The 72,089-nt window shown below is 39.8% G+C and overlaps 1 protein-coding gene and 1 pseudogene across 2 annotated transcripts; one reads left to right on the top strand and one right to left on the bottom strand.

Annotated features, from left to right (window-relative positions):
* The first annotated feature begins 2,641 nt into the window (after window positions 1-2,641).
* LOC131240511 (protein NRT1/ PTR FAMILY 5.2-like) lies at window positions 2,642-14,920 on the top strand. 2 transcript variants are annotated; one of them, XM_058238780.1, is made up of 4 exons: window positions 2,649-3,064; window positions 8,708-8,925; window positions 11,889-12,454; window positions 14,023-14,920. In XM_058238780.1, exons 1-4 carry the CDS (start codon window positions 2,944-2,946, stop codon window positions 14,903-14,905), a joined length of 1,788 nt encoding a protein of 595 aa, XP_058094763.1. In that variant the 5' UTR covers window positions 2,649-2,943; the 3' UTR covers window positions 14,906-14,920. The 2 variants fall into 2 exon arrangements, with proteins under 2 accessions (XP_058094764.1, XP_058094763.1); XM_058238781.1 differs by lacking the exon at window positions 8,708-8,925 and having other exon boundaries at window positions 2,642-3,064.
* A 22,137-nt stretch (window positions 14,921-37,057) lies between these two features.
* On the bottom strand, window positions 37,058-49,589 carry LOC131240512 (protein NRT1/ PTR FAMILY 5.2-like; annotated as a pseudogene).
* Between the last annotated feature and the right edge of the window lie 22,500 nt (window positions 49,590-72,089).

The raw sequence follows: 72,089 nt of genomic DNA on the forward strand, positions 1-72,089 counted from the left end.
CTTCCAATAAATGCTCTTCCAATGGAGATCCGGATGTTTTTCCTTTTAGGCCGTGAATGCACTCAGCCATGCACAACTAATTACTTATATTAAAAAAAGAGGAGGCAGATTTACTGTGAAATACTTCCGCAGCAAGTTCCTGTGCTGGGAAATCAGGTGAGGCCCATTGTGATGTTTGTGAGAAATCTTCTCCATCCATCTGTTTTTTGAGTTCAATTCAGGACACGAAGCTCAAGTGGGCCAAAAATGTGATAATTGAACGTCTATAGTTGAAATATTCATGGGCCATAGAAGTTTTGAGTCATGCTAATATTTGTGATTTCAGTTCATCCCAATAGGAATGAAGTTATTAACGGTATGGATGGCTTGTAAACATCACTGTTGAACTCAGGTAGATTTTAATGATAAGAATTTTCCTAACCACGTTTTCCTTTAGTACGGCCCACTTGAGCTTTGGATACGGTTCATTTTTGGCATCATGTTCTGAAATGAGCTCAAAAAATGAATGGAAGGGGAGAATTTCTCACAAACATCACAATGGACCCCACCTGGTTCCCAGGACAGGAAGAAATCCTCATCCAGATAAAATGGACCTGGAGTTTATACCAAGGGAACGGACCATTGGTATTTAACCAATGGCGTTTTGCCGCATCACTTCAGTGGCCTTTTGGCTATTGAAGTGTTCAGTATCCAATCCGCTCACATGATGAAAAAGCCTTTCGTTAAATTTCAACAAATACGATTTGCTTTTAACCCTTAATTTGGATTTTTGCGGCCTGACGAGTATGATGGACAATAGGTGCATGTCCCTTCGATTCTTGATCAATGGCCATAAGGCCTCTTGATCCTGACCGGTCGTGGTGGAGATCGGGTACATCCCACTAGGGTTTGGTAATCAGTTTCAACAAACTCATTTTGACTATATTATTATTATAATTACCATTTATATTCTAAAATTCGTTTTGAACCATTCAAATGAAAGGCGTAAAGTGGATTAGTGTTTCTAGAACAAGAGGAGGGCTTTTTCAAATTTGGGTAGGCAAGATTCGACCGCTAACATAGTAGATCAGAGTTTATAAAAAAGTATTACCAGCTCATCCCAACGTACAATAGAATATATATTAAATGAGACACGAATCTTTTGGATATTTCTACCCTTGTAAAAAAAGTAATCAAGTAAATTATAATATTATATTTTTATCCTGATTTCTGTCCGGGTGAAAAAAGAAATGCTGCAAAATCATTATTGTAATAAAATGTAAGTAATGTTATCAAGAAATATAAGAGTAAATAATCATTACTCATTTACAAATGTCATCACACAAATACAAGGGTAAATAATTATTATACATTTATGGCCAAAAAGTCACCGCACTAGTATAAGATTTACTATTATTTACCATTGTAATTGAAAAACCAAATGGGCTCGAGGGTGTTTTGAAAATTTAAGAAAATTATAGTTATAATTTGGTTAGTGATTTAAACTCTTACTAGGCTTACAATAACTAAGAATTTTGGATTTTTTTAATTAAAAAAATTCTACATAAATTTTAAATTTATAAAAGAATTTCCTACAAATGAGTACGGCATTTTGAGGAGAAATGTACCGAAGTATTCCAATATATTGTTTCTCTTTAAAAAGTAATAAAGTCAACAAAAATTAAGTTTACATGATATGTGTATGATATTCCAACCTATCAAGTGTAAGCACCCAAATATAATAATAACATAAACAAAAAATCTTTGTAATCAATTCACCATATGGACCCCATGTGCATCTTGAAAATTTGAAAGTGTAGCTCACCTTTGTATAAATCAACCAATTTTTTTTTTTCTTATTTACATCATGTAAATTATATTTATTAGAGAGATTAGATATCATACAAATATCATGTCGTCACACACAGTTCTCTATTTTGCTGGTTTTTTAGAAAATACAGTATATGGTAGGCATTATGATATAATTTTAAGCTAAAATAAGTAAATGTTCATGGAATTTTGTGTGATTTTACCAAATCACATAGCTTGCTCAAGTCCTTCCTATTCTTAGATTAAATGGAGCATGAAAGAAGGGAGATTGTGCAACAAAGGATCATATCTATAACCTAAGTGGGTAACAACGTAAGAAAATGTGAAGAGTGTTAGAGATGGATCGTCACAGCAGTACAGGTCGAAGCTCCATCGCCCCACCATGATGTTTCTATTTTATGTACGTCATTCATTCATTTTGCTAGCTTATTTTAGTGCATTATTCTAAAATTGTAATAGATACAAAGCACAAGTAGTCCATATCATAAGAAGCAATGAGGATTACATGCATATCAGGGAAACTTTTTATATGTCACAATTTTTGAATTAAGCTGATTACTTTCTTCTTTATCCAAGTGTACACGACTTTATGAACATGTTAGATGGTAAATAAACATTTCATAGAGCTGTAAAAAAGATTCAATGCGGTGAATAACTATCCTCACTATTTCCTGTGGTGTGGATTAGTTGAGCGTTGGATCTGCTTGCTTTTTAGTTTCATTTTTTGAGTTCATATCATATGACGTTCTTGCAAAATGAATGGATGGCATGGAAAGAACACATACATTATGGTGGGGCTCACAGAGATTTACCAATACCCGAAATCATTAAGTGACCAAGAAATAAAAAGAAAAACCAAAAAAATTCCAGTCCTAAGTAGTTCCAGTGTAACGACACTCCTCCCCCTCTTTATTTTGGCAACGATGGAGGGGTCCAATAACTGTTTTTGTCACCACCACCACCATTTAGGAAAATAAGCGGACATATTAATGAAGCCCACTTGTCTTGAGAAAACGAGACGGGCGGCATTTTGGAAATTATCTCGGATCCTCTGCAAGCACAGAAATCCCTATAAATAAGGCGTTGGGTGGGTAAGAACAAAAAAAAAGAGGAGAGGGAAAAAGAAAAGATCTGATGGCTAGTTGCGTAGAAACAGCGCGTGGGGATTTCACACAGGACGGCTCTGTGGATCTAAAAGGGAACCCTGTCCGTCGATCAGAGAGAGGAGGATGGAAGGCTTGTGGTTTCGTTGTAGGTAATACTCACTCACTCACTCTCTCTCTCTCTCTCTCTCTCTCTCTATTTTTCTATTTTTATGGGCACTTTCATTTCATGTCCCATAGATTTAGTTAGGCTGCTCTGCTTTCATGTGGGGAACATTGTGGATGGATCCTAGTTGGAATATCACACTGATCAAGCAATACTAATCATCCAATCCGTGGTCATTAAGAACCCAAATTCAATGGACAATATCAGATGGTTACTCTCATTGAAGGGTTTTCTTCTTCTTTTATTTTTTGTTTGAAATATATATATATATATATATATATGGGATCTGTTTTTTCTTGTAATCTCAAGAGTCAGAGCGCCCTTGAATTTTGTACGACCATCTTATCTTGAAGCTGGCTTATTTCTGCATTTTGACAATGGGAATGGACTTCTGTGTTAGTTTTGCACAATCTAAGAAGAATAGCTACTCGTCTTCATTGCATTTGGCGCTAATGTACAGCTATCCAGGTCGTCCAAATTGTTGATGGAGGATCTATTTTAAAATCAGAATGATCAAGTAATCCTGACTGTCCGATTAATGGCTATCAAATAGATAGCCTGGATTGCCGTACAACTGTGTGCAATTGAAGAACCACCGCCATTTTTGAGTGATGCAAAATCAACGTAAGAGTAGGATGCTGGTTGGGTATGCACGAGTAAACTCTGTGGGACTCACTGTGATGTATGTATCTTATCCACACCGTCCATCTCATTTTTCCACTGTTTCATGTGGTGTGGTCCACTTGAGCTTTGGGTATACTTCAATTTTGGGTTCATGCTATAAGATGAGCCGGATATTCGGATGGAAGGCGTGGATAAGACACATAGATTATGGTGCCCAGTGCACAATCCGCGTCCATAAGGGTATCTTTTGAACCCTCTTCTCCCGCTGGATGTGTGATTAGCTTCTTCTTTGTTTTTTTTTTTTTTTTTTTAACAACTTTTTCCCGTCTTCGTAAGCTAATTGCATTCTGAATAACTACGAGTATCCTTGGTGGGACCACCATCATTTATGTATTTTATCCACTCCGTTCATACATTTTAACAGATAATTTCATATTAAAAATTAAAGCGCATGAAAGACACAAGTGGACCACACTGCAGAAAACAATGCTAATTAATTGTACGTCTACTATTGAAAAATTCACGGGGGCTAAAAAAGTTTTGGATGAAGTTAATATTTGTGGGTTTTTTTTTTTTTTTTTTTTTTTGCGTGTGTTTTTTCCTTCATCCATGTCTTTGTGATCTTATAAACAGGTTGTGGGCCCTAGAAAGGTTTATAGGGTGGAAATCATTACTTCCACGGTTTCCTGTGGTATAGTCCACCTGAGCTTTGGATATGCTTCAATTTCTCTTGGATCAACCCTAAAATGACCTCCAAAAACGGATGGACGGCATGGATAAAGCACGTATAATCACGTTGGGATCAACTGAGTTTACTCAGTACGATAAAAGTATAATGAGTAACTCAGCACACAATCCGATTTCCTTTTCTTAATGCCGAATCAACGTGTTACACGTTTACATCAAATGTTGCATGAGACGTTCACCTACAACGCTTCGTTTCTCTCCAACGTGTTGCATCTATAGGATATGTGACTCGTGAAGAATGTGGGCCCTGTTATAAAAAGATCACCAGGAGAGAAAACCAGGATCATAATTCATAGGCTCATCAGAAAAGCTAAATTGTCAAAATCAATAGAGACCAGATGGTTTGACTCAATGCACGGATGTGGCCGACCTAATGAGTTGATTGGTTCTAATTTCTCTATTTAATCTCTACAATGAGATACAAGTTTTTGCAAGGTTTGGATTTTACACACGAAAACAAGCTGGTGGGAAAAGAAAACGATGTATGTGAAGGATCACATGCAATGTTGTACGTGAACATTTCTCTACGGGCGCTGTTTGGCTAGTGACGCTGCCACTACGCAGGTGGCTAGTGGTGGGTGGTTTGTGGCCGCCACCATAATGTATGCGATTTATCCATGCCGTCCATTCATTTTTTCATATCATTTTTTTTGGAAAGTCATTTTTTTCTGATCATTTTCGAGCATGATCCCAAAAAATGAGTTTGATCTAAATCTCAGGTGGACCACATCACAAGAAAACAGTAGTGATTAAATGTACACCACTAAAACCTTCTAAGGCTCATTGTAATGTTCATTTGACATTGAACCTTTTGATCAGGTCATACGGACCTGGATGAAGGAAAAAAAACAAATATCATCTTGATCCAAAACTTCTGTAGAAGTTTTTAATGGTTTTTTGCTGTGAGCGTCCAATCAACACTTTTCCTGTAACGTAGTTCACTCGAGATTTGGATGTACTTCATTTTCGGGCTAGTGCTATAAAATGATATGAAAAATGGATGGCCGGCGTGAATGAGATACATATATCATGGTGGGCCCACAGAGCACGGACAACTGCACAATTTACACCTTAATTACTAGGAGTCTGGATCCATTGTTGGACATTTCTTGCATTTTCATTAGGCACTGAATTCGATAATGAAGGCTGATGGCATCAGTAATGATGTGAGCAAGTGAAAATGCAAGAAAGTGAAATCCCTTTCTCCCAGCAATAGAGGATCCAGATATTCTACCAGAAACTATGGAGGTGGATTGCATGGTGACACCAACACCACAGACATCCCTGTTGACCGGGCTTTGTAAGGTCCATCAAAATTGATGTGTTTATCTTCGCTGTCCATCCATTTTGCTAGCTCATTTTAATGTATGATCTCATAATTGAATCATATCCAAAGCTCAAGCACGATACACGGTAGAAAAGAGTGGGGAAAATGAGATTGCTTGTGAAACCTTGTCTCTTCAAAGGACTTCATCGACCGTCATATACACCACAGTGTAAACAAGACCATCGTATACATCACGGCGTAAACAGCTATGAAGGCCCCCTCAATTTTCAATGTGCAAATTGTTTCTACCATGTTCATAGGAAAAAAAAAAAGAAAGAGTAGGGATGATGACATCCACCATTGAAACCTACCTAGGATGTGCATGTCATTGGAGAATTCTCTATAAGCCAAAAACAAGACCCTTTCAGGAAGGACTTCTTGGACCATATGCAGACCTTATGAAAATTCTTCTGCATGTAGTGCTAGGTTATGTGTAAGCACAGTTGATAGGACCATTGGCAACCCTGCTACCACCATTCTTTTATATACAAAGTTTGCTATTGTCATGTTCTTTTATTAATTTTTTTTTTTTTTTTTTTTGCATGATTGTCTATTATTTAGTGTATATATAAAAATTGCTTACTTTTAAAGTCTTTCCAAATAAAAATTTATCTTTAAGATCATTAAAAAGTAACTATTCCCTAAGATATGATATTTTTTAAATGATTAAAATGCTCATAGTAAAAGTTCCTCCATTTAGTCAACTAATGGTTAAATGTCATCTATCATATTGTTTATTCGTGCTATTCATTATATGGAGGTTGCGTAACCAAAAGCTTCGTGGGGTTGACCATGATGTCCTTGTGATGTCTGCTCTGTTCATCAATTTTGCTAGCTTCACCATAAGGTGTGAGACAAAAAACAGGTAGATCCAAAACTTGAGTGGACCACAATGTAGGAAACAACGAGGAATGGAAACACCTATATCATGGAAATCTTTATAAAGCTCACTTTGATATTTTTGTGACATTTACTCCGTTCATCAGTTTCATAAGCTCATGTAAGATGTGAATTCAAAAATTAGGCAAGCATAAAACTCAGTTTGGCTATACCACTAAAAAGAGTGGGGGATGGAGAACACTTAGTGTTAATACCTTCATAAGGCCCACCATTACTTCTTCCATTCAACGCATTAAGTTGATGCTTTCTGGGATGATGTGAAAATACAAATATCAACCTTATCCAAAACTTCCACTAGTTGTAATAAAATTTCAATAATGTATTCAATCCAAATGTATTATGCAACGTAGCTCACCTAAGTTTTGGATATGCTTAATTTTTGGGCTCACATTCTACTTAAGCTTTTAGGCTGTCCATCAAAATTTATGTGTTTTATCTTTGCTGTCCATCTGCTAGCTCATTTAAGGTATAATCTCCACGATGGTCAAAGAAAGAGTAATTGCTTTTTGGGCTAAGCATTTATTTAGAATTTTTTAAAGAAGTAGGCTGTTTATTTTTTCTTTTTATTATTATTATATGCAGTAAATGATTAGGTGGTTATATGAAAAATGGCTTCATTAAATGATGCAATATTTGATCATTTGAATAATCCCTCTCTCAATTTCCATCCCCTGTTTTGATGGAAACTAGTCATGCATGACGGCTACCATCCTAAGCTTGGTTCCACCAGACGCTGATGTGGGCGCCACCACGATACATGTGTTTTATCAATACTGCCCATTTACTTTTGCATATCATTTTAGGGGATAATACCAAAAATGAGACATGCATATCTCAAGTGGACCACACCAGAAGATAACAGTGGTGATTGAACGCCCATCATAAAAAACTTCCTAGGCCCATTGTAATTGTTCAAAAAAAAAGAAGTTTATTTTCCATTCAACCTTTTGATTATGTCACACAGACCTGGATGAACGGAAAACAAAAATATCAGCTTCATCTGAAACTTTTGTGGCCCTCAAGAAGTTTTTAATGGTGGCCCTTTAATCACTATTTCCTTGAGTGTGGTCTACATTTGATTTTGATCTGTCTCATTTTTTGGGCTCGTATCCTAAAATGAGATAGAAAAATGAGTGGAAGGATTGGATGAAACAAATACATCATAGTGGGCCCACAGAGCACCATCCAATAGCTACCATGCCATTAATGAGGTAGTGCGTACCATGCCAAAAATCAGATAGTAAACCATAAATATAGGTTGGACTTAGATTATTAGGGTTCTTTCCTAACATTAAATTTTCTGTCAGTACCAGTCGGGCCTCACTCATGATCAGTGGACCAATATTGTTTTCAGTCTTGGACATTTTCACACTACACCCCACTTGATGAAGGGCTCTAATCTCTCACATGTGCCATCAGACCGAAGAATGATAGCAGTCATGCAGGCCCCGCTTTCTATCAAAACCAGCACGTGCCACCCTTATTTTACCCGACTTAGCCAATGGTACAGTCGTCGTGTGGGTCTTACTGTGCATGGCCCATGCATCCTAATTCCCAAAATTGAAAGATCCTCGCTACGTTATTTTCCATTTGATAATTCCACTATATCATGATGAACGGCTACACTACCACAGCGACGTGTAACATTACGTGTAACACATCTCTCATCCTACGGTGGTGGTGGGTGAGAATCCATATTAATTTTCCAGCCAACTTTTGGTGGTCTCTGTTGGGAATGGTTCGGTTCCGATTTCACCCCAAAATGGGACCAAATCGAACCGTGTGCACCCCTAGATGCACCCAGAGTCGACGGCCTGATCTGCAAATGGCTACATGTCATGCATGTGTGAGATCCAATCCGTCCATGCGGTGGACCCCACCTAAAAAGTAGTGAAAAACCATGTTGTTTGGTCCACAGGGCAACTAGACAGTCGGACCCAAGTGATGGACCGCTGGATATTTGACAAGTGGGCCATGTATCTATATAAATAATTACATTAAAATGGATGTTTGGATGTGTATGGTTGGCAGTTTACGAAGTGTTTGAGAGGATGGCATTCTACGGAATATCGTCAAACCTGGTGTTGTATATGACGAAGAAGCTCCATCAGGGCACTGTCTCTTCCTCCAACAACGTCACCAACTGGGCTGGAACCGTTTGGTTGATGCCCATCTTGGGAGCCTACGTCGCTGATGCTCATCTCGGCCGTTATTGGACTTTCTCCATCGCCTCCTGTATTTATCTCTCGGTAATGTATTCCCATCATCATCATCATCATCCTGATATCAATGTTTTGGATCATTGAACTAATGGACCTGCTAATAGAAACTCATAGTTAGAGCATTGAATAATTCCTCTAACAGCTTGTTTGGATAGGGAGATAGTCCAGGTGGAATCCTGTAGACACTGAAAACCATGGACATGAGTCACAGTTAATTTTCATGGAAATATCAAAAGGTCAACCTGTAAGAAGTGTGCCTCCTAAATTCATTGATTTAGGACAATGCCAAAAAATACCATCTATAGACTTTCCTGACCTTTAGATTAGTGGCTTGCATGCGAATATATGGTTTTTTTTTTTTTCTTTAAAAAAAAAAAAAAACCAATAGCTCCCCATAATAAAAATAAAAAATAATAATAAAAAAAGTTTCAAAGATTGGACTGTTAGGATATTCTAATGGGGAAGATTTCTAGAGAATGGTCCATACATGGTGGTGTCCATCAGATCAATATATTCGGCCACTAAATAATGGCCCTATCACTTGGTTCCTATTATGATTATTGTATGGTAGGTATGGTAGGTATTTGTTATGTTCCACATGGGTTTAAGTGCTTTTGCTTGATGGGTTTTATCAGCATTGATTCGGTCTCCCTAACATTGGGTTTGAAGGTGAAACACGTGTTTGGTTTTCAAAGCAAAAGGGACCGGACCACCCCTAGAATGGAACCTACCATTAGGTGGAAAGGCTATTCCGAGTGAATGGTGGGACCTGAAAAATCGGTTACATTTTTCATATGCTTTCCTCTTATAGTGGGATTACTAAAATTAAAAAGAAAAATTATTCTTTTCATTACTTTTGTTTTTACACAAGCTAGAGAGAATGCTACTGTAATTGACCATTATTTAGTAGGGCGGCTTCTAAAGTGGCTAATTAACCTGCCACGGTTCCATACAGTTGCAAGTTCGCACCCCGTGGCTATGGCCTTGTAATCATACTTAATTATATTGATCTTTGTATCTCGAACTGAGTATGAGCCATTAAATATTTAATCTTTTTAGATAATCACTTGTTCAACAAATGTTTCTTACAATCGCCTTGGCATTATAGAATTCAAAACATGAACAGGTCATGTCATTATTTTAGATGCAGTTAAAGGGTGAAAACTGGAACTTATTTGGTACTACGGTAAGGGCACCATATTTTGTCTCGAAATTTGGTCGTTCATACATGCATATAGTGCCAAGAGTGTTAGAGCCTGTTAGAGTCAATCCAAACCAATCACATGTGACCCAAGAGTGTTAGAGCCTCTTAGAGTCAATCCAAACCAATCACATGTGACCCCAAGCATTGAGATATACAAAGAGACTATCAATGGTCGTCTATGACCAAGAACTAAAGCAGTTCAGCTATTTATTTAGTCACTTGCAAATGAAATCAAGTGATTTATGGATGGGAGATTCATCCTTTTAATTAGTTCTTTTTTACTTTCAGTTGAAAGAATTTTTTCTCACCATATAATAGCATAGATAACTCGATTCGTACAACATGTAGAGTGAACTCAATTGTATTAATTAAAATGTAAATAAAACTTTATAATCATATCCCTTGGCAATCCAATATTGTTTGCTAGATAGTGAGGCCTTAGATCTAAGTTTTCATTGGTCCAACTTATGTGTAGACAAAAGTAATTACACTACTAAAAAAGAAAACAAAATGTCATACTTGTGATCCAATGCTCGCATAAATAGAAGAGAATTACACTACTTCTAATCTAAGTCAGTCTAACGTAACCGTGAAGATGGGCGATATTATACTATCAGGCTGCTTTTTACATGAACGGTTAAAGTAAGGGTTCCTACCTGATGGACGGAGTGGATTTACTAATAAAGCATGGCGGCCCCCACAGAGCTTGGGTGTCTTACGTAGCTGCGTAAAATGGGCGTTGTAGACGGTTCGGGTCCCCTCAACCCGAAGTGACTCACCGGCATTCTAAATTGAGCTCGACTTGGGCGATGCTTTACCTTACAATGGTGGTAACTCATTGGTCATTCATATAGCCATCCAAACCGTCCAATTTGCTCGTCCTACTGTGATGGACGATAGCCCAAAAATCACACCAAGTGGATGATCTTAACCATCTGATTTCGCCCAAAAAAATCTGACCACCGACCATTTTATGCATGAACCGTTCACTCCCATGACCACAATTAGATGGTGGGGCCCATTAAATCAGTTTGATTGTCCTGCTACAGAGTTTGAATGGATTTTGATGCTTTGTTTACTATCTCATGCCTTGCAATTGCAACTGTTAGAACTTAGGTGCATTTTTTGGCGCGTTTGGCCTGCATTACAAATTCAAATTAGGAGAAATGATAAGGTTTTCACAATTTGAAAAAGGGTGGTGACTCATCCCCCTCAATCTGACACTAATAATGTACAGCTATCCAGACCATCCAAATTGTGGGTCCCATTGTTGATGGAGCATCTCTCTCAAACCATACTGATCAAGAAATCCTAATCATCCAATTAATCAAATAGATGGTTGAAAGTGAAATAGTGAGTAGCCAAATTAGAAGGCTAAATCAGCTGGTTACTACTATCTTCTCAGTGCAATTTTTCACTCATGCTCCATCCACTGTTGGGCCAGTGATTTGGACAGCCTGAATTGCAATACAACCATGCCACATGTACGGCCGAAAAGTGGGCCACCCTTTTCTTAAGTTGTGAGAAAAAAAAAAAAAAAAAAAACAGCACACGAGTCCAGCCCTTGAAACCCGTAGTGAAACCTAGCTATTGGTAAGATTAAGTGGGGCCCATTTCCATTTATCATCCCCTTCAAATCATGATCAGATGAACACATTTCACCCACAGCATTAATTACTCTACAATTGATATATAACGAGATACGTTAGTGCAAATATAACCATGCATGGTTGTTTTTTCTGTCACGGTCGATGAATTTCTATTAATCAATCTTCTCTGTTTCCAGGGGATGTGTCTGCTGACGCTGGCGGTATCTCTCCCTTCACTAAAACCGCCTCCTTGTCATCTAGACAACATTGCCGACTGCAAGAAAGCTTCTACATTGCAACTTGGTGTATTCTTCTGTGGGCTATACATACTGGCGGTCGGGACGGGCGGGACCAAGCCCAACATCTCGACCATAGGCGCAGACCAGTTTGATGATTTTGAGCCCAAGGAGAGGGCCCACAAGCTCTCATTCTTCAATTGGTGGATGTTCAGCATATTCTTCGGGATACTCTTCGCGAACACAGTCCTTGTGTACATACAGGACAATGTGGGGTGGACACTGGGCTATGGGCTGCCAACGCTTGGGCTTGCGATTTCAGTGGCGATCTTCTTAGCTGGGACACCTTTCTATAGGCACAAGTTACCCTCTGGGAGTCCCTTTACAAGGATGGCTAGAGTCATTGTCGCTGCCCTTAGTAAATGGAGGGTCCCATTACCAAACGACCCCAAAGAACTCTATGAGCTGGACTTGGAAGAGTATGCAAGAAAACACAAGTTTAGGATCGATTCTACCCCTTCTTTGAGGTCAGTGATTTTTATTTATTTATTTATTTATTTTATTTTTTTATAAATATAATAATTCCCATTTGGGTGAAATGTGGGTCGTTTGGCTACCAGGAAAGGAACCTATTCCTTAGGTAACATTCCTTTATATAAGTGGAATATTCCAAAAGAAAAGATAAATAACAACGACAAGAAGAAGAAGAAGAAGAAGAAGAACAACAACAACAATAACAATAATAATAATAATTATTATCATTTAATGATGATTTCCATGAGAACTATTAAAACATGGATTCATGTGTTTGAGTAGAAAGTGAAAATTCTACACTCCTCTAGCAATACTTATTTTTTTTTATTCAAGTTATAAATTATACAAGTATAATGATTGCTGGGTGGAATTCGGCCTTTTCTTTGCTATCCGAATAACACAATTTGTCACATTAAAGAGACACCCTTTTCCCTTCCTATCATTTGGCGTGGAATCCATGGTTTCCCAATATGGCTTCAAAACATTTAGATGTGAGTAAAGGCCAAAAAAACACATTCCGGATATCTGTAATGATTACATTTTTCATTACTGTTCCCCGGAGGATTCCTAAAAGGATGGAGGTTTTTCATTAGATAATAGTTACCTCATAACTTGTGCCAATTATGGTAAAGTCTATTCAAATACGTGGAATTATTACATCTATGGAAAACTGAATGTTTTACTTTGGATTCCATGCATCCAAACAGATGAGTTTAATGAACATATTTTGCTCCCCACCTTAGATCTGACTTGCAGATTTTAGGCTTAATGTTTCTCTTTCCAAGTGCCCAAACATGATAATGGAATCCTTTTTCTTAGAAAATCTGTTTCTTGGATTGCCTTTCTTTCCTTCATTTTAGTTTCTAGGTAGTGAGACAAGCCATATTAGTAAAATGCTCATGCCATGCAAGTGATAGAGAAGAAATGTATGGTGTGTGACCTGTATCTTGCACAGTGTTTGCAGTCTTCGATTCTGACAAGTGGGGTGCATGATTTTGAAATTCCCGCCATGGATGGGCTACGGCTCAAATATCTCCTTGAATGGACATGCTTAGCCTTTCGATTTGTGCCGATTAAGAAGAGAAACACAACAATGGTACACATTCAACCGAAAGGGGTCCGAATATTGGTCGGTCGGGTCTTCCAATCATGGAGATTTTTGGAGCATTCTACATCCACAGTGGGACACTGATATAATGGTCCGGAATACCCTTTTGTACTGTGCAAAGATTTGGGCATTTAGAAATGAGATTGGTGTCATTAGGGAATTTCTTATATTTTGCCAGCATTTGGATGAACTATTGATTTGGATTCGATTATGAATCTAATAAAGTTATAATAAACAAATTGTGATATCCTCCCTTTGCATTCATATTGATTCGTTTGGACTCCAAATTTCAATCAAGTTGGGACTTGAAAGAAATAGAACTGTAATTCAAGAGCTACTTGCTATGAATGCTAGGAAAACATCACTATTTTTTTCTAAGTCCTCTTGATTAAACTAAGTTCTCAATGCCTCACATTTGCTTAATTCGAATTGTAACTGAATTCATGGATGCAGATTTCTCAACAAGGCGGCTGTGAAAACTGACCTAGACTCTCCATGGACACTCTGTCCAGTCACCCAAGTAGAAGAAACAAAACAAATGCTACGAATGATTCCAATCTTATTGGCAACCTTTATTCCAAGCACGATGATCGCTCAAGTCAATACACTTTTCATCAAGCAAGGTACAACGCTGAAGAGACACATCGGTTCCAGCTTCAAGATTCCCCCTGCCAGCTTAGTCGGCTTTGTAACACTAACCATGCTCATCTGTGTTGTGATATATGACCGTTGCTTCGTTAAGGTCATGAGAAAGTGGACCAAGAATCCGAGGGGCATCACCCTCCTCCAGAGGATGGGAATTGGCCTTCTCATCCACATTGTGATCATGTTGACTGCATCTCTAACTGAAAGGCATAGACTGCGAGTCGCTAGAGATCACGGCGTAGTCCAAAATGGAGGGGAAGTTCCACTCACTATATTCGTCTTACTCCCTCAATTCATGCTTATGGGAGTCGCAGACTCTTTCCTTGAGGTGGCGAAGATCGAATTCTTCTATGATCAGGCTCCAGAGGGAATGAAAAGCCTCGGGACCTCTTACTCCACGACGAGTCTTGGGATTGGGAACTTCCTTAGCAGTTTCCTTCTTTCAACGGTGTCCCACATCACTGAGAAACATGGCCACAAAGGGTGGATTCTGAACAATCTCAATGCCTCTCATCTGGACTACTATTACGCATTCTTCGCTATCTTGAACGTATTGAATTTCATTTTCTTCCTAATTGTAGTCAAGCTTTATGTATATAAAGCCGAGGTGACAGATTCGACGGAAATGATCGAAGGAGAAAACGGGAAGTTGGCATTGAGCGCTAGTAACCATGAAGTGTCATCAATTTAAATCTTATTAGTCGATTCAATGGAGAAGAGCCTCTCGTTCTCGTGGTATGTCATTTTGGGGTACATGTACCTAGGTAAAAGTGGTTTTCTATGCATCAAGAAGCAATGACAGACAATGAAGTGAATCGTATTGGATGCCGGTTTTGAAAATCATGCGGTGTACCAACATTGAAGATTTCAGGGTAGATGGTGTTTTTGTTGGGTTCTAAAACCTCGCTTCTTGCTGACGAGTGGCTGTAGCCACCATAAAACAGAAAAATAAAAACTGAAAGAGAAAAAGCCTTGAACTGAAATCTTGAATGAATAGAAACGATTACACTGGTGCCATTTATAAGCTTTTCTCCTTATGTGAAATGACAAAAAAATCCTCATCTAGATGCTTCCTAGGGGCAGCTAAAGATAGAAAAAATCCATGAAAGAAATTTACTATTTATCTTAACATAGCTAGCAATCTAAATTTAGAAAAAAAAATAATCTAAACTCACACAGCTAGCTCACATGGTATGCACAGCTAGCTCAAAAGATCCTTACACGGTTTTGGATTTGCACAAATCCACCACCGTGTCCAACACTCCCCTTCAAACCAAAACCGGCTTCATTCCAAGCATTGATTTAAGTCTCCTGAATGTGTCAGTCGGTAGTGGTTTGGTGAAAATGTCTGTCACTTATTCAGTGGTGTGACAGTATTCCAGCTTAATCAATTTCTGCTTTACTTGATCTCTAAGAAAATGATATCTTTTGTCGATGTGCTTGCTCCTTCCATGCTGAACTGGATATTTGGCAAGTTCAATTGCCGACTTGTTGTCCACGTATATAATAGTAGATTTCTCATGTGGATGCTTTAGCTCCTTTAACAGATTCCTTAGCCAGATCCCCTCACATACAGTGGATGAGGCCGCTACATACTCAGCTTCACATGTGGACAGGGCGACCACACTCTGCTTCTTTGAATTTCATGTGAATGTTGTCGACCCAAGATAGAAAGCATAGCCTATATATGGTGCTTTTTCTTTCATCTTGTCACCACCCCATTCACTATTAGAGTATCCATACAACATCGCCCCATCATTGTATGGATAAAAGAGGCTGAATTCAACAGTTCCTTTGATATACTTCAGTATTCGTTTTGCAGCTAGCTAGTATGACTCTTTTGGCACTTCCATATATCGGTTTAGAAGCCCAACACTGTAGATTATATTTGGCCTAGTGATTGTGAGGTACCTTAAACTTCCAATTAGGTTCTTGAGTAGGGTTGAGTCGACGTTTCTTCCTTCGCTATCTTTTGTGAGCTTCAGGCCTGTTGTAACAGGTGTATTTACGGCTTTACAGTCGACCATCTGAAACTTCTCAAGAAGTTCCTTTGTGTACTTCTTCTGGGATATGTAAATGCTGTCGACTTGTTGCTTCACTTCAATGCTCAAGAAGAAGGACATCAATCCACCATCAGTCATCTCAAATTCTTTGAATATAACCTGCTTGAATTCTTCAAATATTGCCTGACTGTTCCGGTGAACAGTAGATCATCAACATATAAACAAGCTATAAGCATATCACCACGGGCATTCTTCTTTGTGTAGATGGCATGCCCATACAGACATTTGACGAAACCATTCTCTTAAAGATAACCGTCGATCCGTGCATTCCAATCACAGGGAGCTTGCTTCAACCCATATAGGGCTTTCTTCAGTCGATACACCTTGTGTTCCTCATCTTGCATGACAAAGCCTTCAGGTTGGTCAACATAGACTTCTTCTTCGAGTATTCCATTTAGGAATATGGATTTTACATCTAGTTGGTAGATCATCCAACTGTGATGAGCTGTAAGGGAGATAATCATTCTTACAGTGTCACGAGTAACTGGGGTGAAAACTTCTTCATAGTCTACCCCATATTTCTGTTTGTAACCTTTTACTACGAGCCTTGCCTTATATCGTTTGATCTTACCATCGGCATTCCGCTTGATTTTGTACACCCATTTGAGACCAATGGTCTTCTGGCCTTTAGGGAGTGAGGTCAGCTCCCATGTTCGATTCTTCTCGATGGCTTGAATCTCTTCTTCCATATCCTTTCTCCAACATTCTTCATTCACAGCCTCTTCGAATGGGAGAGGCTCGTGGTCCGCATACAGGCAGAGCAAATTCACTTCCTTAGTTTCTGCATAGATTTCGTTGAGGCTTCTCATTTTAATAGGAGCCAGGGGTGAAGGAGAATTGGATGAAGATGTGCTGGATGAATTCTGATTTGATGAAGTACTTCCAGGAGAGATGGAACATACTCCTGGACTTCTGCGATTCGAAGGGAGTGATGTGGGTATCTGCTCTTGCTTCTTATGTCTCTCTTCTTCGTATTCTTCGACCTCGACTTGCTTTTCTTTGCTCAAGTTTTCCTCGTTCCATTTCCATGCTTCTTCCTCACAAAAAATCACATCTCTACTCACCACCAGCTTATTGGTTAGTGGGTTGTAGAGCTTGTATGCCTTTGACTCTTCGTTGTAGCCAATGAAGTTGCACTTCTCGCCACGATCATCAAGCTTTTTTCTCCTCGCTTCTGGAACTTGAGTGTATGCGACACACCCAAAGATCTTAAGGTGCACTACGCTCGGCTTATGTTCACTCCATGCTTCTTGTAGTGTCTTGAATCTGATACTTTTGGTCGGACACCAATTAAGCAGATAGGCAGTACATGTAACTGCCTCTGCCCAGAAATTCTTTGACAGACTTTTCTCCTTCAACATGGTCCTCGTCATGTCGAGGATAGTATGGATCTTCCGTTGCGCAATTTCATTTTGTTGTGGCATGTACACTGTAGTGTGTTGTTGCTTAATGTCATGTTCTCTACAATATTCTTGAAAAGCATTCGAGGTGTACTCCCCACCTTTATCAGATCGGAGAGTTTTGATTTTAAGACCACTTTCCTTTTCAACAAGGGCCTTAAAATTTTTAAAAATAGTAAAAGCAGCAGACTTCTCTTTGATTACATACACCCACAATTTTCTACTGGAATCGTCAATGAAGGTAATAAAGTATTTATTACCTCTAAGAGAGATTGGTTCCAATGGTCCACAGATGTCAGTGTGAACCAACTGCAACGGTTCTCTTGCTCTTCGGGATACTCCACTCGGAAAGGAGTTCCTTTGTTGTTTCCCAAGTGTGCATGCCTCATACATATGTTATGGAGCTTTAATAGCAGGCAAGCCATGCATCATGCTTGATGACGATAGAAGTTTTAGGCCACTGAAATTTAGATGGCTAAAGTAAAGATGCCACATCAAGGAATCATTTTTTACTTTTTCATAAAAACACTTCTCAAGCATTGTGTTTATATGGAGAGGAAACATACGATTCTTCGCCATCTGGACTTTCACAATCAAACGTCCATGCATATCTCTTATGGAAAGAGAAGAATTCTCTATGTGTATGCAATACCTTTTTTCAAGGAGTTGTCCGAGACTCAGTATATTACTTTTCATATTGGGCACGTACACATTGGAGATATAGTTTGGAACACCATTCTTCTGAAAGATTTTGATTTTGCCATTACCTTTCACCGGCATTTTTGATGAGTCTCCAAACGTTACATCGCCATGAACTCCTTCTGTGAGTTTCACAAAGAGTTTCTTGTCGCCGCACATGTGATTTCTTGCACTCGTGTCGAGATACCATACATCCTGTTGATCACTGCCTTTCTCTTGTGCAAGGAGAAGTGTGGGGCTTTCTTGTTCATGTCCTGATGCTTCGGCATAGTTGGATCGCTCGTCTTGATTCACCGGCTTGCTCCAACAATTAAATGCATAGTGGCCAAGCTTGTCGCAATTATAGCACTGGATGTTTTTTGTACTTCCTCGTCCATGCATCGATCTGCCTCTACCATTTCCTCTTCCACAGAAATTGGTATTTTTCTACTGGTTTTGGCCATGGCTTTGTTGGTATCCGCGTCCTCTGCCTCTTGCGCGATTGTTAGGAAAACGTCCACCACGTTGTGAACTTTCACATCCACCATTGTTATCATTTAGAGTCAATCTTGACTCTAAAGCTTGTTCCATTGGTATGAAACTGACATTCTTCTGCATTCGTTGCTCATGAACTGGCAACGATCCCATCAACTCCTCAATGGAGAGTTTCTCAATATCTTTTGATTTTTCGATCGCCACAACCACATACTCAAACTTGGTTGTAAGAGATCGAAGTATCTTTTCAATAATTCGGACATCTTCAATCTTCTCACAATTTTTTTTAGATTATTGACAGTTATAAGCAATCCTGAAAAATAATCAATAATATTCTCACCTTCCTTCATGTGAGTCGTTTCGAACTCTGCTCTAAGGGTTTGGAGCTGAACCCTTTTGACACGATCAACACCCTTAAAGATGGTGCTAAGGTCTCCCATGCTTACTTACATGATGTTGCTTTAGTGATCCGTTTAAAGGTGAAATCATCCAACCCTTGATAGATAAGGAAAAGAGCTTTCTTATCTTTCTTTCTTTGATCCTTGATATTGGCCTTTTGTTTGGCGGTGTAGGCAGCTTCTTGCTCCGTTGTGGGCTCTTCATACCCGTCGGTGATGATCTCCCAAAGATCTTGAGGTCCAAACAAGGCTTTCATTTGTATGCACCAGTTTTCATAATTGTCCTTAGACGACTTGGGTATTTGAGGTTGTATTGTGCTTGCCATTAAAATATTTCAATATATATGCAGCTAAAGTTCAAAGACCGTCCACTACTTGAGAAAAAAAACCTTATAGATTTTACAAATCAAAAAATCTGGATAGTTTGATAATGGTGATGGATAATATATATGCTACTAGAACTTGCAATAGTTTATAGACCATCCACCACTTGAGATGCTGAAAAAGAAGAAGAAAAATGATAGATGTTTCAAGTAAAATTTGGACAGCAGGCTTGACAGATTTTACAAGCAAAAATCTGGACAAAAAAAATGATGAAGAAGAAATGCAGTTCAGCCTCCTTCTCATGGCTGATTTTTGTTGTTGTTGTTGTTGTTGTTGTTGTTGTTGTTATTGGGTATTTCAGACCCAAAACAGGTAATGCAAGACCTGCTTCTTACTGATGAGGCCCAAGGATCAGCGGTTCTGATACCACTTTGTTGGGTTCTAAAACGTCACTTCTTGCTGATGAGTGGCTGCAACCACCATAAAACAGAAAAATAAAAATGAAAGAGAAAAAGCCTTGAACTGCTGAAATCTTGAATGAATAGAAACGATTACACTGGTGCCATTTATAGGCTTTTCTCATTATGTGAAATGACAAAAAAAATCCTCATCTAGATGCTTCCTATGGGCAGCTAAAGATAGAAAAAATCCATGAAAGAAATCTACTATTTATCTTAACATAGCTAGCAATCTAAATTTAGAAAAAAAAATCTAAACTCACAGATAGCTCACACGGTATGCAAAGCTAGCTCAAAAGATCCTTACACGGTTTTGGATTTGCACAAATCCACCACCGTGTCCAACAGTTTTGATATGGGGTGACATGTATCATATTATGGTCTAATTCAAAGTACAATGTATACCTTTTGGCTTATCGATCTGCCACAAACGAAAAGAGATTGTTGTATGAAAGTTTACAAGATACACAGAAAAAATTGGATTGAAATAGGTAGTACATGGTTAGTACAGTGATTAGACACTGTTCTTGATGATGGATGGTTCTGATTTCTCATGTCTTCTTTAAAAGATTCTTTGTATTCCCTCAATTTAAGCTTTCTGAGAACTCGAAGAGTCAGGCCAGAGCTCCATTCCATGCGAAGTTGGATATAATAGTTACCATTTTAAGAAAAAGGCTCTACTCACCTTAATGAACTCGTTTCGCGTGATTTTTTTATACACATTCATCCAGCATGTATCGATCCTAAGAGACCCATATCAAGAAATTGTTGGATAATCAGAAGCTGAGGTTTAATTTGGAAACGAACAAGTGGATTATAACCATCTTTGTATGTAACTTGAAAGCGGAAAAATCAATGTCTGGATCATCCTCTCAGCATGGTTCTTCAACCGTGACCAATCCATAATTAGCATCCAAAAGGATGAACCATTCCATTTATCCAACCATCTTAGCATTGGGGCCGCAATACGAAAAACTGGCTCAGATCAAAATAAGATCAAAGAATCTCACAACAAGAAGAGGTAGAGAGAGAGAGAGAGAGAGAGAGAGAGAGAGAGATCCCAAAACAAGCACTACAGGAAATTGCTCTTTTATCGACGACATAATTCATCATTATTTTATCGTTTTTCATTGGTAATGATTATTAGCGACGAAATATGTTGTCGCTAAGATCGTTACAATAAGACCGTGGCCAAAGGCTTTTCTCGACGAAATATGACTTCGTCAGCAATGATAAAACAAATACCGACGATTAAAATCGTCGGCTAAACATGTTACTTTTGGTAGGAAAAAATAATATATTTCGTCGATAAACACAGTTTATACCGACGAATATCTTTGTCGGTAAAACAATAATACCGACGAAATAATTTATTGGTATAAGCCCACTATTACCGACGAGTATGTTCATTGGCATAAGCCCGCTAATACCGATATTACCGATGAATATATTCATCGGCATAAGCCCACTATTACCAACGATTATTTCGTTGGTATATCTCATATATAAATTGTTGGTGTAAATTTTTGTATTAATTTCTACCTACGAAATATTTCGTCAGTATAAGTTTTAGACTTACTATTACCAACGAAATATTTCGTCGGTAATAGTCTCTTTTTTTTTTCAAAATTTAGAAAAAAATTCTTGATATACACCTGTTACAATACATTTTCATCATATTCACATCCACATCCATCCAAACACAAACTACATCCATCCAAACATAAACCACCTCCATTCATACATAAACAATCTCATTCACATCACATTCATCCGCGCACAAATACATATAAGTTTAACATTCGTATATAAAATAAATCATAAATAAAAAAAATCATGAAGATGAAGGCGGAGGTGGTGGGGCATCGGTGGCAAAGCGTGCAATAAGAGCCTGAAACATCTCCTGCATCCGTCGCTCATGCTCCACCGGCATCTCCTCGATCCTCCTCTCTTGCTCCTCCTCTCTCCGCCTTTGCTCCTCGTCCTCCTGTCGCCTCTCCTCCTCTCTCCGCCTCTGCTCCTCCTCCTTACGCCTTTGCTCCTCCCTCTGCCTCTCCAGCTACTCTCTGATGTCATCGACGATAAGCCGTAGCTGCTGAACCTCTTTCTTTGCTATATCAACTCGGCGTAGGACGCTCTCCCCAGCGACGGATCGCCTGGAGGTAGTTCTAGCCGGTGCCATGAACTTGGCACCATGGCCAAGCCCATGCACATATCCAGAACGGGTGCCAGGCACCTCGTTCAGGATATCTGGCTCACTCCGCTGACTACCATCGGAAGTGGGCTGACTGCATGTGGTGTTCATTGCCACCTGTAATGAAAATATATGAATTTTCATAACGAATGACATTATTATAAATCAATGAAATTAAATTTTACAATGTAAAATTTTTTACCTAATTCTCGCTCGATCTAGGATGAACCTAAGATCCCGTCACCTACCGATAGTGAGTCCCTCTGTAGAGGTTTACTGGTCCAGGCTCCTGGCCGGTGACGGAATCTCACTGCACAATCGAAAGGACAACAGAGTTAATATAAATGCATGAAAAGAATATATCAACTTAATAATCACCAGTAATTTCTTACCATGTCGTAACGATGTCGTACAAATGACTTAATTTGAACCAGCTACATAGTTCACTTCTAACTTTTCCCTATGCGCATAATTTATTCTACTCCTTTTCTGAACACATTATTCATAATACGTTGTTATTAATTGCGAATTTAAATATTACCTTAAGATATCTTAAATATGTAAATATTACCTGAAAAGCCTCAGACAAAAATCTCTCGCAGAATATTCACTAGTTGTCGATAGTCACGTGCGACGGTGCGGACAGTACGACCTCCTCGTGGGTCCTGCACCACTTGTACCGCTGGTGTAACTCTTCGCGGTACTCCTTGAACCGCTCCCTGACTATGTCGTCGACAACATGAGAAATGTACGGAACACTTAAATCTAAGACAAATTTATCTTACAGTTTTGTAAATAATAGATTAAGGCAATAAACTTATTAAGAAATAACTTAACCGTAAATGAACTTTCACAAAAGAAAATTTAATTTACTAAAATTTACCACAAGACGCTGATGGATGAGCTGCTGCACATCATCTGTCACGTCTGTCCAACGGGGGTGGTGGCAGGGATTAGAGATCGGCATAGGACACCGACCTCTGATGTAAACAACCTGGCATTGTCCCTAACAGGTCTAAGGCGGTCCTGTGGGAAATCTACTGTCACCCTACCCTCACGTGTAAGTCGCTATAAAACTAACCTACACGTGGGTCCATATCCTCATCAGTTGGTCGACGATGTTGTCACAGAAGAAATATGTAAGTCTAAACACAAACAAAAGTCACTAAAAGAAATATATGTCTAGACTTACATGTAGTGCCCATGTATACACAACCAAGGGATTAGAAGCCTTTGATGCAGCATGTGACATCGATGCTGTCTCCATAGCATCATAGGTGCAAGGGGTAGATCCAGTGCGCGAATGGCCTGATCTCCCACTTGGTGCCATGAATAAATATGTGTGAACTATGAACTTATAAATTTAAATAATGTCAGTACAAGTGTATGAACATTAATATAATAAACACATTAAACTTTACGGTGCAAGTGGAATATACTAAAACATTATACAAGTAGTGTTGATAGTAGAATGAATTTGTGTTTATGCTTAGAGAGATGATTAAAATATGATTAGACGATTATACTATAATGCAAGTAGAATATAATCAAACCGTAAACATTCTAGTAAAATTTAGAAAATTCATTACACATTGTTATCCTATATTAAATACATGTATTTCATTGTAATACGAAATAACTTCGGATCAACTATTTGAAGTACTCCCTGCGTAAGTTATCGTACGCTGCAGAAGTATATGTCAAGCTGTGTGAAGCATTCGACATTGTTACAGCCAATATGTCAGTCATAATATGAGAAATCTGGTCTCTTGGGACTCCATTCAGATGCGCAAGTGACAAAACCGCATCTTCCATACGAAGTTTTCCGCGGTTATATTCCTCCATTAGGTTCGAAATTTCTTTGAGATTATATAATCTTTCATAATGAGTCATCGTTGATATATTCTTCCCTACACTCATCGACCCGACCAGGTTTCTCTTTGGCCTTACCAGAAGAAGATAGGGCTGGAAAGTCCATTCACAATAGCTGATAAAGTATACTGCGTGCTTCCGCTACGCTTTGGTTTGAGGAGGACATGATCAGAAATTAACTTAACTACAAATGTGGATTATAAACAAGTCAATTACGGAATAAATCATGACTTGTAAAACATGTATACATGTAATAATCAAATTATTCGAATTCAAAAATGACATGTAAATCATGTGTACATTTAATAATCGTTGTCTGTATCACCATCACTTAGGACTATTTCTTCTTCACCATCACTATCGCTGATCAGTATTTCCTCTTCATTGTCTGTAATATCGTCATCAATGAAACCGCTATCATCTTTAACAATGTCATATATTATTGAGGCATCAACATGATCAAGTGGCACATCATCTCTATCCAATTGCACCACATTAATATCAACATTTAGATCAGTCCTTCTGTCCCCAGATGACATGTCTTCTTGATATGCTTGTTCAACCCTAAACATTTCATTTTTCCCGTCCTTGCTATCTTCAACGTCTGGTTCGGGAACGTCAAATACGTTCTTGGGCTTTATTTTCTACACTATGTGTCAATAGCCTCCTAACTTGGTGTCTGCGATGTAAAATACTTATTCGGCTTGGTTGGCAAGGACAAATGGGTGGTCCTTAAATCACTTTTGAGATAAATTTACTCTCGTAAAGTAGTCGTTAGTCTGTATTCCCAACTTCTTATTTCCAATATCCCACCAATCATATTAAAATAAGTACACCCACTTTCTCATATAATAACTCAGCTCAATAATATCCATCAAAACGCCATAAAAGTCAATTTTTATCTCTACATGCGTTCCGTTTACAACCACCCCACTATGTTGTGTGGTCCTATACTTCTCATGCTCTTTAGTGTGGAACCGAATCCCGTTTATAATACAACTTATATATCTAGATACACGTCTATCAGGGCCACACGCCAGTACGTAGAGTACATCAGACACATCTGCAGAGTTGCTAGCGCGTAACGTCTTCATCTTTTGTCACGTACAGAATGTAATTGTTTAGAGATTTTCTTAGGTTTAAATGTTGCGCAATACAACAAAATTCTAAGTGTGGTGAGATACAAGGTGAAATCTTACACATTTTACGAACCATTCTAGAAACTAATCCTGATGCATTCGATCATAATTTGTCGGGTATCGGGACTTCATCTCCTCTCTGTGTTCGCTACACATAATTGACACGTTATCGGCAAGAAACGTTAAGATCATCATATGTAGAGATACAATTATCGAGGAAAGACTTACTCTAAGTACCACTCTATTTCTTCACAATTATGCAACACATACCATAACACCTTTGCTTGATCTCCAAGGACTAAATCCTGAAATGTTAGGGATCTTAAAGGACGGACGTTATGTGCAAATATAGATATGAGTCTTTATTCATGCTTCTGCCCTTCGTCGGCATTCCGATCTTCTCAGTTGAATTTATTCTCTATGCCACGAAGATACATGGAGTAAAATGTCAGGTACTCATTATCAATGTACACCTCAGCAATGGATCCCTTTGGACGTGCCTTATTCCTCACAAATCGTTTCAGTGTGTGAAGGTATCTGTATACAAAACCACTATGTTATACGTATGAAAACATGGATATATGTAGTTTATGAAATGAATAAAAATTTTAATAAGTTCTACCACCTTTCGATCGGATACATCTAACGATATTGTACTGGGCTTGCAAGCTTCACCTCGTGTGGTAAGTGAATCGCTAGGTGTACCATGATATCGAAAAACACAGGTGAAAATATTCTTTTAAGTTTGCAAAGGATAATGACAATGTCCTTCTCCAATCGTTTAATAACCTCTACTTCAATGATTTCGAACACAAATCCTTAAAGAATATCCTTAACTCAATCAGTGCCATATTAATATCCTTGCTCAGGAATCCATGAATCGTAACTGGTAGTAGATGTTGCAGAAGGACATGACAATCATGACTTTTCATTCCTGTTACCTTACAGTCCATAATATTTACGCACCGAGAGATATTTGACGCATACCCATCAGAAAACTTCATCGATCTCAACCATTCACATAAACGCTTTTTCTCTAGTTTTGTCAATATGTAGCAGACTACTGGCATAATATATGAATTTTCATGTGATTGTGAGTGCAACTCTTTCCTTAAACCCATTACTTGTAGATCCAATCAAGACTTAAAACTGTCTTTTATTTTCCTTCTATATGTTCATCAATGTTCTAAAGACATTGTCACATATATTCTTCTCAATATGCATGACATCCAAGTTAGTCGCAATTTCAGATCACTCCAATAGGACAACTAAAAAAATGCTCTTCTTCCTCCAGTTATACTTCAGTACTGTATGTTTCCTCTTCTTCAAGTGCAGTGCCTTCCTAAATCTAACTTCTTCAATGTTACTTAGTTATTGTATCATATCTTCTCCAGATAGCTCTTTCGGTGGTAGCCTATGATCTCGTTTGCCATCAAAGATCATCGTCTTCCTACGCCAACTATGATCGCTCAGAAGGAAGTGACGATGGCCCATATAATACGCTTTTTTATTATGCTTCAATGACAATGAATAAATATCAATACTACATGTAAGACAAGCCAATTTTCCCTTCGCGCTCTACCTAGATAAATTCCCATATGCGGGGAAGTCATTTATTGTTTACAAGACCGCTGCATGCAATCAAAATGTCTGTCATGCAAATGTGTCATACATCTGTACACCTTGACTCTACAACTTATTTAACTTATCTACTAACGGTCGCAAATACATATGAATGTCATTCCCGGGTGACTTGGGTCCAGGAATAAGCAATGACATCATGAAAAATGACTTCTTCATACACAATAAAGGAGGTAAATTATACGGCATAAGTACCACTGGCCACATACTGTACGAGGTACTCATATTACCAAATGGATTAAAACCATCACTTGCAAGACCGAGTCAAACATTGTAAGAATCCTCTGTAAACCAGTCATATTGCTTGTCAAAATTTTACCAGGTTTCAGAGTCCGCAGGGTGCCTCAGTGTACTATCATCATGAATGCGTTTTTCCTTATGCCACCTCATATCTTTAGCCGTCTTGCAAGACGTAAACAATCTTTGCAATCTGGGTTTCAATGAAAATTACCTTAACACCTTTTGTGAAATTTTCTTACGCTTGGCTTCGTCATATTTCCACATAGACTCTTCACATTGTAGACACTTTTCTACATTTTCATGCTCTTTCCAATATAATACACAATCATTTATATATGTATGTACGAAGATGTAACCAAGGCAAGTCTCGCATCAAGGATTTTATCTCGTAATGAGACTTATGTAATGTCTTATCGTCCGATAATGCTTCTTTCAGCAAGTCAAGCAATATGTTGAACGATTTGTTACTCCAATGATTTATTGTCTTCAAATGAAGTAACCTTGTAAAAAAATTCAACTTGGAGAAGTTCTCACACCCCAGATAAAGTGGACGTTGCGCATCCCTCAACAACCTACTAAACTTAATTTTCTGAATATCTTGGCTACTACTTGTCATTACAAAATCAGTATCCGCAATTGTTCCTCTGAACATATCCTCTATGGCCTCAACTCTTTGGTAGAACTCTTCACCACAATGGATCCACCAAGTGTAACCCTGGTCAATCCCAACTATGAACAAATCATCTTCTACTTTGTCTAAAGTCTTATGAACCATGTTCTTGCATTTTGACTTGGACACCTAATCCTATTGCCTGAATCTTCTTGATTTCGCGCAAATTCCATGAACTCTTGAACCCCTTGTTTATACTCTGGACCAAACCTATTCTTAGCTCGCATCCAACTCTTATCTATCTCTACAATGAAAAGATTAGAGTCAGTTTACGTTTAGGTTTTCAAGTTTAGGTTTAAGTTTTCGAGTTTAGGTTTAGGTTTAGGCTTAGGGTTTAGGGGTTCGGATTTGGGTTTGAGTTTAGGTTTAGGTTTAGGTTAGAGTTATAGGTTTAGGATTAGGTGTAGGTTTAGGTTAAGTGAATTAAGTTTAGGTTTAAGTTATATGTTTAGGTTTAGGTTTAGGAATTTGAGAATAAGTTTAGGTTTAAGATTAGTAATTCGAGTTCGAGTTCGGGTTCGGGTTTGGGATTGGGTTTAGGTTTAGGTTTTCGACTTTAGGTTTAGGTTTAGGTTTAGGTGTAGGTGTAGGGTTAGGTTTAGGGATTTAAGAATAGGCTTAGGTTTAGGTTTATGCTTAGGGTTTAGGGATTCGGATTCGGGATCGGGTTTAGGTTTATGTTTTCAAGTTTAGGTATATGTTTTCAAGTTTAGGTTTAGGTTTAGGTTAGGGTTATAGGTTTGAGTTTAGGTATAGGTTTAAGTTAAGTGAATTAAGTTTAGGTTTAGGTTTAGGGATTTGAGTTTTAGTTTAGGTTTAGGTTTAGGAATTCGGTTTCGGGTTCGGGATCGGTTTAGGTTTAGGTTTAGGTTTCGGTTAGGGTTATAGGTTTGGGTTTAGGTATAGGTTTAAGTTAAGTGAATTAAGTTTAGGTTTAAGTTTAGGTTAAGGTTATAGGTTTAGGTTTAGGTGTAGGTTTAGGTTTAGGGATTTGAGTTTCGGTTTAAGTTTAGGTTTAGGAATTCGAGTTCAGGTTTGGGTTCGGGATCGGGTTTAGGTTTAGGTTTTCGAGTTTAGGTTTAGGATTAGGAAATCATTATACCCACTGTAAATATATGTAGTTTATCTATACCGTCCATCTACTTTTCTAGATCATTTAAGGGGTTGAAACCAAAATTGAATCATATTCAAAACTCAGGTGGACCATACCCCAAGAAACAGTGGGTATAATGATTTCCATCATTGAAATCTTTCTACGGCTTGTAGTGATGTTTATTTTATCATCCAACCTGTTCACAAGATCACACAGACAGTGATGAAGGGAAAAAATAAATATCAGCAGTTCCCACCTTCTAGAGACCCCCGCTCAACATCCGGATAGCTTCAACGCAGATCCGGGTCTGCTCCATCAATTTCGAGCTAATACATAAACATGGGCATGTCCAAATGGCCATTGTCCATAGAAAATAGACAGCTTCATCATGGTCATAATAGCGGTTCCCACCTTCCAAGGACCCCCACTCAACATCCGGAGAGCTCTGATGCACATCCGAATCTGCACAATCAATTTCGAACTAATACATAAACACAGGTCTGTCCAAATGGTCAGACCACTTATATTGCTGTCAATAGGAAATGGATAGCTTCATCATGGTTATAACAGTGGTTCCCACCTTTAAGGGACCACCGCTCAATTAAATCCTAAATTAGTTACCCATCCAAGGTTGGATAGATTGTAATACTTTCATATTTCCATTTAAACGTCCACGCTGAAAATCCAGTAGCATCTCCCCATGCCTCTCCAGATAAGTTGATCTTACATTATATTTCGATGCCAAATATCTAAAGAAATGACATTGGATACGGAACGGAAGAAATATATCTAGAGAGAAACGAGGAGATGGACCGTGGATCGGGCATGAACATTTAAATAGATTATATGAAAGCATACTATCCATCTAACATTAAACTGTTCAAAATGGGACAATTTGAGCGATTTCTATGCCACCAAAAACACACCATATCTATGCATGGCTACATAGAAATCCTCAAATGGGTAACTAATTATCTAACTTATAAATCACAATCACAAGTCACAACTATAAACTAACGAGTCACAATAATAGTTTAAGAAAAAAAATGTAATACGTATCAAGCATACTGCCCATATTAAGCATATTAAGCCTCATTTCGACCAAGACCTATACATGTGGTGCCCACATGATGAACAACTCTGATCTCATATACAAGTTCAAATCTCCAACCTTTACATTTCTGTACTGTATTTATGGTTCCAGTCGTAAATGTAGAAATTATAAGTCACAATATGCTTAGTGCAAGTTGCTTGTTTTGTTCAAATTAAGTGAATCAAACTCCAAGCAAATATAAATAAATAAGAGAGAAGAATTTAAGTTTGTGCATTAATCATGTGCGATGCATGATAATCCCATAACAGTATTTCATGTTATAAACAAAAGCCACTCTCAATATAAATTGCCATTATTTTAATGTATTTTCCATGGGAAGCTTCAAACCACATCAAGGGCTTATTTTAAGTTTAAGTCTTGTTTTAAGTCTAGGACCTTGATTTGTAGACGCCTAAAAATGAGTTCAACTTATTTTAGTTAGCAATGATTCTGGAATAGAAATCTTAGTCTTTAATATGTTGTTAGTTTTTGCATGAGCTCATTATATACTAGGGATCAAGATCTCCATATCATAATTATTATTAACTAAATAAGATGAACTATAGTCAAAATTTCCCAATGGTGTGGCTAGCTACATACTATGGTACTTTAGCTACTAGTGTATAACTATCATGAGATCCATGCCGTTCATCATGTAAGCCGCTCATTGTTAATCTCATTCTAATTGTTAAACCCAAAAATCATGATCATTTAAAAATTAGGTAGGCAACACTATAGGAAACAGTTGAGAAGGAATGTCTACCATTAGTTTTGTGCAATTACTATTATGTTGTTTATCCAAAAATCACAGTATTGGAAGACTTAGTTGAGCCATACCACATAAATTTAGAGGTTAATTTTAGGTCTAATTTCACATGGTGTCCCATCTGAGAAATGAATTAGACTGAAAGGTGTGCTCATATTCATCTAATAGTTCTCTAATTCATCATTAAACAACCAAAATAGGTTTAAGCATTTTTAACACCTGTTAGTAGAAAGTGATATGAATTTCTTCAATTTCTTTGAGGGGTCCATGGTTTAACCTGTGTGTGACTGTAATATCTTCAAAGACTGTGAAGGGGTCACTGGAGATGGTAACTGGATGAGTTAGATGAATCAACGGATGGATGGACGGCAGGCCGGATTATTAGATGGACTGAGAACGACAGCCAAGACCCAATTTCTAAGTGGGTCAGAAAAATTGAACCTGGACCTGTTAAAATTAGAGACTGCAGGTCATGGTACCTGTTAACATCCCTACTTGAAATAAGGATGGTTTGTTTTACTTAAAACTAGTGCATTTACAGCAGCACTAGCTTCCTTCTTGTTGTATCGTAGATTGATTTGGGGAAAACCATAATCTCTCATTAATTAGGGTTAAGTAAAATATACATTATATATAAGTATCTTCCTACATGAAAATACAAAAATATAATTGGCACATGCAAGGATGGTGGAGAGAGGATGGGGCTTGTAATTGCTTAAAATCCCCCATGTCCTTTCATATTGCATGGTAGGGCCCACAGAGATGAACACTATCCTAACTTCCATTTGAATGCCGACAACATATTATCACTTTTATAGAGGTTTGCTCAAATAAACTTCCATTTAGACTATGAATTTGTCAAAGTAGCACATGTGTGTGCAATCTAATCCATCCATTGGATGGGCCTAGCTATGTAAATGTTTTTATTTGTTTACCTGTCTCTTTACACACCACGCAAGTGTCAAAATGGTAAATGTGTGTGCAATCTAATTCATCTAATGGATGAGTTGGAGGTAACCTCCGGGGAATTCTTATCAAATTAATGAAATAAGACAGATGTATTTGAGGCATTAGACATCCTACAATGTGAATCTAGAATCTAGTGGCGCATTTGGCACCAAGTCATAGTCCAAAAGAGTAGATAAGTTTCACAATCCTGATCGATATTCATTTATTGAAATTGGACTATTGTATGTATTTTCGAATCCTATCTTAGGGAAGATAACATTTTCAATGGCTCACATTCAACTACAAAAGAATTAGATCAATGGTCATTTTTACTACATCTTTTCAGATGAGTCATCCACAGTGGCGGCGAGGACATGATGTCAATGGTTTGGATATAAATCTTAGGTAGACCACACCACAGGAAAACAGTAGTAATTGAATGTCCACCATTAAAAACCTCTTAGGGCCCACTGTAATTTTTATTTGACATCCAACGTATTGATTAGGTCAAACTGACCTAGATGAAGGGATAAAAACAAATATTATCTTGATCCAAAGCTTTTGTAGCCCCTGAGAATTTTTTAATGGTGGTCGTTCAACCAACACAATTTTCTGTGATGAATCCACTTGAGATTTAGATCTATCTCTTTTTTCAGTCTCGCAACATAAAATGATCTGAAAAAAATGGATGGATGGTGTGGATGAAATAGATATGTAATGGTGGGCCTTACCATGTGCATTGACAAATCCACCAAAAAATCCCCAAATTCCTATTTCAGACAATCCACCCTAAAATCCCTAAATCGTCATTAAGATTGAGAGAGATTGAGAGAGAGAGAGAGAGAGAGAGAGAGAGAAATACCTCAACCGAGCTTCAGAGAGAGAGAGAGAGAGAGAGAAGGCGTGCGTGGGTAGGGCTTTAACAACAAGAGCGTGGGTGAAGAGAGAGAGAGAGAGAGAGAGAGAGAGAGAGAGAGAGAGAGAGAGAGAGAGAGAGAGAGAGAGAGAGAAGGCGTGCGTGGGTAGGGCTTTAACAACAAGAGCGTGGGTGAAGGGGTGAAGAGAGAGAGAGAGAGAGAGAGAGAGAGAGAGAGAGAGAGAGAGAGATGGGCGCTGGAGTCGTTTCGACTTAAAACATAACGTTATTACCAACGAAAATTTTCGTCGTTAATAGTTTTCACAATTCGTCGATAAAAGGCTTCAAAAATATTTGGGCCCACCCGTGCTCTATCAGCCCCATCCATTCTGTACATATGTTTTTAAATATACTTATTAGCTACACCAAAAATAAAAATTACAAATCAACATCCATGATCAATCACACAAAGTGAAATAATATGTCCACTGTTCATTTTGTCCGCCTTTACCGATGATTTGTTTTGTCAGTAAAAAGCTCCTTTACCGACGATATTGTATAACGTCAGTAAAAATAGCCTCTCGGTGGGAAAATGTTTGGTCATGGCGGGGATCTTTTGTTGACGAAATATGATTTCGTCGGGGAAAGTCATGTTTGCTGATGAAATCAATTTCGTCGGAAACCATTTCATCCAGGTAGGGCTCTGTGGGGCCAACTATGATGTAACTGTTTTATCCACTCTGTTCATCACTCTTCTCAGATCATTTTTAGGTATGCTCCTAAAAATGAAGCAGGTTCACAGCTCTTGTGGACCACACCAGTGGAAGCTGCAGTGATAATGACAACCACCATTGAAACCTTCCCAAGGGACACTGTGATTTTTTTTTTATACCATTCAACCTGTTCATAATGTCATGTAGACGTGGATGAAGTGCAAACACAAATATCAGCTTGATCTGAAACTTCTCCAACTCCCAAGAAGTTTTTAATGGTGGACGTTCAATCCCCACTTTGTGCTCCAGTACTTAAGCCTTGGACCTGTCTCATTCATAATCATATATTGGGCCCACCTGAGTTTCGTATACGGATGATTTTTAAGATATCTCATAACCTAAAGGGGACACATCAAATGCACGGTGTTGATGTTACTAACATTAATTCTTAGGTTCTCACGGGGTCAATAAGTTGGGTCATAATTTTGACCAGAATATTTAGCCCATTTTACATGTCTAGTCCATCATTACCCTCAATTTGACTAGTTACTCGTCCCGATTATGCTACATATGAGAAAGATATTGGGCATACAAGATTGATCAACAATTTGCATGAATTTTGATTTAAACATCTGAAGTTATTTACTCTTCAATCTGGACTGATTAGAATGTCCAAAAATGATTAAAGGTTGTTCATAATATCAAAAAGATATGAATGAAGAGACAACACAAACATCAGCTTGATCCAAAACTTCTATGGCCTCCAATAAATTTTCAATGGTAGAGGTTCAATCACACTATTTCCTGTGGTGTGGTCCACTTGAGCTTTGGATATGCTTCCTTTTTGTTGTTTAGACCTCAAATTATCTGTTAACATGGATGAATGAAGTGGATAAAATAAATAAATAACGGTGGACCCCACAGAATTTACTCAGTATGCTAAGGGTAATGAGTAACTCACCTAAATGTAGTGGAGAAGGGTTTCCTTAAAACATTCATAATCATATATTGTGCCTGCCTAAATGTGATTCACATATCCAACCCACTCATTATGTGTGTCCCACTTGGATGAGGGGTTAAACCAAGTTTCAGCTGCATCCAAAACTCATGTGGGCCTTGCCAAGTGCTTTTATATTTTTTTAGGATGTCTTCACATAGTTTTAAATGGTATGGCCCACCTGAGTTTTGTATACAAATGAGTTTTGAGATATCTCATAACCTAAAGGGGACACATCAAATGCACGGTGTTTAGATTTGGGCAATCCTGACCCAATCTGGTAGATTCGACTAGATCTGACCAGATCCGAACCAATCCAACGGCCTGGATCGATGCGGATTGAGTAGGGCAGTCCAGATCCGAAAGATTTTCGGGTCAAGTTTGGATCTATACCTACTCGGACCGATCCGATTGGATCCAACCCGACCCGATCCGGTCACATCATCATGTATGTGTTTCATCCATTCCGTTCATCCATTTTACATATCATTTTAGGGCTTCATGTAAAAAATGATAGTGATATAAATTTTAGGTGGACCACACCACAGGAAAACAATAATGATTGGATATCCACCATTATACTCCTCCTAAGGTCCACTGTACTGTTTATTTGACATTTAATCTGTTGATTAGGTCATAAGGACCCAGATGAAAGGAAACAATAAATATCAGCTTGATCAAAAACTTTTATGGCCTCCAAAACGTTTTTAATGGTCAACGTTCATTCAACACTGTTTCCTACAATGTGGTCCACTTGAGATTTCTATATACCTCATTTTTTTTCTTTCTCATAACATAAAATGATCTATAAAAATAGATGGAGGGCATAGATGAAACACATACATCATGGTGGGGCCCACAGAGCACCGACCACGGGCCATTTGCTGGTGGCAGGGGGAGTAGGTGAGTAGCCCATATGGTGTCTGTGCTCCTCGAGCTTCAGGTGTTCCTCGAGCTTCGAGTTGTATGAATGGTTCAAAGGAGATCAAAGTTATATGGGCCCCACAGTGATGTATTTATTATATCTACACCATTCATATATTTTAAGAGTCATTATAGGACATTATATAAAAAATGAATAATATCCAAAGATCATCTCGACCACACCACAAATAGCAGCAGAGAATGATTTTCACCATTAAACAATTTATGTGGCCCACTTGATAGTTAGATCTGTCTTATTTTTCGTCTCAAGCCTTAATACGAGCTCACCAAATGAATGGACGGTTTGGATATAACACATACCCCATGATTAGACCCACACAACTCACTAATGTCGATACAAAATCATAACTGTGCAAGCTGTGATTGCGTGAAAAGCAAGTCACAATTCTTGCCGTGCACGTCAAGTCAACGTCCAGTAAAAATATGAATACGTATATAGAAAGCTCTTTCAGAGCCATGTGGGGCCCACCTTGATGTATATGTTTTATCTAAGCCATTCATCCATTTTGATATATCATTTTAGGCCTTGAGCAAAAAAATGATATATATTAAAGGTTGAAGTGGACTACATCACATGAAATAGTTGAATTAAATTCATACGATCCGAATCATACCTAACTCGATCCGACTTGGTTTCTCTGATCGAGTTGGACTCGGTTCGGGTCAGGTGAATCATGTATCGGATCGGTTTGGGTCAGGTGACCCGGATTTGGTTCTGGATCGGATCGAGTTCGAGTCAAACCATTGACATTTCAGATCGGATCGAGTTGAACCCAATTCAATCCGATCTGAACCGAGGCCCAGCTCTAACGGTGTTGATGTTCGACACACATCATGATGGGGCCCACAAAACTTACTAACATCAATTCTTAGGTTCTCACAAGGTCAATAAGTTGGGTCACAATTTTGACCAAAATATTTGACCCATTTTACATGTCTGGTCCATTCACTCTATTTTACTGATCAATACCCTCAATTTGACTAGTTACTTGCCCCGATCAGGCTACCTATGAGAAAGATATTAGGCATACAAGATTGATCAACAATTTCAGTGAAAGTTGATTTAAACATATGAAGTTATGTACTGTTCAATTTGTACTGATTAGAATTGTCCAAAAACAGTTAAAGGTTCAATTAGTAGATGTGCCTAATAATTTAGTAAAAAATGTTATTTTTTTTCACAGATAAATCTCAATTTCCATTTAAAAATCACGTTTTTTTTTTTCTTTTTTTCAAAATGTATATTTTTTTACTTTTAATTTTTCTTTCAAAACTTTTAACAAAACATCATATTTATTATCAAATATTTCAAAAAAAAAATACAAATACTAAATTTTTATTTTCAAAATCTTAAAAATTTTATCAAATTTTATTTTATTTTTATCAAAAAATTCAAAATGCCAATTTTTGCCGACGATGTATCTATTTTGTTGGTAAAAAACTCCTTTTCCAACGAATGTTTTCGTCGGTAAAAAGCTCCTTTACCGACGATATTGTAGAACGTCGGTAAAAATAACATCTCCGATCTTTTGCCGACGATGTATCTATTTCGTCAGTAAAAAACTCCTGTTCCTTTACCGACGATCTTTTGCTGACGAACTATTTGGTTCGTCGGGAAAAATTACATTTACCGATGAAATAATCGTCGAGAAAATAGTTTTCACCGACGATACATAATGTCGTCGGTAAAAGTTTCCAGGCCGTCGTTGAAAATGGTGGCGGGAACATATTTGGTCATGGCGGGAATCTTTTACCGACGAAATCATAGTTTGTCGGGGAAATTCATGTTTACCATGTTTACCGACGAAATCAGTTCGTCGGTAAAAGGCCAATTTCGTATAGTGAAGAGGGCCATGGATATTCCATCAAATGCTTTCAGGATTTCATTTATAATGCTATTCCCAAAACAAAACACAAACTAAACTACAATAGGTTTTTCCTGCTATTTCCATCATCCTCCACACTTGCATTCTCTTCAATACCAGCCTTGTTAGGCAATCCCGAGTCCTGCAATTCTATCTTTGATTCTATAATATCAACACTATAAGAATATGATTTTGCAACAACCACGAAACAAACAAGGTTCGGAGCAGTAATCACAGCAAAAAATGTGTAGTAGTCCAAATGACAGAGATTTAAATTGTTTTGCACCCACCCATTCCCACCGTTCCTCTTAGTTATATCAGTTACTGTTGTAAGTAGGAAACTACTTAGAAAATTTCCAATTCCCAAACTAGTAGTGAAATATGAAATTCCCAAGCTCTTCATTCCTTGTGGTGCCTGATCACAGAAGAACCCAATCTTGGCCACTTCCACGAATGCGTCAATCCCCGTCAACGCGAACTGTGGCAGGAGTATGAAGATGGTGAGGGGGACGACCCCTTTGGGCTGTGTGATGCCGTGGTTCCTCGCGACTTCCAGCCTCTTCCTTTCGAAGAGGGCCGCGATGGTCAAGATGATCACATGCATCACTAGGCCAATCCCCATCCTTTGCAACAATGTGATCCCTCTGGGATTGTGGGTGTACTTCCTGATGGCCCGGACATCACAATGCTGATAAGCATGAAGATGGTTACAAAGGCAGTTAGGCTGGCTGGAGGGATTTCAAATTTGGGTCCCATGTTTCTGTCTAAGATGGTTCCTTGTTTTATAAAGAGGGTGTGGACTTGGGCGATCATGGTGCTTGGTATGAATGTCACGATCAAAATCGGGATCATTTTGATCATTTGCTTGGTTTCCTCCACTTGGGTCCCTGAGCATAGCATCCATGGAGTGGCTGGACCGGTCTTTACCGCTGCCTTGTCGAGAAACCTACAAGCATAAGGTAATTAAGTTATCATTGATGTGTTGTTAGGAACTTCAAAACCAACATGTTAGAAAGAAGAGTTGAACAGGTGACTAGAGGTGCATGTGGGTTTAGCAAAAACTCTAAAACCAACCTGTGACCTATTAACCCTGTAGTCGAACCTGACCTATTTAAAGCCCATGAAGCCTAAGTCCGACCCAACCCGTTGCATTGTAATTCAGTTGGGCTCAACCAACCCGAACTAACCCAGCATGGCCCAGCCAATGTTTAAGAAGGGGACACGGAAAAATCCTGACCGACGAGTTGGGCCCATGGCTCAGCAAATCCTGACCATTAATCTGTTGTGTCACCTTGACCCATGGAGGGATGTGATGAAGTCGATCACCATCTTCCTCAAGGGATATCTACTCCGAATTCACGGAGCTTCCTCGAATTCACGAGGAATAAAATTAGAAATAATTTCTAATAAATTTGAAATAATTCGATTGATGATAAAAATTATATATATATATATAAAAGAAATTACAATCCTTTAAATAATGAGCTAAAACCTAGGACAGAGTTTTAGACTCAAACACCCTAAAAACGTGACTTATTATAAATAGCAAACTTACTATTTATGGACAGTCTACATTCCTACTAGACTTCATGAATTTCAGCAAAAAATAGTTATGTCCAATTTGGCCTTTCCACATTATTCTCTTAACTTTTGTAAGCCCTTTTCATGTTGGGGACGACTCCTACAACTCAAAGGATCAAAAGTTATACTCTACTAAAACTTACTATTTACAGTAAAAACGAAACTAAAAGAGACTTTTGACCGTTGATATGATGGAATTTCATCCCGGTTTGAGAGAGATGACTGTTTTATGATTCTGATGGTCCAGATCATTTTCGCCTCAAATTACGCCTTCTCTGGTCCATCTTTGCCATGAAAGTGTCTTCAACCTGCTCTACATCTGACCTTGAATGAACTATACATGGATTACTCCCAGATGGAACTATCTCAGCCTTTCATTCAGGGTATGCAGATAGACAATTAATAAGAGAAACACAACAATGGTCTACATTCAACTGAAAAAGGTCCTAATACTGACTGTTGGGATCTGTCTATCAACAAAGATTTTGACGTATAGATGGACTGGATTAGCCAATAATGGATCAATGTGTAGGTCACACATACAACCATCAACTACCATATTAGTGCCAACATCTCACTAATCAGGGACGTTTAACCTTTTCAAAAGTTTGGCCCCACCATTAAGATGACCTACCATCTAAATCGGGCCAATCCACTCATGATCAGGTGGACGCCTGTACTTCAAAGAAAATCAATGGCTGTACATTAATCTCAATGGGGTGGCCTTGTGATGAGTAGATTACCTAAAGAGGAGGGGGAAAAAAAAAAAACTAACGCTGGCAATGTCCAATGGAGTCCAATGGTTGAAATTTAGATTGAGTAAACAATTCCAACCTTTGATTGAATTCAGACCATTGAATAAATGTCCACCAATCAGTCCATTGGAAAACCAAATCAAAATTAATTTTTGTTGATGAACTATCTAAAATAAAGCTCCCAACTTGGATGATTCCGTTTGATTTATTTATACAATAGTTTAAAAATTCAAAAGAATGCAACTCCATTCACCTGAGTCAACTTAGTTTGACCAGATTTCACCAACTCGATTTGGTCAAGACTAAAAAAAAAACTTACTCAATTGGATAAAATTCGAGTGGCATTGAAAATGTCCTAATTTCCAAATTCGACGACAGAAAAATCCTCCAATGAGTCTGACTTGTCCATCTAGGATGGGGCTGACGATTTGGACGGTCTTGATTGGTATGATGTGTTTCACGTGTACATGTCTAGGTAAAGCAATTATTTCATAAGATGGTTGAAAGGAAAGCAACTCATCCTATCGTTTGAGACAGAAGGTCGCTGACCGATCGATCCAATGGTTGGAGTTGACTCATGATTTTTTCTCTCTTTTAATTGAAAGGTCACATCTTTATGGCTATCAATCGCTCTTGCTGTAATGTAACCATTTGCTCATCTAAAGATATTAAAGCTTTGATACTCCTGCAGAGTCTGATGGATGATACTCAGACACTTGGGATTACATACGTCACTCGACTAATTTAAACTAAACCGTTCTAATTATGGCCAAAAAATAAAAAATCTCTTATTCGATCATATGACCATTGGAATTGTGGACATCTATAATCTATTGGACGGTCAAAATTGTAAAATATCATATCATCTTATTTCAACAAGCAAGTGCCCATGAATCAATGGTTGCAATTGTTCAACCAATCTGATTTTGGATAGTATGTTAATGACGGTAGATTTTACAATTTAGTGGGTTTCACTTGAGTTAATGTGTGCCATGTGTACCGTTTCTGAGTGCCCGAGTATCAGGTGCCATACGCTGCCAGAGTATCAATAACTTCGTGTCGGCAAAAAAAGAGAGTAACTATTCATTGAATCTTGACATTTCCACTAGCCTATAAAATGGACGCGGTCAAGTATGTGGGGCCCACCGTGATATATATCTTATCCACGCCGTCGATCCATTTTACCAGATCCATTTTGGGGCATGAATCTAGAATTGAAGCATATCCAAAGGTTAAGTGGACCACACCACAGGAAACATTGGGGATAATAAATTCCACGGCTTAAAATCCAAAGCATATGCTTCAATTATGATAAAACGGATGAAAGGCGCGGATAAGACACACCCATCACGGTGGGCCCCACCGAGTTTACTCAGTAGCGTACTGAGTTACTGAGTATGCAACCGGCGTCCTATAAAATTACTCACTCCACGGGCCTCACACGTGGCATATGTGTACGATGATTGGATCCGTTCATTTATTCGAGAAAAACAAGAATGGGTCATAGATCAAAAAATCAAAGTGATTGGACAATCCTGACCATTTGAAAATGCTGTAGTGGTTAGGATGGTACATCCAACGTGTGGTTTGGTCGATGGCCTAGAGCCTTATGATCAATGAATGAATGTTCCGGCACCATCATACCCATATGCCACGTGTACACTATAGACTGATGAAGATCCCCTCACATCACATGGACCGAATCTTCCCTACCAGTACCGATCTAGTGTCACCATCCACACTGAAGTCGACGTTATAGCCGTCAGGTGCAAGGACCACCCTTCTAAGTGGTGGGCCCCACACCGGATCACTTGCCAGTCGCTCACATTTCCATTTGTTGTGATTGGTTGAAATTGGATCTTTGTTTTGGATTTGAATTATCTACAAGAAATGGGCAATGCCACTAAGGCCCGTGAAACTAATAGTTTGGGCCCAATCTTCGCCAGTAGGGCGTTAAAGCCCATTAAATTACCCAACTCATTGAAAACCATAAAATACACGTGTGGCCCACCCAAAGACAAGATCTGTGATGGGCTTTTTGACCGGTGCTCGACCGGTCGTGAGCCTCACACGATCGATCGAGAGCTGGTGCACGACCAGTCGTGGAGTCGAGTCCAGACTCGACTCAAAGTCCAGCGACTTTGGAGTATTTTTTTCGGGGGTGCTCGACCGGTCGTTGGTGGCGCTCGACCGGTCGTGGTTACGTAAATTTGTTCTGCGATTTTGCAGATTGCGGAAATCTGAGTCCTTTCGCAACTGAGATGCGGAAAGGAGTTTCCTAAAATTATAAATAGGGGTTCCTAGGGTTTTTCTAGAGATATGAAAAACACAAGAGAGCTATCAAAAGGTGTGAGAGAAAGAGAGAGAGGAAGCCTGTAGAAGGGAGGTTATGCTCGTGGAGGTTTTCTACTGTGCAATTTATATCTCAGCGCTTCTACGTCCTCATAATCGGTGAGATCTCTCTGTTTTTCTTTGTTCTCTTACTGTTTATCCGCTTCTGCCTGAGTGATGATGGTTTGATTATAGCAAGGTATGCTTGTGATCGGTTATAACGTTCTGCTTGATAGTAGATTGTTGATTTGGACGAGGTCCTGTAGTTTTTACTTCTTTGAGGGTTTTCCACATATAAATCTCGTGTGGTGTGTGGTTGATGCTTTGATTTATTTCATTGCTTTATTATTTCATAATTCTGGTTTGCTCTGGAGGGCTAGATCCTAAGGTTTTGTGCAATGCCCCTAACAAAGTGGTATCAGATCTAAGTTCATTGAACGGGTATGATCGGTTTTTTGAATTATGGAAGGTGGCTCATCAAGGATGATCAGCCTCAATGGTTCTAACTGGACCATATGGAAGGCTAAGATGGAGGACTTGCTTTATTGCAAGGACCTATATTCTCTAATTTTAGGCATATCAGCAAAATCCAAGGATATGTCTGATGATGATTGGAAGAAGATAGACCGAAAGGCGGTGGGGTTTATTAGACAATAGTTGGATGATTCTGTGTTCCACCATGTATCTACGGAGACCTCAGCCGCTAGCCTATAGGTAAAATTAGAAGGGCTGTATGAGAGGAAGACAGCCGGTAATAAAATTTTTCTAATAAGGCGACTTGTGAATCTCAAGTTCAAGGATGGTGGTTCTATAGCCGAGCACATGAATGAGGTCAGCAATATAGTGAACCAGCTCTCTACTATGAAGATGGTCCTGGATGATGAATTGCAGGCTTCACTATTACTTAGTTTATTGCCTGACAGTTGGCAGACATTGGTGGTGTCTTTAAGTAACTCCACGTCAGACGGAAAGATATCCATGGAACAGGTGACCAGCTGTCTCTTCAATGAGGAGACAAGAAGGAAGTCTTAGGGGTCTACACAATAAGAGGCCCTTGTGACACATGAACTAGGGAGAAGAAAGAACAGGAAGGGCGGGAAGGTCCGAGATAAATCAAGAGGCAAGTCGAGTAACAAAAAGAATATTGATTGCTGGAATTGTGGCAAGAAGGGCCACTACAAGCATGAATGTCGTGGTAAGAAGAACGATAAGAAAAGAAAAGGAAAGGAGAAGGAAGATAAATCAGATTCTGCTGCGGTCGCTTCAAATGGTAACGTTGTAGTTATTCTTTAAGCAGATCATGATGTTTGTCTCACGGCTACGAGTCAAGACACCAACTGGGTGATTGACTCAGGAGCTTCTTTTCATGCGATTCCACGCGGGGACTTCTTCACAAGCTATAAGTCTAGTGACTATGAGACCATGAAGATGGAAAATTCTCTCATATCGAAGATCATAGGGGTCGGTGATATTTGTGTGAAGATCGATGTGGGGTGCACATTGGTTCTCAGGGATGTGAGGCATATCCTAGATCTTCGCCTCAACTTGATGTCGAAGGGAAGGTTGTATGATGATGGCTATGAAAGCCGGTTTGCTTGTGGGTGTTGGAAGCTCATCAAGGGTTCGTTGATCGCAGACAGAGGAAAGACGTGTTGCACCCTTTACAAGGCAAGTGTCATTGTTTGTAAGGGTGGGTTGAATTTAGCAGAAGATTTAGCTATTGACATGTGGCACAGGCGTCTAGGCCACATGAGTGAAAAATGGCTTCAACTACTAGCGAGGAAGCGACTCATTCCAGGCGTGACAAGTATGCCTCTTAAAACCTATCTTGATTGTTTATCAGGGAAACAGGATAGAGTTTCATTTATTAAATCTGCTTCTCATGTTAATAAAGTGCATGCATTAGATTTGGTTTATTCTGATGTTTGTGGTCCTATGAGGACAAAAACCTTGGGTGGGTCATTGTATTTTGTTACTTTTATAGATGATGCATCTAGGAGGGTTTGGGTTTATGCTTTGAAATCCAAGGACGAGGTCTTTGGTGTGTTTAAATTGTTTTATGTTATGGTTGAGAGAGAGAGACAAGCAGATCATTGAAGTGCATCCGCATTGACAATGGTGGTGAATACATTGACGACTTTCATGAGTATTGTAAGTCCCTAGGTGGCATGAACAGACAGTTCCCAAAACCCCCCAGCATAATGGTGTAGCTGAGTGAATGAATCGCACCATTGTTGAGAGAATCAAATGCATGTTATCCCATGCGAAATTGCCCAAGATGTTCTGGGGAGAAGCAATGCATACGGCAGTGTATCTAATAAATACGTCTCCATCAGCCCTGTTGAATGGAGTAGTACTTGAGAAGGTGTGGACTGGATAGGATCCATCGTACAGTCATCTCAGGGTGTTTGGATGTAGGGCATCCGTTCACGTACCAAAGGACGAAAGGTCCATGCTCAATATGAAGATTAGGTAGTGTGTGTTCTTAGGGTATGGTGATGAAAAGTTCGGTTACAGATTGTGGGATCCGACCGAGAAGAAGCTCGTCAGGAGCAGAGATGTGGTTTTCTTTGAAGATTAGTGTATAGAAGACATTGGTAAACCAGAGAAGAACCAGACTAGTTCAGGTGAGCTAGAGGACATGGATCCGATTACCTCCCGTGGTGCCTGAAGACGGGGGAGTACAGTAAGGTACAAAGGACGAGGGAGTTCCTTCAGAACATGGACCAGGGGAGCAGCCCCCACTTGATCCACCTATTGAGCCACAGGTGAGGAGGTCATCTAGGGACAGAAAACCGTCCAAGAGGTACTCGCCGCATGAGTACATTATGTTGATTGATGGGGGAGAGTCAGAAGATTATTCTAAGGCCATAACCGACAAGCATAAGGGGGAGTGGTTGAAAGTTATACAAGAGGAGATGGAATCCTTGCATAAGAACCACACCTATGACATTGTGAAATTGCCCAAGGGCAAGAAAGCTTTGAGCAACAAGTGCGTGTTTAGAAAGAAGGTTGAGCAGAAGAATTCACAAACGAGGTTCAAGGCTAGACTTGTGGTGAAAGGGTTGGTCAGAGGAAAGGCATAGACTTCGAGGAGATATTCTTACCAGTGGTGAAGATGACATACATACGGGTGTTATTTGGGTTGGCGGCTAGCATGGATCTGGAGATAAAACAGTTAGATGTTAAAACTGTCTTCCTCCATGGTGACCTGGAAGAAGAAATCTACATACACCAACCAGAGGGGGTTCGAATTCAAGGGCAAAGAGCATATGGTGTGTAAGCTGAAGAAGAACTTATATGGACTGAAACAAGCTCCAGGACAATGGTATAAGAAGTTCGACTCGTTCATGTTACAGCATGAGTATGACAGAACGGAGTCGGAACACTGTGTGTTCACGCGCAAGTTCTCAAATAGTGATTTCTTAGTTTTGATGTTGTACATTGATGACATGCTTATCATGGGAAAAGACATCAAGAAGATCGATAGGCTGAAAAAGGAGTTGAGCAAGTTTTTTGCGATGAAAGATTTGGGCCCAGCTAGACAGATCCTAGAAATAGAGATAACCCGTGACAGAAGCAGCAGGAAGCTTTGGCTGTCACAAGAGCGGTATATTGAGAAAGTCCTATAGCGGTTCAATATGAATGTAGCAAAGCCGGTCAGTACTCCACTAGATGGTCACTTCAGATTGAGCGACATGTAGTGTCCCAAGATGAAGGCAGATGTGGAAGAGATGTAGAAGATACCCTACACGTCAGCTGTAGGAAGTTTGATATATGCTATGGTGTGTACACGCCCAGACATATCATATACGGTTGGTGTTGTTAGCCGGTATCTTGCCAATCCTGGGAAAGAACATTGGACAGTGGTGAAGTGGATACTACGGTATCTAAGAGGCTCATCCAGGTTGAGCCTATGCTATGGTGACGGAAAACCTATGTTAGAGGGCTACACAGATACAGATATGACAGGAGACAGACTTCAGGAAGTCTACCTCGGGGTTCATGTTCATGTTTGCAGGGGGAGCAGTTTCTTGGCAAAGCAAGCTATAGAAGGTCGTAGCATTGTCGACAACAGAGGCCGAGTACATTGTAGTCACAGAGGCATGTAAAGAGATGCTTTGGATGAAGATGTTTTTACAGGAACTTAGCCTGAAGCAGGAGGAGCACGTGGTCTACTGCGATAGTCAGATTGCTATACACTTAAGCAAGAATCCAAGTCAGCATTCCAAGTCAAAGCACATATAGATTTGGTATCACTGGATCAGGAATACTTTGGAATAGAAGGTGTTACAGCTTGAGAAGGTCCACACGGACGATAATGGGTCAGACATGATGACCAAGGATTTGCTCAGGGGCAAGTTTGAGATTTGTAGAAACCTGGCTGGCTTGAAGAAAGTGAATTCCTCCTGAGTAAAAAAGGGAAAGATTTGGTGGGTTTTTTGACCCGTGCTCGACCGGTCATAAGCCTCACACGACCGGTCGAGGTCTGGTGCACGACCAGTCGTGGAGTCGAGTCCTAACTCGACTCAAAGTCTAGCGACTTTGGACTATTTTTTCTGGGAGTGCTCGACCGGTCGTGGGTGGCACTCGACCGATCGTGGCTTTGCCTCAACCAGTCGTGGTTACGCAGATTCGTTCTGCGATTTTGTGGATTGTGGAAATCTGAGTCCTTTCGCAACTGGGATACGGAAAAGAGTTTCTTAAAACTATAAATAGGGGTTCGTAGGGTTTTTTAAGAGATATGAAAAACACAAGAGGGCTATCAAAAGGTGTGTGAGAGAGAGAAAGAGAGAGAGGAAGCTTGTAGAAGGGAGGTTATGCTTGTGGAGGTTATCTACTGTGCAATTTATATCTAAGCGCTTCTACGTCCTCGTAATTGGTGAGATCTCTTTATTTTTCTTTGTTCTCTTACTGTTTATCCGCTCTTGCGTGAGTGATGATGGTTTGATCATAGCAAGGTGTGCTTGTGATCGGTTGTAACGTTCTGCTTGATAGTGGATTGTTGATCTGGACGAGGTCCTGTGGTTTTTACCTCTTTGAGGGTTTTCCACATAAAAATCTTTTATGTGATGTGTGGTTGATGCTTTGATTTATTTCATTGCTTTATTATTCCATAATTCTGATTTGTTCTGAAGGGTTAGATCCTAAGGTTTTGTGCAAGGCCCCCAACAATTTGAACCCTTGATTCTGTCTTAAAAGGAAAGAAAGACATGTCAATGGTTAAACAAGGGTGAGAAAACTAACCTCAAAGGCGGCGTGTAGTCTATCCGAAACTTCCCAGCTTTGGCATATTGCTCAAGGCCCAGCTCATGTAGCTCTTTTGGGTCTGGAGGGACAGGTACCTTCGATGTCCTTAGGGCAGCAACAAGGACCCTAGCCATCTTGGTAAAGGGACTCCCAGAGGGCAGCTTGTGCCTATAAAAGGGAGTGCCCACTAGAAAAACCAGGAATGAGAGAGCAAGCCCAAATGCGGGAAGCCCATCGCCCAAGGCCCAGCCCACATTGTCTTGTATATAAACAAGGAACGTGTTGGAGAAAAGTGTCCCAAAGAAGATGCTGAACATCCACTAGTTGAAGAATGCGAGCTTCTGGACCCTCTCTCTGGGCTCGAAATCGTTGAACTGGTCCGCACCCATGGTCAATATATTGGGCTTGCTCCCATCTGTTCCCACTGCAATTGTGTAGAGTGCGAAGTAGAACACGACCACTTTATACGTCGAGGCTGGTTCGCAGGGACCATTGCAATGCGATGGCTTTAGCCATGGAATCGAGACGGCTAGTGTCAGCAACGACATGTCCTGTGTACAATGTCCAAGTGTCATGAACTTCTGTAGGGCCCAGGTCCATATCTCTCTCTCATGCGATAGGTTGTATCCAATAATTCACAATAGGTGTGACATGCATGCATCCTGTCTGTCGAAATGGTGGGCCCTATTATGGATGGATCACAATCTAAAATTCACAGCAACTGGATGATATAAAATATCTGATTTTGGTGATTGAATTTGGACCACTGGCACTTCTATTTTTAAACTTTCATTTGAGAGCCACCAATCAGACGGTTAGGATCATTTGATAAGTGCACTTTTTGCGCATGGTGTGCAGGTATGCCACATCCAGGGTGAACGGGACACCACAATTTGAAAAATGGGGACCTGAATCTCCACAACACAAACATATAGGATTTATGGGACCTACCCTGTTATGTATGTGCAATCCACTCGTTTCATCAGTCAGGTAATAACCATTATTCTCTTAGTCCATATTAAGATCATCCACATACAAACTCAGGTGGGCCACACCAATGGGAACAATGTAATATTGCGTCTAATGCCACTAAGTTCACCCGCTGTTGCCCGCCTGAATTTTTGAGCAGGCTGATTTTTGTAACTTCACTTCATCCCGGTGAGTCGCACCTGATGAACGGGTTTGATGAAAGATACACGCCATGGTAACTCCACATACAAACCTATGGCTTACATCCATCCGCTTATTTTTGGCCGAAGGGCCTAGCATCAAAGGACACCTGATGGATGGAGTGGATTTCACATATATAACGTGGTGGGTCAAACAGAGTTTGGGTGTTTTATATGTGGACGCGGATCAGGTGGTGTTGCCTGCATATCTTTTTCGTGGGCTCATTTCAGGGCATGAACACAAAAATGAAGCAGATCCGAATCTCAAGTGGACCATAGGAAACAGTGGTGATTGAACGCCCATCGTTAAAAACTTCTTGGGGGCCACAGCAGTTTTGGATCAATCTGATATTTGTGTTTTCCTTCATCCAGGTCTACATGACCTTATCAACAGGTTGGATGGAAAATAAACATTAAGGTGGGCCTTAGGAAGGTTTCAACGGTGGGTGTCATTATCCCCACTATTTCCTATGGTGTGGTCCACTTGAGATTCAGATCTACTTCGTTTTTGAGTTCATGACCTAAAATGATCTGGAAAAACGGATGGACCGCATGGATATAAAACACACACATCACGGTGGCCCTACAGTGCCCAGCACATCACAGGCAACACCACCTATTATTACATGTGGCAGACGATTCCCGTCAAAAAATGGTGGTGAACTATCATTTCATTCCTGTCATGTGTATGGACCGGATCAATCTTTTAGAATGTGTTCAATATCATATCTTGATCTAACGTTGATCAGACGGTGGGCCAACCACTTGTCGAGGAGCAGTGTGAACCCATTAATTGGTGGGCCCCACTTCCAAGAATGACGAGAGAGATTTTCACGTTCATTCAGGAAACCTTAGTCATGCGTTTGCGATGTTTCCATGCCATGTGTCAACTTTAGCAGGGTAATTTTAAGATGTGAATTAAGCACACGGCTAAAGTGTGAGTTTCTCACAATTTCTTAAATGCTTCTGACTCATCCACAGCACACATTGAATAAATGTAAGTTATTCATCAAAAGCCTGGACCCCTTTTGGATTTCTAAGTGGTTTGTGGGTCATCTACCTAAAATCACAACATGTGTGGTTCTTTCGCTCCCTCGAAATCAGTTGCGTGTTTGGCGTGTGTGAAGAAAGAAAGAAATAAATAAAGATAGATGTGTAGAGTTACTAAGGACATGAAGTAGGATAATGGAAGCACGTATGTGAAATATGAAGATTGGATTTACCGCAAGATAAATGCAGGATGCAATAACGAAAGTCCAGTATCGGCCGAGATGTGCATCTGCAATATATGCGCCGAGTATCGGTGTCATCCAAACGGTGCCAACCCAATTTGTAACGTTGTTTGATGCAGTGACGGTGCCTTCTTGGAGCTTATTTGACAAATACAGGATTAGGTTCGTTGCTATTCCATAATAAGACATCCTCTCAAACACCGCGTACGCTTCAAAGAAAAATAAAAATAAAAATTGGGGAAACACTGCTGAAATCCATCTCTCGGCTTCTTCTTCTTCTTCTTTTTAATTTCTCGACTGTTTTGTTTTTGTTGCCACCTATCACTTGTGTAGAACATCCTATCCGTGGAATGGGTGGGCCACACCGTAAAGATCAATTCGGAAAAAAACCCGATCAATTAGACTAATTAGGCGGGCTACACCCATACACAGTCTGATTATCAGCCGTTCGATGGTTTCAACTTCAAAGCCCTTCTGATGAGCTATGGGCGATCTTTATCGGGCAACCCACAATTTTCATGGCTCGGATGTTCTAACCATGCAACACGTTTGCAGGAAAGGAAGTATTCTATGTGAAATTTCTCTCTCTCTCTCTCTCTCTCTCTCTCTCTCTACAAGCTGAAAGAGGATTGAAAATTCAATAATAAAAGTTAAAAAACATATGAAAGGAGTCCCTTACCTACAATGAAAGAACATGCAGTCCATCTCCCACCCTTGGATCGTAAGATGGGCTGACCTTTGAGATCAACTGACCCATCTTGGGCGAAATCGTCTAACCCATCTCTAACGCCCTTCTCTGATCCACCACTGCCATTATTGTTTGGTGAAGGCAGAAAATTTGCCGTTGGGTTGGGAGTTCATGTGAAAAAGCATGGCCATATTTATAATAAAGTAATAGGGGTAGTTGAATCAGGCCCTCTTTTTAATATCTGCGTTTTATCGTAACTTAACGCTTGTTTTAAGCCTGTTTTTTATGTACATGTCTTCTCACCGTTTAGCACCTAATGTGGGTTTGTTAATGGGCCCGTTGGGCTCGACAAATACAAAATTTTGGTTAGGACCAGCCCTAACAGTTCCAAATCCAGACCTAAACCAACACTAGACCTGGCCTATGATAGCCCTACCATAGTGTTTGGTACCATTGAGGTAAACTCTTCATGGGATAATGTGGCAATGCTAGAAAATGAAGAGAAGTAGTGATGTTTACACCTAGTGGCAGTTTGGATATATTTCAGTCTATTCCGTTTTCAAAAGTTCCCTGAGCATAGATTTGAGGTAAATAAAATCGGAAGTAAATGAATTATACTGTTCTTGTTTGTTTTGAAATCTCACATTTTTGTCATAACTCATTTATAATTAAAGTGAAATGCCTTTTCGGCTTCCTTTTAACGGCATGAAAGTCACGTGTAATAAAGATGTTACTACGCTACTAATTCACTATATATGTGGCATGTTGATGATATTATAAAACAATTCAATAATCAGCCTGCATCACTAAAATCATATCAATAAAATGATCTAAATTATCCAAACATTAACCATGTAAATTAACAATCACAAAATAATAGCGAGTTGCTCATTTGTGATCCTTATGCTTGTGTCTTGTTGAGACTCAAATATTGCATAATTTTCTCCATTTACATCTTGGTTTTATAAACATGAATCAGCTTAATGTTATATTTTACTCATGTATGTGTTGCAAGGTGAATTTAAGAGTTTGAATTGAAAAAGGGTGTTAAAAAACATGAATTTGATGCTCAATAATCACCAAGGCAAAGGATGGATCTTATGAGACCAAGATTGAAGAATTTACATGTTAAATATCCAAGAAAACGAAGTGAGGAATGAAAAAAATCGAAGATTTGAAGTGAAGAATCCTAAAATCGTTCTGAAAAAGTATATTCTAAGCTTTGAAATCTATTTTGAAAAACTGCGCAGCGGAAAATCTATTTAAAACAAACTGTGCAATGAGAAGTCTATTTTGAAAAACTATGTAAATTTAAAGTGGTTTATAGAGTTTTTCAACTTTGTACGAAAATTGAAGTTTCCCACTGATAAATAGGGCTTTCTAGGTAATTCCTAAGCATCATTGAAAGCATTCAAGAGAAAGATTTAGGGTCTTTAAATAGTTTTTAATTTTATTAAAGTTTTATAAGTTATTTTTTTCTCTTTAGATTTTTTCTATTTGCATTTATTTCTTTCTTGTTGCTTTTTATTTCTGAAATTTAATTATATTTTTCTAGTTTTCTCTAGCCCATGCTAGAAGGGAAGCACATGGGTTTAATAATTCTTTAAGTTATAATGATCGATTATTTTAATGATGAGAAGAATGGTATATGCATGTTATCTATTGTTTAATGGTGCAAATTCATGATTTTTTAATTTTTTATATCATTTATTAAAATATTTAAACTGTTTTATTTTTTTGATTAGGTTGACCATAGTGCTCAGATCCTAGTTGTCTTATCCAAGCCATCATGATTTTGGAACATTAATCTATGTGTGGAACTTTGAAACTTGGGTGTTATTTTAATTCAATTGAATTATATCTATTCAAAAATTCCAAAATCAAATCATTAGTTTAGTTTTTATTACTTAGTTTGTTTGACATTTGATTTTCTCATCGTCGCAATTCATCTCCCTGTGGGATCGACCCTGTATTCATAGGATATTACTTACGAACCTCTACACTTGGAGGCAAGCAATTAAGTTTTTGGCGCCGTTGCCGGGAAGAGACTGAGATAGATCTGATCTGTGCAAGATAACTAAGGTAAGTTCTCTTCTAAACCCTCCAAATTTTCTGTAGATTTTTTTTTCTTTGAAAGTAAATTCAGTTGAGTCTTTCAAGCACTAACTATGACATAAGGTTGCCCTGCTTGGGATTTTATTACCCAAGTACTATGGTTGTTCTACAGTTGCTATTTGATCATAAAGATCATCCGCTGAATCTATTTTTCAGATTAGCATAGTTTAATTTCCGCATTAGTTTTACTTTTGTTGATTTTTTTTTATGGATTGAACCCTCATGGTCAGCCCTGCTGTCTGGGTTGTTGATTTATTTTTGCTTTGTAGATTGAACCCTCATGGTCGGCCCTATCGCCTGGGTTGTTAATTTATTTTTGCTTTGTGGACTGAACCCTCATGGTCGGCCCTGCCGCTTGGGTTGTTAATTTATTTTTGTTTTATGGACTGAACCCTCATGGTCGGCCCTGCCGCCTGGGTTATTGGTTTAGTTTTTATTTTTATTTTAAGTATCATACTTGTTATTTGAATTTGTGGTATTTGTTGTATGGTGTGGATGGTTTATGTCCCGTTAAAGTAGGGATCAAAACAATTGACTCTCTTCTGAAGGTAGACTAGTTTTAGGCCTTGATCATTCACTTAGAAGAGGCACTCAACATCACTTGGATTCCATGGTAGACCTAGTTAAGAATCCAAATCCAAATCTGCGAGATCCAACTATAAATCAAAACAGAGAAAATCAACCTAATCCTCCTCTTGAGGATGAAAATGAAGTTCATATGAATGTGTTAAACCAACCACGAACTTTACATGAACATCTATACCCTGAGAGATCAACTTTCATATCTTACATAGTGTTCCCTACTCACACAGGGAACATTGATTTTAAATCAGGTGTGATTCAGTTAATTCGTAAATTTCATGGCTTGGATTCTGAAAGGCCCTACTTGCACCTCAAGGACTTTGAGGAAGTACTTGCAACATTACAAGTAAGCAATGTCAATAGGGATGTACTTAAGCTTAGGTTATTCTCATTTTCTCTAAAGGATCGGGCAAAAGCATGACTCAACTCTCCAATACCTAATACCATCACTACATGACAAACCTTAAGTAGAGAGTTTTTGAAAAAGTTCTTTCTCAAGCACAAAACAAATGCACTAAAACAAGAAATCATGTCATTCGCCCAAAAGGGGAATGAACTATGTTTTCAAGCTTGAGAGCACTTCAAAGACATTCTAATTACTTGTCTACATCATGGTTATGAACCATGACACGTGATTGATGCGTTTCGAAAGGGGCTCACCATGGATACCCGTCAGTTCATAGAGATGATGTGTGGTGGAACCTCTCTTGACGAGGATCATAATGAGGCTTGGAATTTTCTAGATATGTTAGTAGAGAATACGCAGATATGAGATATCTCTGCTAAACCAGACCAAACTACACCCATTCCTAGAGAGAAAGCGGGGATGTATGTCCTAAGAGAGGAAGGCGATCTTAATGCAAAATTCTCTATATTGGCTAGAAAGGTCGAATCCTTGGAAATTAGGAAGGTTGATATGGTTAAAGTAAATATTTTCTTAGGTAATTTTTGTAGCATTTGTGGTAGTACAGATCATGACACAAAGGATTGTCCAATAATCTCAGTTATACAAAATATCACACATGAGTATGAGCAAACTAATGCTATAAATAATTACCAAAGGTCAGTTATGCGACCAATGGAAAACACGTATAATCCAAATTAGCATAACCATCCTAATCTTAGTTGGAGAAATGGACCACAAATTAATGCACCCAATGCACCTCAAATGCCTCCACAAAACAACTTCTTTGGGGCACCTAATAATGCACCAAATGTGCCCCCACCAAAGCGATCATCTGTGGAGGATGCATTGACCGCATTCATGAACTCTCAAGCTCAAATGAATCAGTCTCTAATCCAATCAAATCAGGAATTAAAGACAGTCGTGGCTAGGATTGAGACTCAACTAAACGTTAGGGAGGCACTCTTCCTTCTTAACTCATGCCGAACCTTAGAAACACACATTTCATTGGAGACTCAAATCCAAGTAAGCTACATCATGACTAAGCTAAGGCCATCATTACCTTGAGAAGTGGAAAAAAGGTCGATAACAAGATAATGCAACCGGCAGAAATACCAAAGGATGAGCCACTATCTCAAGAGAATAATGAACCGGCTATAGTTCAAGAGCCGCAACAATAAAAGTATAAAGAGACTAAGTCATATAAGCTTTCGGTTCTGTTCCCATATTGACCTCGGAATCCAACTGTCCCTATGAAATATCAAGAGGCGTTGAATGTGCTCCAAAAGGTTACTGTCAATATTCAATTGGTTGATGCCATTAGACAAATTCCATCATATGCTACATAGCTCAAGGACTTGTGCACTGTAAAGAGGAAATTAAATGTGCACAAAAAGGCCTTCCTTATTGAGAAAGTGAGCATTATATTCAATAAAGGGCTGTACCCAAATACAAAGACCCGGGAAGTCCCACTATTCCTTCTATTATTGGAAATTTCTAAATTGAGCATGCTTTACTAGATTTGGGTGTAAGTGTTAACTTAATACCTTATTTGGTTTACAAACAAATGGGGTTAAGCAAGCTTAAACCAACCACGATTACACTCTAACTCGCTGACCACTCCATTAAGGTAGCAAGGGGAATTTTAGAAGACGTGATAGTCCAAGTGGAGAAATTCTACTTCCCCATGGATTTTATTGTATTAGACACTGAACCATGTGTAAATGCTAGTGCTTAAGTTTCCATCATTTTAGGCCGCTTATTCCTAGCAACTTCAAATTCAATCATAAATTGTAGGAATTGAATAATGAACTTGTCTTTTGGTAACATGACTCTAGAGCTAAATATTTTCAATTTATGTAAGCAGCCCATTGATAATAATGAGATCCATGAGCTGGATTTCATGGACTGCTTGATAGAAGAAGAGGAATTGGAACCTAATCTGACCGAGGAATTAATTTAAGTCATTGGGGACTTGAAAAATTCTGATTTAGAAAAAGTGCTTGCTGAAATTTGTGATGATAATGAGAGCACTACCACCCAGGATATTGGTATATACCAATGGAGATCGCGTACTCAAATCCTATCTATCGAAGACTCGCGACCTTTGCCATCACCAACCAATATTCCAAAGTTTGATTTAAAACCACTACCAAATGAGCTTAAGTATGTATACTTAGGTGAAAATAAAGCTTATCCTGTGGTGATCTCTTCATTTTTAGACAAGAATCAAGAGATTAAATTGTTGAATGTTCTAAGGGACCACAAAGGAGCCTTGGGCTAGACCATTTCTAACATCAAGGGTATAAGCCCTTCCATATGCACCCATCAGATCCACCTCGATGAGGACGCCAAACCAATTAGACAACCTCAAAGGCATCTCAATCTAAATATAATGGAAGTTGTAAAAAATGAAGTGATCAAATTGTTGGATGTGGGAATCATCTACCCAATATCCGATAGTGTTTGTGTGAGTCCAACTTAAGTAGTCTCAAAGAAATATGGAATAACCATCGTGCAAAATTCTAATAATAAACTCATACCAACACGTGTCACCACTGGTTTGCGTGTTTGTATTGACTATAGAAAATTAAACCAGGTCATAATGAAGGACCATTTCCCTCTACCATTCATTGATAAAGTTTTAGAGACGGTAGCAAATCACTCCTATAGTTTTCTTGATGGATATTTCGGATATAACCAAATAGAGATAGCCCTGTAAGACCAAGAGAAAACCACTTTCACTTGTTCATTTGGCACGTTTGCTTTCAGACGGATGCCATTTGGATTGTGTAATACTCTAGCAACTTTTCAACGGTGTATGTTAAGTGTTTTTTCAAAGATGATTGGAAAGTTTCTTGAGGTTTTCATGGACGACTTCTTTGTATTTGGGAGTATTTTTTAGGAATGGCTCAACAATTTATCTCTTGTCTTATCTAGGTGTGAAGAGAAGCGCATTGTCTTAAATTGGAAGAAATGTCATTTCATGGTTCAAAAAGAAATTATTTTGGGACAAGTTATCACCAAAAATGGAATCGAGGTAGATTGCTCAAAACTCGACATTATTACTAATCTACCTATCCCTCGAACTATTAGAGATATTAGATCACTTTTAAGGCATACTGGTTTTTATAGAAGATTCATCAAAGACTTTAGTGCCATTAATAGACCCTTGACTAATCTTCTCCAAAAGGATGTCCCATTTAAGTGGATAGATAAGTGTGTAAGTGCCTTTAATAAAATTAAATCATGCCTTACTACTCCACCTATCATGTGTCCACCAGATTAGACATTTCCTTTTGAACTAATGTGCGATGCACGTGATTATACCATAGGGGATGTTTTGGGCCAAAGGAAGGATAAACGGCCCTACATTATTTACTATATGAGTAGAACTCTAAACTCGGCCCAAGTGAACTACTCAACAACTGAAAAAGAGTTATTTGCAGTAGCTTTTACTTTGGATAAGTTTGGGTCCTACTTGCTCGGATCAAAAGTGGTCATTTTCACGGACTACTCGGCTTTGAAATATTTTCTATCTAAGAAGGATGTAAAGCTGAAACTTTTGAGATGGATCCTCCTACTCCAAGAATTTGACTTAGAGATAAAAGATAAGAAAAGAGTTGAAAATGTAGTGGCCGATCACCTTTCTAGATTGGTGTTAGATGATTCCACTAAGGAGATGCATATTTAGGATACTTTCCCTGATGAACAATTATTTGCGATCTCCAAATTACCTTGGTATGCAGATATAATGATCTATCTTGTAACGTAAAAAATGTCATATCATTGGAAGTCATAAGATAGGAAGCGTTTTGAAACCGAGATTAGGAACTTCTTCTACAATGATCTGTATTTATATAAATATGGGACTGATCAGATTTTTAGTCGTTGTGTTCCACATGATGAAGTTTAGAGTATTATTTTCTTTTGTCATATGGAAGCATGTGGTGGCCATTTTTCTGCTAAGAAAATCACTGCAAAAATTCTACAGTATGGTTTTTACTGGCCCACCATGTTTTAAAACACCCATGTTTTTTGTGTTGCCTATGATAGATGTTAAAGGTTGGGACTATGTTTCCAAGTGGATTGATGTAGTTTCAAGTAGGACCAATGACAACAAAGTGGTCATTCGATTCCTCGAGGAAAATATTTTTTCTAGATTTGAAACTCCAAAGCCCATTATTAGTGATGGCAGGTCTCACTTTTGTAATAGGACATTTGAGGCTTTGATGAAGAAATATGGCATTAAGCATAAAGTGAGCACCCCATACCACCCACAAATGAGTGGGCAAACTGAGATTTCTAATTGAAAAATCAAATACATTTTTGAGAAAACTATAAGGCCAGATAGGAAGGATTGGTCTTTTAAACTATACGACGCTTTATGGGCTTATAGGACTGCTTATAAGACCTCGATTGGAATATCTCCATATAGATTGGTGTATGGGAAGGCTTGTCACTTGCATATGGAATTGGAACATAGAGCCTATTGGAAAATAAAGAAATTAAACTTTAACATGGACCAAGTGAGTGAACTAAAGAAATTAGAGTTGAATGAATTAGAGGAGCTAAGGAGAGACTCCTATGAAAATTATAAAATTTACAAAGAGAGGACCAAAGCTTTTCATGACAAAAACATCCTGAGAAAAAATTTTGAATCTCATCAAAAAGTCTTATTGTATAATTCTCGTCTCCAGTTCTTTCTAAGAAAGTTATGATCAAGATGGACATGCCCCTTCAATATAAAGAATGTTTATACTCATGGGGCTATTGAAATTGAGAATCCACGTAATGACAATGTGTACAAGGTTTATTGTAAGATATCGAAGCCTTATGTGAAAAACTTTCATTTGGGAGAGTAGTCCGTCCCTCTTCATGAGCCAGAATATTCAGATTGATGCTCCTAGTTTGACGGAGCATTTATGTAGGATTTGTATCATATTCAATTTTTTTAGTGTCACATAGCAGGTGAGTTCTTCATGGTAGGTACTATCCACAATTTCTTTTATTTTTATTGTTCTCTGCATTACATTATCATTACATTAGGAACAATGTAGATTTTAGGTTGGGGGGTGTGGATAGTCATCCATGTGAGGTTTTTTTTTTAGGTTTCGGTTTTTTTATTTTTAAAAACTTTTTTTAAATTTTTGGGTTTATAGGAAATTTTTTTTCAACATTTTCAAAATAATATATTTATATACAGGAATGTGAACATGATATTATACGAATTCCAAAGGCAAAGTTAATACTTAGTCTAGGTTGATAGTAGTCAGAATTCTAATAACTGCAAATTATAAACTTGAATTCAATTATCTAATCACTAGTTTAAGTGAGTTGTAATTTGATGTATTGAATTCACAATACACCCTAGCTAACTAAGTGAGGAATATGATATGTGGGCTAGAATAACAAATTTTGATTCGAATAAGGTTGAATGAACTAGTACCATTGATATATGCTTAAAAGAGAGAATATTGAAGGAAGAAAAAGTGATGCAAAAGAAAATTTTATTATAGAGCATGAATGCAATGACCATAACAATCGTGTCAGTAATCCAGAATAAGGATACCTAAGTGTCCATTACTGTTACTATTACAAGTACGATACCTTAGGTTATGAAGCAAACTCGGTGGGAATCTTCATCTAAGGGTGGTCTATAATAATGAAGATATGATGATAAAAGAAGAAATGACATGAAGAAAATGAAATAACTAGAGATTTCATATTCTTGGGATGATTAAAAGGAGTTAGGATAGGGAACATGCATATTTCTCAAAATTAGACTAGTGTCACGGAGCACCTAAGTATATTGGATCATAACTATTCTAAATTTTGATTAGGTCTCTAAACTCAAGGATGTAATGTATTAGAAAATTGATATTATAATTAACTTCAGACTTAGGGTAAGTATTGTTTTATTTTGGAATTCACATGATGAATATAGATATAACTATATAAATTTTTAAGTATTGAACTATTTTTCACGTTTTCAATGTTTATGAGTAACATTTTTAGAAACCCTCACGAGACTATAACTCGTCCACTAGGGAAAACTTAGGGGTTTAAAGGTTTGTTGCATATGCTAAATGCAATCGAGATTACTTGCGAAAGTGGTGTAGTTAGAATTTTTTCATTTTAATTTTGCTTTTAAAATTAATTTTTATTCTTATTTTTATTTTTTTCACTTATTTTGCTCGGGACTAGCAAAATGCTGGTTGGGCTGTGTGTTGAGAATTAAATATTGCATAATTTTCTCCATTTACATTTTGATTTTATAAACATGAATTAGCTTAATGTTCTATTTTACTCATGTATGTGTTGCAAGGTAAATTTAAGAGCTTGGATTGAAAAAAAAGGTACTAAAAAGCATGAATTTGATGCTTAAGAATCACCAAGGTAAGAGATGGATTTTAGGAGATCGAGATTGAAGAATTCACATGCCAAAGATCCAAAAAAACCAAGTGAGGAATGAAAAGAATCGAAGATTTGAAGTGAAGAATCCTAAAATCGTCTTGAAAAAGTGTATTCTTAAGCTCTGAATTCTATTTTGAGAAACTGCGGGGTGGGAAATCTATTTTAAATAAACTATGCAGCAAGAAGTCTATTTTAAAAAACTGCGTAAATTTAAGCCGGTTTCTATAGTTTTTCAACTTTGTACGAAAATTGGAGTTTCCCACTTGTAAATAGAGCTTTCTAAGGCATTCATAACCATCATTAAAAGCATTCAAGAGCAAGATTAGGGTTTTTAAAGAGTTTTTAATTTTATTAAAGTTTTATATGTTATTTTTTTTCCTTTAGATCTTTTTTATTTGCATTTTTTTTATTGCTTTTTATTTCTGAAATTTAATTATGTTTTTGTAGTTTCCTCTAGCCCAAACTAGAAGGAAAGCACATGAGTTTAATAATTCTTTTAGTTATGATGATTGATTGTTTTAATGATGAGAAGAATAGTATATGTATGTTATCTATTGTTTAGGTTTTGTTTTTGATCCTCTTGTGAGATCCATATGTTTCCATCATATGAGATCCACATAGATGAATAGGCTTACCGTAAATCAATTAGATTTCCTAGATAGGAGACGTTCTCAACCTGCTTTATTTCTTTGATTTTCATTATCTCATAGATATTGAATACTTAAAATCACTGGCGCTTGAGAATGTATGTAAATGGTACAAATCCATGATTTTCTAATCTTTTATATCATTTATTAAAATATTTAAACTGTTTTATTTTCCGATTAGGCTGACTATAGTGTTCAGATCCTAGTTGTGTTATCCAAGTTATCATGATTTTGGAACATTAACCTATGTATGGAACTTTGAAGCTTGAGTGTTATTTTAATTCAGTTGAATTACATCCATTCAAAAATCTCAAAATCAAATCATCAGTTTAGTTTTTATTACTTAGTTTGTTTTGCACTTGATTTTCTCCTTGTCGCAATTCGTCTTTCTATGGGATCGACCCTGTATTCACAGGATATTACTTACGAACTTCTGCACTTGGAGGCAAGCAATCATGTCTCACCCAAGGTTTGAAATTTTATCATTTTTTGCTATAGTATATATTTATATGGGCTTATTACAATCACCCCGTCAAAAATCACATTGTATACTAATTGAAAATATTCAAGTTGATTCGGTAATCAAAATAAGGTTTTATAAATATATTACAAATTTTCAATGCATTTTAATATTTTGAATTCTAGTGCATTTCATTTAAGCTGCCGAGCACAACTAAGAATTTAGACTCACCTTGATTTTAATTGTGATTTGGATTCCATTTGTTTTCCAAATATAAGCTCTCAAATGAACCCTAATTTGTTTGATATATATATATATATATATATATATATATATATATATATATATATATACACAAATTAGGAAAATAAGGATGTATCTATTAAAAAGAGGTGTTAAATAGTGGCACCGAAATTTAATGTGAGACCCCCAAAAATGAAAAATCAAAAGGTAGTAATTATATATATTTAAAAAATGTATGAAAAGCATGCCACTCATACGTGCATGGTTACCATGAAGGTTGGGTGTGCATGCCAGTCTCTCTCCCATTAAAACTAGAGCTGGACACAAACCAAGCCACCTCGAAATCTCGACTCGGATTTGTTTGAAAAAGCTCGGCTTTTATTGGTTCGAATAGAAGTTCTAATCAAACCAAGCCGCGGAGCCAAACTTGGTTTTTTAACCGTGAAAATCATTATCTCAGCTGCTATTTATGGTGTGGTCCAGATGATCTTTGGATATGATTCTTTTTTCAGATAATGCTCTAAAATAATCTCTAAAAACATATGAACAGTGTAGATATAATAAATACATCACTGTGGGGCCCATGTAACTTTGATCACCTTTGAACCGTTCGTACAACTCGGAACACGAGGAGCCTCAGTGCTCGTCTTCGCACGACACGTACCTACAGAAGCTATATAGCTGGTGTGAGGTACACCAGCCAATCCACTTCCGTCATGGCTGGGGTTCTGTGGAGCCCACCTTGCCGTATGGTTCCATTCCCCACTGTTTCCTGTGGTGTGGTTCATTTGAACTTTACATCTGCCTTCCTATTTGGCTCATGCTCTAAAATGATCTTTCAAAACGGATGGACGGCTCGGATAAAACACATACATCAAGGTGGTCCCCATAGACTACCTTACAGGACCGTCCCTCTTGGGAGCATTGCATCTCTCTCTGTCCGGGGAGATGTCCGTGACCAATCCACTCCGTCAATCTGTTTTGAAAGACCCAAACAGTGCATGATTCTAAAAATCGGGTACATCCAAAACTCAGGTGAGCCGCACCGACAAAGAAGTGTGAACAACAACATCAACTGTTGAAACCTTCCTGAAGATGACCATTTATATGTCATCCAAACCGTTCATAAAATTATTATCACTCAGATAAAACTATAAGAACCAATATCATCCTAATGCAAAACCTCTGTCACTGCAAAGCGTTCAATCCCAACTGTTTCATGTGGTAGCGCCCATACTTTTGGATCTGCCTGATTTTTAACATCCAGTCCCACTGTGGTCTGATGAACGGAGTGGATTTGTCACGGACATTTATCTAGGCCCCGCGTAGGCCTAGGCATAAAGATATTTCTGTACCCGAGTCACATGCAATCCGCTTCCGCTCCCACCTACGGGTGTACACGAACCGAGCTAGCTCGGTTAGCTCGCCCGACTCGACTTGAAAAAGCTCAATTCGACTTTGTTCGAAGCTGAGTTTGAGCCGAGTTGAGCTGATTTTTTGAGCTCGAAAATGAGTTCGACCGAGTTTGAGCTGGCCCTAGCTCGACTCGACTCGGATCGAATCCAACTCGAATCTAGCTCAAATCAAACTTGGATCGAACCAGTTCGGTGACTCGGTTACTTTGCTATTGATGTTGCTCACCAAATGTTTGATGAAATGACTTAACGAAGTGTGGCTGGTGGCAAGGAAGGTATGTACATGAAACAGATACCCCTTCTTCTTCTTTTTTTCTTGGTTTTTATGTTACTTAGAAGGTGTTTGATAAAATACTTGTAAAACCATTGCTTCTGTTTTACGTACAGTGGGATTTTGAAGTTGCAGTCCAGGTGTTTATGAAAATACCTTAATGGCGAACTTGACTCGATCTTGGCTCGAGCTGGCCCGAGCTGCTGACCAAACTAAGCCGAGTTGGCCAGTCAGGCTCGAGGACCGAGCCGAGCCGAGTTCGAGCTGAGGCCAACTAGTGGCCGAGCTAAGTCGAGTTGAGGCCAGCTCGACTCGATGTACACCCCTACTCCTACCTATCAAGAGCGAATCTTGTCACCCAAGCAACAGCTCAGTGGGTGTTACCCTCATTGGGTGGGGCCCACTTTAATTAACTCGTTGTATATTCATGCTAAAAATTAGCTAGATTAAAATCTAAGGTGGACCTTAACCACTTGGAAAAGTAGTAAAGTACTTTTTTTTTTTTTTTTTTTAATGTCATAAAAGTTTCGAATCAAACTTATATTTTTATTTAATTCAAGTATGTTTGATCTTATGAATGATAGGTGTGGTCCAACTGAGATCTGGATCTACTTAATTTTCTGGACTACATCTTAAAATTGGCTGGAAAAACGAATGGATGGTGTGGATATACAAAATATCATCGGATAAGGTATTACCCAAGAACCATCTGATCTGCTACCCTCTGTATCTAGTCCTGCGGCGGAACTGCTCACCCTGCCTAAAAAACAAACGCTGCTGCTGTAATCATCCGAAAAGGATTAATACCTTGGTAGGGTATGATGGATGATACACAGGCTTGTAGAAACTAATTACAAAGTGAACACGTTGCAATAAGTACTCAAATTAAACCGTCCATATTATGTTATCCAGCGGAGATGGCTCGTGAATAAAAAAAAAGTTTATTTTGTTGATGACAAAATCTGGATCACCATCCACTTCATGCTCCTCGAATGAACCCTAGTCCTGCACAAAGGGTGAGCAAAGGAGACCCTAGCTCAACCTGGGGACCCTCCGATGCCTAAGTCAGGTCAAGGGAATCGGGGTCTAAGTTCACAAGTAGAGGGAGAATACCCGTTATCGCCTCCCGTGGCAATGGGATCTTATTGTATTTATACCTGACTGTCAGACCGTCGAGGCCCGTCAATCTCAGCGCGATTCACTCAATCAGTGGGATTTTCAAATCGTGGAGATATTATGCGCAATTCGAGGATCGTGTAAAATATTATGCACATCGTGCATATTTGCGAGCGAAGTAACCAGCCACGTCTACTTATGGTAGTTTCTAAGCTTAGCTCATGGAGCGCCTACTTCGGGATCCGGCCTCGGCTCGACCCTTTTGGCAGTGCCTACTTTGGGATCCGGCCTCGGCTCGGCCCTTTTGGCAGATGAGGCTTCAGCCAGAGTGATTATAAGCCTTCATCGAACAGTGGCCGCGTTTACAGTCTAAGCCGAGCTGGTGGACTTAGCCTCTCGCCAGTTGTGCGTTCCGAAAGATTTCTTTCACGAGGTCCGAGGCGAAGCGTCGAGCCTACTTTATTAAGTCGAGTTTCCTCTTGGTCATTAGACTCAAGGCCGAGGCACCTCTGCGCCTCATTGAAGAATCTTTCAGTCGTGGGCGTCGCAGGGAGTCGTTACCTGTTTTATGACGTAGGCCCTCGAAATTATAAGGGACTCGGATCTTCCCATAACAGAAACCCCCTACTCTTCGAGGTCAGTTACGGACTCAGAGAGTAAGCATTCGGAAGATGAACCGCCTCGTCTGCTAAATCTTCCATGCGTGCCAATATTATCCTGATTTCGAAATTTTGAAATGACGCGCCCTCAGGGTTTCTAGCCCACGGGCCAATATTAAGAGGCCGCATGGCAACGGTTAAGATTTCGAATCGTCGTCTGCCTATAGTGTATTGCCACGTACACCCTGATCAGTGTTTCGGACGGAGCTTTCATTTCTCGAGCGTCGTTTCGTTTATTCGGAGCATGCTGCTTGATATCAGAGACGTACTGCTCGACAGAGCCTAGGCAATGGTATGCTGCCACGTAAACTCCTAAGTCGGCTCACGATGATTCGGCTGCGACCATCATTTCTTGTCATTTATGCAGAAATTTGGCAAGGTCTATATAAGCCTCCTTTAGAGACCTCTGTTTTTCTTCTGCGCTTTGTGTTTGAGTTGTTACCAAAGGAGGTGATTTTCGGCGAGGGCGATTCCGACCGGTCAAGGTTTTCTGACAGGCGATTCCGACCGATCAAACATTTCCAGCAAAAGTGATTCCCGGTGATCGTCCGGTGAGTCTCCTTCCTCGTGCTTCTTTGCGTACCTTCCTTATGCTTCTTTGTGTACATTCCTTTTAAGATGTCGTTCGACTTGGAGACCGTTCGGGACTATGATGACGATTCCGAGTGGGAGAGCTCTGATGACAGGAGAGGGACCTCTGAAGGTCCCTATGAAGCTATACCCCTATTCCCTCCGCCTCGAAGACAGAAAGAAGCAGGGGCTCGGACTTGAAGGGTTTTTAAGATGGCTGCTCGAGCCCCTCTGGGTTACAACTACTGAGGCCACAGGGATGCCAGCAAGTGGATGGGCCTCGAAGGTAGTCCCAGAGGTTCCGTACTCTCCGAGCCTCAAATGGAATGGATCCGCTCGGAGTTTTAGATCCCTGACTCCGTCCAGATAAGAGCCCCAGGGCCCCTCGACACCGCTGGTGCACCTGTTGAGGGAGAGGTCATTTTCCTCTGTGTGCTGCAATGGGGCTCCGACTTCCTCTGCATCCCTTCATTCGAGCCGTGACAACCTACCTTAGCTTAGCTCCTGGGCAATTCACCCCCAATGCTTGGAGGGTGCTGATTTCTTCTTATATTATATGGCGTCAAGTCGGGAACCCAGAGCTGACCCCTAAGGAGTTGATAAGTTTGTACCTAGTCAAGCACGACAGTCAGGAACCATGGTACTACTTCGCGACCCGAGGCAGTAAGGGGTCGGGGCTTGTGATGAATCTTCCGTCCTCCAATAAGAACTGGAAGAATAAATGGTTCTGGGCTACGGGTGAATGGGAGGCGACAGTAACTGAGCTCAAAACCTTGACAACACGAGTTTCTACCCGATTTTCAAAACCAGGTCGGACCAATTATTCTCTCATTTCTTCATACTCTTTGTTATGCTGGTCAGACTAAAGCTATATTTATCTTTTTTAGATTTTTCAAGGGGCACACATTTCCTTGATTCGGCCCAGAAGAATCACATAGCTAAAGCCAAGGCGCAATCGGGAGAGCTCCGTTCCTGGTCGGACCTAATCACCGCCACCAATCTTCATTGGTGCGGGCTGTGCAAGTCCCAACCTCTTCCGACGTCTTTCAGTAGGTTTTTTTTTGGTAGGGATTGAACTCTCAGACCTGATTATTTGACCCGTTTCTTTTGACAGGTATGACCGAGGCATCTGGTTCTCGGAGGAGGAAAGCCGCTCCGACGGCTGAAGAAATGTTGAGAGCCGAGCCCCGGTCAAAGACCACTACTCGAAAGAGGCAGGCCATTCCTCCCCCTGGCCCTGCTCTCACTTTTGTAGGTCCGACTGCTGCTCCAATTCCTACTACGACACCAGTCGCAACGTCTGCTGGGCCCCAAGTTTCAACAATCATTATCCTGACTCCAGCAACTATAACTCCCCTTCCACCTCCACTTACCGTAGCCCCCCTACCGTGGAGGTTCCTCTTCCAGGCCCCGAGCCTTGTATTATTGTCCCTTCTTCCTCCGAACGGGAGGAGGCTATCCGAATAGCTAACAACATGCCTTTTCCTCCCGATGACGGGAATGATCTTAGGGCCGAGTTCCAAGTCTCAGCAGGCAGTCGGATCGGAGCTGAGGAAGTCATGGGCTCGGCCTAGGTGGGAATGAGTGGTGGAAGGTTTGAACTGAGCTACCACCTGTCTTGCCTGACGTATTGGGCTACCAAACATGCCCCAGAGGAGGATACAGCCCCCCTTCTCGACAGATCGGATAGCTCCTTTTTGAACGACATGACTTCCGTTTTTTACATGGTATTTTTCGTCACCTTTCTGCTTCTTAGTTTCTACTTGTTTCACACCCGTATGTTTTCTGTTTTCATTCAGTCTATCCCAAAACTCCTTTCGGCTCGGGAGAGGGCGCATGAGTTGGAAAAGAGAGAGGCTGAGGTGGAGGCCCTCAAGAACGAAGTGGGGATCTTATGGGATGAAGCCAATTTCCTCTGTCTTGAGCAGGGCGAGCTGCGTCAGTGGCTTGAGGAAGGAAAAGCTAGGGAGCGGGATGGGCAGGCTAGGGAGCTCTAGCTGCAAGGGGTCGTGAGTGATCTTGAGGCCCGTTGTGGTGAGGCGGAGGCTAATTTGGCACAAGCTAGGGCTCATGTGGACACATTGGCTAAGGAGATTACTTGACTAGGCGAAGTCCTAGAGCGGGCTAAGGCTGAGGCGGCATAAGAGTAGAGCCGAGCTGCCTCTCAGGCGAGGGAAACTCAACGGGCTGAGGACGAGGCTTCTCTGATTGCGGTGGTGGCTGCTGCGGTGGATGCTTTCAAAACTTTAAAGGAAAGGGACACCGAAGCCGCCAAGTTTTACAACCACGGCTTCGATGATTGCATTGAGGGGGTCTGAGATCTGTTTCCGGACCTTAACCTCGAACCTTTAATGTCCGAAGACGTCAGAGAGGTGCCTGCTGAAGATGTCAGCCTGGATCAGACCCCCGACGCTCAAGCTCCCCCTCCCTCGATCGCCTAGATTGGACCATTTGCCTTTCCTTTTTTTCTAGAACTTGTCAAAACTTTTTTTTTGGTTACTTTTTGGCCTTCTAATGAAGGTTCATGAATGATGATTGTTGACCTTCTGGAGAGGGCACATGAATGACGATTTTCCTTGTGTTATTCTGTAGTTAATTTTTAAATGTCGATCGTTGATTGTTGAGTGCCGAACTGATTCGTTGATAGGTTGGTTTACTTTAAGAAGTGGCCAAGCTAACCCTTTGACCGGTCAGCTCCTTCCAACGTCGTCTCATAAAGTTTCTGAAGCTTTTATGGCCCGTTCGTTGAGTCCGGACCCATAGGGGGTCGGCTCATCCCACAATTGGCGAGGAGGTTCTACTTCATTCGTTAGTCAGTGGGCTAACTCCTATGTTGGAGGGGTCAGGTCACCTTTTTGGACTTCCCCCTGACTTAGAGGGGATGCTATGTAGAATTTTTGTGGGATAATGTACTAAAGGAGTCCGCCCCTGCATATGAGAGGCAACTTTTCCTTAGTAGATAATCCGTTCATATAGATAAGAAGAGGTGAACTTTATTAAGAGCCTTAAAGGCCTGTCGCTCGGAGGCGTATATTTATTGAGGGCCTTAAAGGCTCGACGTCATGGATAGTAAATTTTCAGATGTTCGCATTCCAGGGGTGGGGGAGCTGGCGACCTTCGAGATCTTCTAAGTGGTAGGAGCCCAGTTTGGTCAACCGGACAACCTGGTAAGGCCCTTCCCAGTTAGGCCCGAGTGTTCTAGCCCTCGGTTCAGTGGTGTTCTGGAATGCCCGGCGAAGAACCAAGTCCCCAGGTCGGAATTGCCTAGTTTTAACTTTTGAATTGTAGAATCATGCAACTTGTTGATGACAAGCTGCCACTCGGAGCCTTGAGATATCTCTGATTTCTTCGAGCAAATCCAGATTGGCCGCGATCTGCTCGGAGTTCTGATTTTCATGATAATTCTTAATCCGAGCTGTAAGGAGGCCAATTTCGACTGGCACCATCGCCTCTGAACCATAAGAGAGTGAGAATGGAGTTTCTCCTGTTGAGGACTGAGCCGTAGTCCTGTAGGCCCAGAGAACGAATGGAAGTTCCTTGGTCCAGTTGCCTTTCACTTTCTCCAACTTCGTCTTGAGATGGTGCTTGATTACGTTATTAACTGCTTCCACCTGTCCATTAGACTAGGGATGTCGAGGAGAAGAGTATGTATTCATGATGCCGAGTCCTTGACACATGCTTCGAAATTTATCGTTGTCAAACTGCCAGCCATTATCTGATACAATAGTGTGCGAAATTTCAAACCGGCAGATCATATTTTTTCAGACAAAGTTAATCACCTTCTGTTCTGTAATCTTGGCGACAGGCTCGGCCTCGGCCCACTTGGTGAAGTAGTCGACCGCAACGATGACGAACTTGACTTGTCCTTTCCCTGTGGGTAAAGGACCGATGATGTCGATTCCCCACTGGGCGAATGGCTAGAGACCGCTCATAGGAGTCATTTCTTCTATGGGTTGTCTCGGCACGGGTGCAAAACGCTGGCATTTGTCACATTTCTGAACATAGTCTTTAATGTCCTCTTTGATAGTTGGCCAAAAATATCATTGTCGGAGTATTTTCAGGGCCAAGGCTCGGCTACCAGAATAGTTCCCGCAGATTCCTTCGTGAACCTCTCGAATGACATATTCAGCCTCATCGGGTTGGAGACATCTGAGGTAGGGCTGAGAATGCCCTTTTTTATATAGGATATCATCCAGGATGGTATATTGAGCTGCTCGAACTCTCAGTCGCCTGTCTTCCAACTTATCTGAGGGGACTTCACCAGTTGTGAGGTAATTGAAGATCGGGTCCATCTAGTTCGGATTGGCATGACTCAGATTGACCTCCTTTTTCTCAGCCTAGTCGATGCTTGGGTACTTTATGAATTCAACGGGGATGACTCGTGGGATCTTCCCTTCCGCGGCCGAGGCGAGTCGTGCTAGGGCGTCGGCCCATGAATTTTTCGCTCTTGGAATTTGATGGACAGTGTAACTCCAAAATCTTTCGATTAGTTTCTTCACCTCATCAAGATAAGCGATCATCCTTATTTCTTTAGCTTCATACTCAGTGGAAATGTGGTTTACCACTAACTGAGAGTCGTATCGGACCTGAAGAGATTGAACACCCAGACTCGCCGCCAGCCTGAGCCCGCCTAGCAAAGCCTCGTATTCAGCCACATTGTTTGAGGCCTTGAATCCAAGCCTGATCGCATATTAGATAGTCATGGAATCAGGTGCGATTAGGACCATTCCGGCGTTGGCCCCTTTGATATTGAATGACCCGTCCACATAGAGGACCCATCCCGGGTCCGATACCTCCTTTTGGTCTCCTGGGGGACATGTAGACTTATTTCGACCTCTGCATTGATCTCTCCCGTGCTCGGAGCAGTGAATTCGGCATTGAAATTGGCCACCACTTGGCCCTTGATTGCTGTCTTCAGACGAAACTGGATGTCAAACTCACCAAGTTCGATAGCCTACTTGGTCATCCGACCTGACACCTCGGGCCTCTGAAGAACTTGTCTGAGAGGGGAGTCTGTTAATACCACTACAGAATGAGCTTGAAAATATGGACGTAACCTTCGAGCTGAAACAATGAGGTTGAGCGCCAGCTTTTCCAAGGGTGAATATCTCGTCTCTGCAGGTATTATAGCCTTGCTCACGTAATATATAGGGTGTTGCTTGCCCCCAACCTCCCGGATTAGGGCCGAGCTGACGGCCGAGGCCGAGATTGCGAGGTAGAGGAACAATGGTTCACCTTCTTCAGGTTTGGATAGCAAGGGTGGTGATCCCAGATACTGCTTCAGTTGTTGGAAGGCTTGTTCGCACTCCGATGTCCACTCAACCTTCTTATTACCCCTCAACTGTTGGAAGAAGGGGAGGCATTTATCTATAGCTCTGGATATGAAGCGTTCGAGCGCCGTGACTCACCTTGTGAGGCATTGTATTTCCTTTAGAGTCCGAGGTGAACTCATGTTGAGGAGCGCTTTGATCTTATCGGGGTTCACCTCAATGCCTCTCTGACTGACTTGAAACCCAAGAAATTTTCCTGAGCCGACTCCAAAAGCGCACTTCGTGGGATTCAGCTTCATCTGGTATTCTCGGAGGACGGCGAACGTTTATCCAAGATCCATTAGGTGATCGGCTGCCTTAATACTTTTTACCAATATATCATCAACGTATACTTCCATTGTGCGCCCGATCTGTTTGGAGAACATTTGATTGACCAGTCTTTGATACGTGGCCCCAGCATTTTTTAGGCCAAATGGCATGACCCACTAATAGTGGAGTCCCTTGTTTGTGACAAAGGTAGTTTTCTGCCTGTCTGGGGGATGCATTGCTATCTGGTTATACCCGGAGTATGCATCCAGAAAAGAGAGTAATTCGTGATCGGCCGTGCTGTCCACTAGTTGATCGATCCGAAGCAATGAAAAATATCTTTCGGACAGGCTTTGTTCAGATCTGAGTAATCCACGCAGACCCGCCACTTCCCGTTGGCTTTATTCACAAGGACCACGTTCGCGATCCAGTCGGGATAATGTACTTCTTCTATGAATCTGGCATTTAGTAGAACAGAGACCTCGTCAACTATTGCGTCATATCATTAGGCATCGAATGACCTTCTCTTCTGCGTGACAGGTCTGTGATCCGGATCCACGTTCAGCCTGTGCACTATGACATCCGGAGAAATTTCAGAAATATCTTGGTGAGACCATGTGAAGACATCCCTATGTTGTCGTAGGAAGCTAGTATTCCGAGCTGCTGTTCAGAGTTCAACGCTTTCCCGAGTTGAACGGTTCTGTTTGGATCAGCGTCATCCAACGGTACCTTCTCTAGGTCTTCCACAGACGACCCTTCTGCAGACCCTCTGGGGTCCAGTATATTGATGGTGAGTGCTTGCTTAATTGAACCTTTCTTTACTGCCATTGCATAACATCTTCGAGCTTCTCGCTGATCGCCTTGGAGGTAACCTATTCCTCCCTTGGCGGGGAATTGCATCATCAGATGATACGTGGAGACGACTGCTCTCATCGCGTTGAGAGAAGGTCTGCCTAGAATGACGTTGTGTACTGGTACATTGACAACTAGGAAGTCCACCATAAGTGTGACTTGATGTTGTCCTTCTCCCACAGTCACCGAGAGGGAGATGGCTCCTTCAGAGATCACTCATTCCCTGGCAAAGCCGTGTAGTGGGGTCTTTACAGGCCTAAGATGAGACCTCGAAATTCTCATTCTTTGAAAGGCTTCAGAATAAATTACATCGGTTGAGCTCCCGGTGTCAACCAAGATGCGATATACCTTACGGTTCGCTATGGTCATAGTAACCACTAGGGCATCGCCGTGTGGATGTTGGATTTCGCATGCGTCTTCTTCCGTGAAGGTCAGAGTGCATGGGTTGACGCGGAGTTCCTTACTGGGTCGCTCGGTTAAATGAACGTAATGTTCCAGGTTAGGCTTCCGGGAATAGGCTTTTCGCGCCCTATTTGAGTCTCCTCCACCAGATGAATCTCCGAAAATGGTACGGATTTCAGTGGGCTCTTCCATGATATTATTCGGCCGTTCTCACTCCCTTCCTTCTTTCCAAGCCGCTTTTCCCTCTTTGGTGTATCGACGCAAGTGTCCCTTCCGAATAAGGGCTTCGATCT

The sequence above is a fragment of the Magnolia sinica genome, chromosome 3, assembly GCF_029962835.1.
Source record: "Magnolia sinica isolate HGM2019 chromosome 3, MsV1, whole genome shotgun sequence".
Lineage (NCBI taxonomy): Eukaryota > Viridiplantae > Streptophyta > Magnoliopsida > Magnoliales > Magnoliaceae > Magnolia > Magnolia sinica.

Excerpts from the sequence above, each read along its gene's own strand:
- LOC131240511 (XM_058238780.1), top strand. The coding sequence starts at position 2,944 with ATGGCTAGTTGCGTAGAAACAGCGCGTGGGGATTTCACACAGGACGGC. Across the intron at positions 8,926-11,888 it reads CCTCCTGTATTTATCTCTCG|GGGATGTGTCTGCTGACGCT; the intron begins GTAATGTATTCC and ends CTCTGTTTCCAG. Across the intron at positions 12,455-14,022 it reads GATTCTACCCCTTCTTTGAG|ATTTCTCAACAAGGCGGCTG; the intron begins GTCAGTGATTTT and ends TCATGGATGCAG.